At 39.2% G+C, this 72,089-nt stretch overlaps 1 protein-coding gene across 2 annotated transcripts; it reads left to right on the top strand.

The window, feature by feature from the left end:
• Positions 1-15,506: 15,506 nt before the first annotated feature.
• Positions 15,507-41,314, top strand: LOC133803689 (DNA replication ATP-dependent helicase/nuclease JHS1). Of its 2 annotated transcripts, XM_062241802.1 has the most exons (34): positions 15,507-16,068; positions 16,153-16,320; positions 16,410-16,634; positions 16,945-17,007; positions 17,139-17,354; positions 17,443-17,496; positions 17,580-17,641; positions 18,122-18,254; positions 18,394-18,504; positions 18,606-18,702; positions 18,853-18,935; positions 19,487-19,552; positions 35,569-35,724; positions 35,853-35,908; positions 36,017-36,074; positions 36,152-36,262; positions 36,347-36,403; positions 36,549-36,683; positions 36,774-37,016; positions 37,545-37,619; positions 37,784-37,902; positions 38,023-38,095; positions 38,198-38,302; positions 38,448-38,615; positions 38,999-39,068; positions 39,147-39,298; positions 39,389-39,466; positions 39,553-39,645; positions 39,738-39,875; positions 40,096-40,135; positions 40,241-40,314; positions 40,438-40,575; positions 40,791-40,910; positions 40,998-41,314. In XM_062241802.1, the coding sequence occupies exons 1-34, from the start codon at positions 15,658-15,660 to the stop codon at positions 41,160-41,162; spliced, it is 4,113 nt and encodes a 1,370-aa protein (XP_062097786.1). In that variant the 5' UTR covers positions 15,507-15,657; the 3' UTR covers positions 41,163-41,314. The 2 variants fall into 2 exon arrangements, 1 of the variants encoding a protein (XP_062097786.1); XR_009878102.1 differs by lacking the exons at positions 40,096-40,135; positions 40,241-40,314; positions 40,438-40,575; positions 40,791-40,910; positions 40,998-41,314 and having other exon boundaries at positions 39,533-39,645; positions 39,738-39,843.
• Positions 41,315-72,089: the final 30,775 nt, after the last annotated feature.

Genomic DNA, 72,089 nt, shown 5'->3' with positions numbered 1-72,089 from the left:
AATCCTCTCGCCTTTCATCCACTAAGTCTAAGGAGTGGCATAAGAGCTCGTGGTTCCCGTCTTGGTCGTAGGACCGGACCCTGTGTGACAGGACCTTCACCTCCACGGGGAGGACTGCTTCACTTCCAAAGGTTAGGGAGAAAGGAGTGTGACCCGTGGGAGTCCGATGTGTGGTCCTATAGGCCCACAAAACTTGGGGGAGCTGTTCTGGCCAGATCCCCTTTGCCTCATCTAGCCTCTTCTTGAGGCTTGCCTTCAGAGTTTTATTGACATCCTCGACCTGGCCGTTCGCCTGGGGATAGGCCACGGACGAGAAGCTTTTCACAATTCCGTGCCTCTCGCAAAATTCGGCGAACAGATCGCTGTCAAATTGAGTACCATTGTCGGAGACGATCTTTTTAGGTAGGCCAAATCGACATACGATGCTTTTAACCACGAAGTCTAGCACCTTTTTCGATGTTATTGTCGCCAACGGTTCTGCTTCGGCCCACTTGGTGAAGTAGTCAATGGCTACCACGGCGTAACGGACCCCGCCCTTTCTGGTGGGCAGGGCGCCTATTAGATCTATCCCCCAAACTGCGAAGGGCCAGGGGGACGAAATCATTTTTAGCTCGGCCGGAGGAGCTCGGGCAACCGCAGCGAACCGCTGACACTTGTCGCACTTTCTTACATATGAGATCGAGTCTTTGGACAGAGTCGGCCAGTAATAACCTTGCCGGAGGATCTTCAAGGCCAGGCTTTGCCCCCCAGTGTGATCTCCGCAGAATCCGTCATGAACTTCTTGCAGGATGGCCTTCGTTTCACTTGGAAGAACGCACCGGAGGAGAGGTAAGGAATGCCCACGTCGGTACAACACCCCCTCGACTAGCGTATACCTCGGAGCTTGATAAAGGACTCGTCGTGCGTCGTTGCGCCCTTCCGGTAACTTGCCCTCGACGAGGTACTCAATAATGGGAGTCATCCAGGTCGGCCTGATGTCGATCATTTCAATATCCGCCCGACCTTCGTCTATGCTAGGTTTCATCAAGAACTCAACTGGCACCAACCCCAGGGTTTCTGTCTCCCCCGAGGTGGCGAGCTTGGCGAGAGCATCTGCGTTGGCGTTCTGCTCCCGAGGTATTTTTTCGATCGACCCCCGCCCAAACGCAGACATTTCGGACTTTACCTTTGCCAAATAGGCGGCCATCTTGGGACCCCGCGCTTGATACTCGCCTAGAACCTGATTCACCACGAGCTGGGAGTCGCTGAAGCATTGGACAGAGCTCGCCTTTAGCTCGCTAGCTATCCTAAGTCCAGCTAACAAGGCCTCGTACTCTGCCTCGTTGTTAGATGCCTTGAACCCAAACCTTAGCGCCGAGTGGAATCTATGCCCCTCTGGGGATATCAGAATGATTCCGGCCCCGGAGCCATTCTCGTTAGATGAGCCATCAACGAAGATCTTCCACGACGAACCTGAGGAGGCGAGCTGATGTGAGTCTTCTGATGGGATCTCATGGAATCCCGCACATTCTGCCACGAAGTCGGCCAAGGTTTGGCTTTTTATGGTAGTCCGGGGAGTATAGAAAATCTCGAACTGACTGAGTTCGACCGCCCACTTTAGCAAGCGTCCTGAGGCTTCAGGCTTTTGCAAAACCTGCCTTAGAGGCTGATCGGTCATGACGTGTACAGAGTGGGAATGGAAGTATGGCCTGAGTTTTCGCGAGGCCGTGATTAGGCAGAACGCCAGTTTTTCCATCAATGGGTACCTTGACTCAGCTCCGAGGAGTCTCTTGCTGATGTAATAAACCGGTTTCTGAGTCTGGTCCTCTTCTCGCACCAGAACGGCACTAGCTGCGTCCTCAGTTACGGCCATGTAGAGGAAAAGAGGTTCTCCTACCTTGGGCTTTGATAGCACAGGTGGTTCAGCCAGGTGCGTTTTTAGGTCGAGGAATGCGCCTTCGCATTCTACTGTCCATTCGAACTTCTTGTTTCCCCGGAGCAGGTTGTAGAAGGGCAGGCACTTGTCGGTCGATTTGGAAATGAACCGGTTCAGTGCTGCCACTCTTCCTGTGAGGCCTTGGACATCTTTCCGCGACCTGGGGGAAGGAAGCTCGAGAAGTGACCTGATCTTGTCGGGGTTTGCCTCGATTCCTCGGGTATTGACTATGAAACCCAAGAATTTCCCCGATGCGACACCGAAAGTGCACTTCTGAGGATTGAGCCTCATGCCATATTCTCGTAGTATGTTAAAGCATTCTTCCAGATCGGTGACATGGTTGCTGGCAATCTTAGACTTGACAAGCATATCATCAACGTACACTTCCATGTTTTTCCCGATCTGGTTCGCGAACATTCTGTTTACTAGCCTTTGGTAGGTAGCTCCGGCGTTCTTCAGACCGAACGGCATGACCTTATAGCAATAGACATTAGTCGGGGTCATGAAGCTGGTATGATCCTGGTCTGCTGGATTCATCGCGATCTGATTGTAGCCCGAGTACGCGTCCATGAAGGACATGAGCTCGTGCCCCGCCGTGGCATCCACAAGTTGATCGATCCTTGGTAATGGAAAGCAATCCTTGGGGCAGGCTTTATTCAGGTCGGAAAAGTCGATACAGGTCCGCCACTTTCCGTTGGGCTTTGGAACTAACACGGGATTGGCAACCCAAACAGGAAATTTGGCTTCGCGGATAAAGCCACATTTTTTGAGCCGGGCCACTTCTTCTTCAAGGGCTTCGGCTCGGGTTGTCCCTAAACGCCTCTGCTTTTGAGACTTGGCAGGGACGCTTTTGTCTAGGTGGAGCGTGTGCATGATTACGCTCGGACTGATCCCTATCATGTCCTCGTGCGACCATGCGAATACGTCCAGGTTCTTCTTCAGAAACGTAGTTAGCTCCGCCTTTCTTCCATCGCAGAGGTTCTTTCCGAGCTTAACCGTTCGTGACGGGTTTTGTTCATCGATGTTCACCTCCTCGAGCTCTTCAATAGCTTGGAGCTCGGACCTGTCCTCGCCTACTCGGGGGTCAATGTCCTCGCATAGGGCGATCTCTTCGCCTTCGGAAATCTGAGGTTTTTCAATCTCGGGAGCCGCCTTGGGTCCCCGAGATTCCTCTTCGTCCCGAACGGCCATCGTCACCTGCCCGGGTTTAGATTTTCCCTTCATGGAAATGCTGTAGCATTCCCTGGCAACGAGCTGATCGCCCTTGATAGTGCAGATCCCTGTTGGAGTAGGAAATTTCATGGCGAGGTGCCGGACGGAAGTGATAGCCTCGAAAGCAATGAGCGTAGGTCGGCCCAAAATGGCGTTGTAAGCAGCGGAGCAGTCAATGTCTACGAATTCGAGTAGTTTGGACACTGTTCGGGACTCGTCTCCAAGGGTGATCACTAGCTCAATCGTCCCTATCGCTGCTGATCCTTCTCCTGAAAAACCATACAGCATCATCGAGGTTGCCTTGAGCTCGGAGACGGTCAGACCCATTTTTTCTAAGGTGGACCGGAATAGGAGGTTCACCGAGCTCCCATTTTCCACTAACACTCTCCTTACTCTCCGGTTGGCGAGCTGGACTGCTACGACCAAGGGATCGTTATGAGGGAATTGGACATGGCTTGCGTCTTCCTCCGCAAAGATAATCGGTTGTTTCTCTAATCTTTGTTGTTTTGATTGACGCTGTTCCGGGACGAACTCCGCTCCGTTGTGGGCCTTTAATTCATTCACATACCTCTTCTGGGCGCCTCTACTCGTGCCAGCCATGTGTGGTCCTCCAGAGATGGTGGAAATCTCTCCCTCGACCACGGGGGGAAGGACGTCCTGATCTACCCGAGGTCCAGGTTGACTGGCTGGGATCTCCGGAGCGGGTCGACTTGTCGGGACCCTGTTCCGCGAGTATTTTGCCAACGGACCTGCTCGGATGAGAGTCTCGATTTCATCTTTGAGGTGCCTGCAGTCGTCGGTATTGTGCCCGACGTCGTTATGAAAACGGCAGAATTTGGAAGCGTCTCTCTTTCCCTTAGGGTGTTTTATTGGCTCCGGCCTTTTCCAGGGGACTCGCGTAGCGTTGGCCAGGAAAATATTCTCTCTGGTCTGGGTGAGCTCGGTATACGTTGTGAACACGGGCTTGAATTTATCCACGGTCTTATTCTTCTTTTGACCGTGCTGGCTGTTTTCACCATTTCCTTTTCTTTTGCCGCCACCGGGCTGGTTACTCTGCGCGACGTCGGGAGTCGCCACTACGATCTCTGTTCCCGCCCCAGCGGGCTTCTCGAGGACCTGGCTGGTCCCTGCGGCTGAAGCTTCAGCTTCTTCCAAGTTTATCCACTCTTGGGCTCTGTTAAGGAATTCACTAACCGAGCTGACCCCCCTCCTTTGAATATCCTTCCACAGATCCCCGCCGACTAGGATCCCGGTCCTCATAGCCATGAGTTTGGAGCTGTCGTCGGCGTCTCTGGCTCGAGCAGCGACATTTGCAAATCTGCTCAAGTAAGCTTTTAGCGTCTCTCCAGGTTGCTGTCTTACGTTAGCTAGGGAGTCGGCCTGGACCCTGGCGGCCTGAGAGGCGCGGAATGCCCTCTTGAAGTCAGCCGAAAAGGTCTTCCAGGAGCTGATTGACTGCCTTTTACTTTGCTTGAACCACTGCCTGGCAGGTCCAGTTAGGGTGGAAGGAAAGATCAAGCAACGAAGCTCTGGTCCGATGTTATGAGCCATCATTAGGGTGTTGAACATCCCTAAGTGGTCAGACGGGTCTCCATCCCCGTTGAACTTTGACAAGTGAGGCATGCGAAAGCCAGAAGGGTATGCCGTTGCTGCTATATTGGGGGCGAAGAGTTCCATCTCATCCCCTGAATCATATTCGTCTTTTTCTTTTTCCGACAGGAGCTTCTTCATCAGCTCCTCCATCTGAGTTAAGCGCTCTAGGGTTTTGTCCTGAGATCCTGGGTTATTCCGGGGCTGTTCAACAGCTCCGGACCCGTTGTGCATATTAGGCGGGTTGTTGCCCCTCCTATCTTGAGATAGGTCATTTGGGGCATTCCCGCCGTTACGTACTTCGGATCGGACCCCAACTGAGCGGGCCTGGCTACCATCCCTAACTCGATCCTCCCTGTGAGAGTTGAGGCGATCTCGAAGGTCGCCTCCCTGGGCAGTATGGTGACTTTGTGCTGAACTCAGTCGCTGGCGCAGGTCTCCTCCCGAAAGATCACTCCGTGCACTGCCGGTCCAGTGACTCCTGCTGGACAGACTCGGAGTGCGTCTTTGGCGGCCATGACCTGACCCTTCCTCCGGCACCCTGCTGCGCCGGGAAGGCCCGACCGATGGCGGGTCTCTCCTACTATTTCCGTAGGTCGGGACATCTCGGACGGGCTGAGGAGACGGATATCTGATGGGAGAAGGAGGATGCCTGACCGGAGAGGCGATCCTAGTGCCGTCCGGACGGACTAAATTTGGTGGGGGCCTCTCGGCCCTGGCGGCTTGCTGGTTTCGCGCTGGGCGAGCTGGACGAGGAACTGGACGTTCTTCGGGGATGGGCTGACGTCTCCGGATCTCCTCGGTCCTTCTTTGGGAATTTCCTCGATCTCTTCTGGGCGTCCTCGAGGAAGGCTGAGAGCTAGGGGTTGACGTCCTAACCGAACGGCTGTACTGCTGCTGTTCGGTCCGAGGCATTTCCCTGAAGTTCGCCTCTTGATGGTGTGGTGAAGGGGTGGAGTTGGCTGCAGGGAGTCTACCCGAACAGCTATGCCTGGATCGATTACTCCGGTGAGTCTTAGGAGCCTCGCCTTGCCTCTCTCCAACGTTACCGTTGGTTGTGAGAGGGGGTAGTCGACTCAGAATATCCTGGATTTGCTGACCAGCTGCTGCTAACTGGCTCCTCAGCTGAGCATTCTCCATCTCCACCGCAGTGTAATAACATGGATTCGGATTAGGCGGTCGGGGCGCTGAACTACCAGTGTCGTCTTGGCCCGCCGGCTGCTTTCCTGGCCTCTGCTGGACTTCAGGAACTTGCTCATCAGGGAGGGCAACACGGCGTGCCTCCTGCCCATCATGCTGTTCCGTCTCGTTGCCATGTTTGGATCGAGTGGTCACCATAGTTGTATGTTTGTGGTAGTACTAATCGGACTTGCTCTCAATGAAAGCACCAAACTGTTGACGCGGTTCTTCGGCAACAGATAATTAAGAGAAGAAGAGAAAGAGATTAGTACTAAAAGTAGAACCGTCACAGATAGGAAATCTTTGGGGAAAGAACTAGGTGACTCGAGACACGTTTTTTAAGTGGTTCGAAGGTTAAAATCCTTCTACTCCACTAGCCAATATTATTGATATTCTCTGGGTAATTGGTTTACAAAGTACATAGTTCTTTTAAGACTATTTTTTCCAACCCCTATCAACTCCCAGGGTCTCCATATTTATAGGAGAAGGCACCTGGAAGTTGGTAGGGAGGTCATCCTGTGACCTTACCATTTGTCATGTCAAGTCTGTGATATTCATGATTAATTCCTAAACCTGACACACAAGTGTGGTCTAATCAGTATGGAAGGAGATAATGGGCCGCACGGCCCAACCCGTCCGCGGGTGTCTGAATACGCACGTTCCTGCTGCGTGTCCGAGAAGTCAGGGGGATATCGAACACGTGATGGCAGGAATATGCATGTTTATCTTGCGTGTTGACTTCCCATAGGGTCGGAGCTTCCCGAGAAGCTCGCTATCGGAGCAGTTCATAACCCGAGCTTATCCGTCCGTGGCCGTCGGATGTTATTCCCAGCTCCTGGGGCAACAAGTGCGAGCTGGAAACAGGACCCCCTCGAGCTAGCAAGGGCCCGTCCTGGAAATAGAGCCTCCGGCCTGTGGGAGCCTCGGACTAAATCATGTTTAGTCCGAGGCTCGTCCTGCTAAACAGCCCGTGGGAAAACCAGGGCGTACATCTGCCTACTTTTCATACATCCACCCCACAATTCACATCCATTTAAAGAAATAGGATTTTATTACTTGTGAAAGTAACTACAAATTGTTGTTGATGTAATAAGAAAAACTTAAATTAAAATTTCTATTGAAAATCGGAATAAAATAAACATTGTCTTAAAACAATATATTTATTTCCAAAATTCATTCAAGCTTATCCTTTTGCCTTGTTTGATACGAACAACCCTTGATGGATACCAAGCCGTGGCTTTTTATCCTTCATGGCTTTCCCAATGCTAAAACTGTAAAAAGGTACATGCATGTGTTAGTAGATTGTGATTCAGCGATCCAAAACCGAAGTATCATCCTCTAAAATCACATGCATCCAAGACAAATTTAATTATTTTGGGTTCCATATGCCTTGAGTTCCAGGCAATCTTGTTCCAATTCCCAGTCTCCTTGCAGTTGGAAACAGTCCCCTTTTGTGTACTTATAATCAGGCCTTGCTCCAAGATGCTTTGCAGCATTTGGTGCCTTGCCAGTTGACTTCTTGTTCTTTTTGTATGAATTTCTTCCTCTCTTGCTCTTCGAAGAAGAAGCTCAAAGCAGCTTCTCCTTGAGCTTGTTTAGTAGTATTAGTATTCTTTCATTTGCTCGAACTACCATCAACAATCCTCTTTGAAGGATTTGGTGATCGTTGCATGGGAAAAATAGGAATATCTTTGATTATCACGAACTCAATGTTGTCTAAAATCAACACCATGTTGATGTTGGACAAACATTTCGTGAGGTTCTCACCATAGAGTAACATTTTAGAGATCAGAGAGAGTATGAGGTGGGAAGCCTAGAGCTTCTATTATCAACTAAGTAGAAATCAACGCATTGCTTGACAAACATTTATTCATTAAATATTTTAGAAATAGCATAACATACAAAATGTTTTGAGATAAGCAAAATACTAAAACACTTATCTTCTATTTCTTAGGTACTTTAGCTAGCCATGAACCCATGTGTCCCGGTAGGCGAGAGTCACAAATATTCACGTAGTTAAATAGAGAAACATCTCAATTAATGAAACGTCATAGACTTTTATTAACTACCTATTCCATCCGATCAAAGTAACGGAAACTCATGTGTCCCGGTAGGCGAGAGTCACAAATATTTCTTACTTTATGAGTTTGACCCACGGTTTCGATTATTATAGACTTAATTCCTATAGTCACCGTAGGGATGAGTCTATAGAAGATCCATCTATAACCATCTATCCTAAGAAATTTAACCATGTTAAGAAGTCCAGTGAACACCTTCCGTAGGGAGACGAAATCAAAGCGCCATGAGGCCCCACTGAACTCTAACCTTGTTAAATCAACGGTGGAGATCGAATTGAAAATTTTTAAAACTCATTATTAAATATTTTAGTATTTTATTCTTTTTGAAAAAATATCAACTTAGGCTTTCCAAATTATCAAAATAATCAATAAACCAACTAAGGTTCGCCAAATTATAAAAATAATCAACAAACCATAGTTTATAAATTTTCCATTAATTCTAAAATTAATCCAAAAAATTAGAATCAATATGTTTCTAATCAATTATTAGGTCCAACTAAAAAGAATAACCTAATACAATTAAGTCCAACTTAGGTAAATGGGCCTTAACAATTCGAGCTTGCATGGAGGAGAGTTGGGTTCAGTATGTCGAACCCACTACTAAGGCTCCCTAACTTCCATACAAAACCCAAAAAGACAGGAATTTGAACATTTGTTTTATTAATTGTTATTCAATTGATTAGGCCCAATCTAGTAATGCAAAGCAAATGGGTCTTCACAAGTGGAACCACCCACAAGAGAGGAATTTAAACTTTACATATTCAATTGGGCCCAAATAAAACCTAACATTTTATGAAAGTTTTATTTGTGTTTTCCCACATTTTTTAAACGCAAAAATTGAGCCATCATTATACTTATATTTAAAGCCCAAATGCAAAAAAAAAAAAAAAAACTTAATAATGATGCTTGATATGTTAATAATTGGATGGGCCTAACATGTTACTCTATAAGCATGTATTATTAAATTATGCAAATATACCACAACAATATTCTATTTTGCAAAATACCATAATTAATTAACATAGAATTCATCGGACAAAATTCAATATAATTAATTAACTTAATAATGATGCTTGATATGTCATGACACCCTGTGGGCAGGTCATCCAGGGTGGCAGAGAACCCATGCACTCTTGAAGCAGGGGTACTACTGCCCACAAATGCGAGATGATGTAGTGGAGTACACCAAGACCTGTCTCGTCTGCCAGCAAGACACGGTCGATAGGAACAAGACACCTGGATTGTTGGAGCCCTTGCGAGTCCCAAGCCGACCATGGGAAAGTGTGTCGCTTGACTTTATCACCAGTCTTCGAAGACATGGGATTTAAGTGCGATCTTGGTGGTCGTGGACAGATTCTCAAAGTACGCAACATTCATCGCAGTGTCGAAGTACTATTCGGCAGAAGAGACAGCCAGACAATTTTTCAAGCATATTGTCAAATATTGGGGAGTGCCCCAGAACATCGTTAGTGACCGAGATGGAAGATTCACTGGGACCTTTTGGTCTGAACTATTCAATCTCTTGGGGTCACAACTGAACATTTCCTCGAGCTACCATCCGCAGACAGAAAGATTCAACGGGATGTTGGAGGAGTACTTGCGCCACTTTGTCAATGCCAATCAGAATAATTGGCCGCAACTACTCGATGTAGCTCAATTTTGCTTCAACTCTCAAAAGAGTTCTTCATCGAATAAGAGCCCTTTTGAAGTTATTAATGGGCAACAACCACTGTTGCCCCACACAGTGGACGAATATCGCGGTCGGAACCCGCGAGCCTTTCACTTCACAAAAGACTGGAAGAAAACGACAGAGATTGCCCGAGCTTATTTAGAAAAAGCATCAAGAAGAATGAAGAAGTGGGCAGATCAGAAGCGCAGACCACTGGAGTTCAAAGCAGGTGACTTAGTGTTAATCAAGCTGAGGCCCGAACAGTTGAGATTCCGAGGGGACAAAGACATCAGACTCGTTCGCAAGTACGAGGGTCCGGTTTCAATCATCTCAAAAGTTGGCCTAACTTCCTACAAAGTCGACCTACCAGCTTGGATGAAGATACACCCGGTCCTTCACGTCAGCAACTTGAAGTCGTATCATGAAGATCCAGCAAATCCAGAGCGCAACCAGTCAACCAGAGGAGGAGTCATCGTTCAGCCAAGGAGCAAGCGTCAACCTGAAGAAATCCTGGCGGAAAGGACGGTCACCACTGACCGTAAAAAGCATAAAGAGTATCTGGTAAAATGGAAGGGGCTCGCAGATGACGAGATCAACTGGGAGAGGGCGGAAGACTTGAAGAAGCTCACGCAGAAGATTGAAGATCTACAAGCTACTTCGTTGAGGACGCCGAATGATTGAGTGGGGGAGAGTGTGGCGTGCTGCCCTTTGGCACACCCACATGGGGCCATTTTGTAAATGAGCATGCCTTGGTGCCTGATCATTAGTCAAGTCTTGCACCAAGCAACCTCATGGGATAGGGTAGTGGCAGTTTTGTAATATTGCATATGTCTCCTAGACAAAAATCATATATGTTCCTGGGAAGACTTTATTTCCCTAGAAGGCTCCTTAGGGGGAGGTGACCTGGTGACTTAGGGAAGCACCATGGCCATCAGCAGATAGGGGCCAAAGTTGTGTACTCCCTTGCCCTATCAGGCTATATATTAATGAAATAACATTTATCCATACTTGCCCCTGTGTGCTTCCTTGTTGCTTATGTGTTACTTGTTGTTATCTTCGTTGGGCCATTGTGTGCCACTTGCCTTGTTGTGTGCTTTGTGTTGTGTGGACGTTCCTAAGAATGACTTGCTTTGTGCTTGCTCATACTTCGTTATTGCCCGTTGCATGTCCGAGATGTATATGTGGCTAACCGCTGAGTTTGTTTGCATGTAGGTGTGTGTTGTAGGCTGACTTGCTAGCTTGAAGAGTCTACAAGTGCCGCAAGTTCCGTCTAGTTGGAGTACCCAAATAGCCGGCCCGTGACTCTAGGGAACGCTGTTCCAGGGTTATGACTTTAAGATCATGAGGAGGGTTATGTTGGTGACTAGTCACCATGCACCTATCCTGTTCGAACTAATAAAAGTTCACTTATCTATAAAGCCCCGGTGACCCTATCGTCACAAGGCTAAAGGGAGTTGGACCCAATTTAGTGACTTTTGCAACTGTCACCTATTTGTTTGGACTGATGGTCCTGAATGATTATTACGATCATTGTTGATATTATTTCATGCTTTATTGTGTTTTCTTGCTGGGCCTTGGCTCATGGGTGCTATGTGGTGCAGGTAAAGGGAAAGAAAAGCTCACCCAGCCTTGAGTGGAGAGCTTAGGTGGTGATGTGTACATATGTGGCCGCTTGACCACCACGGCCAAGGAGTTCTCAGAGGAACTAGGGGGTTTACCCTATTTTTGCCGCTTAGGTCGGCGGGTTGAAATTTTGAAACAGTAGTGACCTTTTTGAGTTGTAAATAACTTGTAAATGTTCTTGTGGGCCCATGAACAATTTTATGTATTCAATAAAGTATATCTGTTCCTTTTTATTGATTTTCCACCTTAACCTGTTAATAACACTTTGAACACGTTTTTAACCAAAGGACTCAGGTAGTGGGTCAAATTTCCGGTTCACCGTTCACTGTAACTGTTCTGAGGTAACCAAGGCGTTACAAGGATGTTCCCCATAAAGTAGGTAACTTTATGGAGTGGACCCCGCATATCTCGCCTAGGTCGTGGTCTTTAGTTAATGCAACCCAATGCAGTAAAGTGGTATTAATACCCCAATAACAGGGAGAATGTGTATTAATTATAGATAATTAGCATTAATGACCTCAGCCACTATAAATAGGGCTGGGAGTCTCGTTGTAAAGAGTTCGATTTTTTAGAGAGAGAAACCTTATATTCAGAGCAATATAAACGTTGTCTGAGAAAACTCCATTGAAGCTTGCCCTAATAAGCTTCCAATCTCCTTAATACTAGAGACTCATGGACTATAACTCTTTTATAGCCTGAACCACATAAAATCGTTGTGTTCTTATTTATTCCTTTCTTTAATCTCTCATCTTTAAGTTAATAGCGAAAAAGGCAGTCAACAAACCATATGTGCTCCACCAAGTTCGTGTGAAGATTGCGATGAATGTTTCTATCACGAATTTAAGCATTTCTTTGAAGCATTGTCTGGAATTCAGAAATATGTTCATGCAATACTTCAACCGTCGGTGTCCTTCTACATGACCCCTGTCAATGTGGGCTCTCTTTCTTCCTCGCCTTGTTGAGCTACCCCCATCCATAAAATCTTTGAAATATTGATCATCATGATATCGTCTAGACTCATATTGTCGTACGAATTCGGAGAATTTGGCGAATCCATTGTCGAACTTAGAGTAGAAGATATTTAGGAATGAAAGATGAATGAGAGAGTAAAATGAAGGATGAAATGGAGTGTTCAGTAAAATGAAGATTCGAATTTGGTATTTATAGACATGGTGACATATATAGCCGTTAAAATATAGTCGTAATTCCCTCACTAAATAATAAATGATAATTTATTTAAATAAAATAATACACAATAATGCGATTGATAAGAATACATAACAATTACAACTTTAGGATATTAGTCTTAATATAAGTACACAAGTTTTCATGATCTTTTTTTTTTTGCTCAGGAGCCATATGTGACGTGTCCATGATGAGATAATCCATGTATTTTGTCATCATTTTATTTTTTGCCTCTTTCTCTCTTATCGCCACAAATTTCTTCAATGCATATGCTTTCCATTCATCAATCTCTATAAATGTAGTATGCGTGTCTTTTTTTTCCTTCCCTTTTCTCTTTGTTGCCTTTTAGCCAGTAGGGTGCACTGCACGTACTTCATCATCACTAATGTCTGCATTGGACGATGAAGTATGTGCCTCTGGTTCTAACACCTTTGTTCTCTTACCACCTTTTAGTTGGTACATTGTATTCTATTTCGACTCATCCTTTAGAAACCTCCAATAGTCTACAAGTAGAAAATTTGAGTTGCTATTTTCAGATTTATACATTTGATGTGCATTCTCAAGAATTTGCTCATCAGACAAACCAATGTGATATGCTTGTTGTACTCGTTTATAACACCCATTGAAACACGCCACCTTTTGGTTCATCTTATTCCAATGGTCTTTTGCATTGCCTTCCAGTTCTTGTTTTCTCACCTTTTTGGTTGTTGTTGTAGTATTTTGCGATTCGAGCCCATAAATTTGCAGAAGTTTGGTCATTCCTCACAATGATATCCTTAGATGTATTAAGCCATCCACTTATCAGAAGTATAGTTGCTTCCTTGTTCCATTTGACTTTACCTCTATGGCTTGATTCATCTTCATTGTGTAGAACTATATTTTCCAACCATTCAACACCATGTTCAAGTTGGCTTTCAGAGACAGATGTCGATAACGTTTCATGATTCAAATCAATACTAGACTTTTCCATACTTGACCTATAATTTTTTGAAACTATTTCGAGTTGGTGTAGGGAAGGCGTATGAAAGACATATGGTAATGAATTTCCTGGTGTGAAGAATGGAACATTTTGGGGTGTCTCAAAAGAGCCAAATTTTTGTAAATGGTAAGAGGACATGGGATAATTTTGAGAATTTGGAAAATTTTGGTTAAATTGAGAATATTGAAAATTTGGATTTTGAGGATTATTAGAGGGAGAATTTTGAAAATTTGGATTTTGGGGGAATGTATGTGGAGAATTTGATGAATTTTGAAATACTTGACAATATTGAAAATTTGTATTTTGGGAGTTTGTATGTGGAGAATGTTGAGAATCCATTGGTAAGAAAATAAAATTTGTGATATTGATAATTTTGAAGAAGAATATATGAAATTGTGTGAAAATTGAATGAAATTGATGAGTATTTATAGAAGAAAAAAATGAAATAAATTGTTTGAAAAAAAAATCCAATGGTAAAAAAAATGTATAAATTTTGATTGTTGTTTAAAAAATTTTAACGTTACATTATATGCATAATCAAAAAAAAGAAAAAGAAAAGGAAAAGCACTATTGCCTGATAAAGGCAACAATGTTTCAATATTCAAAGCCACCAAGTTATCTCCAATGCTTCAGCAACGTGGCTGGTCAGATCCACTCACTAGGCTACCCTTTTGGCACCTAGCATTAAAGTTGCTCTGACGATACTGATAGGCACCAATTTGTTACATTTTCATAAAAAACTTCATTTTTAGATAGTATTATTTCATATACATTTTGGTTACCTCCAAAATATATTTGTAAGAAATTAGTTATTTTAAGATACCAATTAGTTACCTTTAAAAACATGACTTCATTTTTAAGTTATATTATATTGTCTTATTATTTAAGATTCTTTTACGTTATCCAAAACATATTGATAAAAAATTAGTTATCTTAAGATACTGATTAGTTACCTTTCAAAAATGACTTCAATTTTAGGTTATATTATGGTGTCTTATTATTTAAGAGACCAAAATGTATATTTTTAATTATAAATCGAAAGTAACTTCTAAGTTTCTTTTTTGTTTGGTTAATAAGAAAACTACTATTAATCACATATAAGTTACACAGGTGACTAAAAAGTTCATTAAAACTTTTTATTTAAAAAGTTAATTAAAACTTTTTATTTAAAAAGTTAATATGTAGTATACCAAAATAAATTTTGCTAATAGGCTATATGGTAATTTGTTATACTATATGACAACTTATTAGTTTCTGAAATAGGCTTGAAGGTAAAAAAAAATATTTTAAATAATAAAACACTATTATATAACATAAAAGTGACTAATCAGTATCTTAAGATAACAAATTTTTTATAAATAAGTTTGAGGGGTAACCAAAATGTATATGAAATAGTATGGTTTGAAATTAAAACTTTTTTATGAAAAAGTAACTAATTAGTATCTTATCGACATCGTAAGTAACTAAAATATTACTTTTGAAGATCCAAAAAAACAAAAAATTTGGTATTTAAGAAGTTAAATACCTTTTAACTTTTATTTAAAAAGTTCATTAAATAAATTTTGCTAATATGACCAAAAAGTTCATTAAAACCTTTTATTTAAAAAGTCAATACGTAGTATACCAAAGTAAATTTTGCTAATAGGCTACATGATAATTTGTTATATTATATAACAACTTATTAGATTCTGCAATACACTTGAAGATAATAACAAAATATTTTAAATAATAAAACACTATGATATAACATAAAAATGACTAATTGATATCTTAAGATAACAAATTTTCTACAAATAAGTTTTGGAGCTAACCAAAATATATATGAAATTGTATGGTTTGAAATTAAATTTTTTTATGAAAAAGTAACCAATCATTATCTTATCAACATTGTAAGTATTACTTTTGAAAATCTAGAAAAACAAAAAGTTTGGTATTCCGTGAACTTTTCTATTGTATTTTTTGATGATGTAATTATGTAATTTTGTAAATAAAATTTGTTAAGGTAATTAGACGAACATATTTGAAAAAATCCCTAAAATTTTCTCATTGTAGCATTGGGCTGTCGTACAGACGGCAAAGCCCAATGTCTCATTTTTTCTGTCTGAAGTTCTGAGCGTAATTGTTTGGGCGGGAAATCACAAAACACCAATCTCCCTCCACTCTCATTCACTCTCTCTCTCAAGTTGCAGAAATCTGAAGCTGTAAAGCCCTGACTCTCAATTCTTCAATGCGTCCAAGGAAGAAGCCCAATGCTGCTGCTGCATCTTCTTCTTCTAAGAAATCGAATCAGACCAATCAGTCTCAGCAACCTTCCAAGTTCGGCATCCAACATTTCTTCGAACGCCATTCTCAGAATGCCCTCTTAGCTTCTCAGAACCATCCCAAGAATGTTCCCGCTGAAGCCCTCGCCCAAAACCCTATTGAGGTAGACGATGATGATGATAATGATCACGCTGCTGCTGCTTCGGCTTTTCAAAACCCTACGACTCGCTCCAAGGAGAACGGTAAAGGTTTAGCTAATGCGTCTCAGGATAAACTTCCGGAGAAGAGTGAGAATGTTGAGATTGAGGATAGTGTACTCGAGGTTTCACCGGAGATTTCCAAGTCCCTGAAACGCTTCAAGTTCTCGCCTGGGATGGTAACTACTGGTTTTGTTGATCTTATGATCAGTTTATATATATATATATTCTACTTATTATTGATTGTATCTATATGTCTATAGTTGATAAAGCAGAGTCAGGACGATGGAGGTGATGAGATCACATGGAAGATATCTCCTGTCAACGATAGACTGCAAGCTGTTTCGAAGCGAATGCCGGAGATGGTGAGGGTGTTGGCAGAATCTTCAAGGCAAAACTCCTTAACCATTCAACAGTGCACGGTTAATAAGGCATGTTCGTTAGTTTAGTTTTGATTTTGCTTGTTTATTCTCTTGTTTCGACAGAAATAAGCTAATTATATTAATGACAAAAGTTGCAGACTTCACCTGGTGCTTCTGGGAAAGTTGAGAAGTGGCTTTCCTCCCCAACGCCTACAGTAAAGGCTTTGAGAAGATCATTGGTATCCTCGAATGGACTGAAAAGGGTTAACCCAGAACAGGATGCAGATTTTAGTAGAACTACAACCAACGCAACTAGCTGTAAAGTAGCAAGCAGACAGAGCCCATTTCGAACTCCGCCTTCCTTACCTTATTGCCATGATAAGGTAATTATGCTTTCACAGTGTTGGGAACTCATCTAGTAATGTAATCATGGCTCTCTTTTGACCTTAGGATGCCCGATAGAAAGGAAATGAATGCTATTTTATTACACGACATATTTACGGACACAGAAAAGAATATAGTCTAATGTTTCTTCCCCCATTTTCCCTCCACACTTAAATGTTTTTCTGGGTGCTGGAAATAAAAATAAAATAAAAAAGTTGTTTCTTTTACTTTATAGCTGCGATAATTTTCTCGTAATTAGAACAAAGTATGGTTGCTATCTTCTCTAACTTATACTGCGATAAACTGCAGCATGCTAATGATGTTGCAAAAAATAAAGCATATGATCAGCTGGAACAAAAACAGCACAAAAAGGTAACATACATTCTTCCGAGAAAAGTTTTCAATCATACAATCGCATGTTTTCATCATGTCCTTGTGGAATGATAACTAAGTAATATTACCTACAAATGGTATCTTTCGATTCAATTTATTATTTTCTGTAGGCATTGCTTGAGCTCTTAGATCAGGTTGAAGATGTCATTTCTGTTGAAGATTCAGCATCTGACAATGCAGATGGGTTTCAATGCCATGTTGAAGATGGCAATAGTGATGTGATTCCTGTCAAAGTGGATCTTCCAGATAAAGGGGTTAGAACACATCTTCTGGATCTTCAGGAGGTTCCTGAACCCTATTCCAATTGTAATTTTCTAGTATTAGAGGTATTTGGTTAAAACTTTCTAGTTCAACTGCTCTTGAAAGATAAGATTTCTTATCAGTTTAATATGCAGCAACTTGTTTCTTCCTCAGGTATCCGAGAAGCGTGGAACCATCAACTCATCTAGTGCTCAATTACCTTATAAGGTTTCTAGTAAGCGTTATTCATGAATTTACTTCTTGCTTCAAATTAATTAGAGATGAAATTATATATTATTATTGGTTCTCAGGTTCTGCGCTTGCTGAATGAGCAAAATGGAGTAGAACGGATTGCTTGTTTGTGGGAAGAATGGTAGTATTTCAGGATTTCTTGCTATGCAGAATATTAATATCTTTTTGAAATTTTCTTTTTTCTTTGCCACCTCATTTTACCATTCAAATGTTCTGGTTTCATAATTTCATAGCAATATAATCACATTTAGGCAATACTACTGGAGTATGTTTGTATTAGGTATCTTTCCAGCCTTGTCATTTTGTTAAACGCATGATGGTTGAATTTTTTTTCCTTTGCATTATTTAACGACTGATGATTTATGCAAAAGGAAGTGTTTAAGCAAAAAATATCAACTTAGCGTCCCTTATTGGAAAGGGTTTATTCCCCGTCTGTCAGATATATTAATTTATTATAAAGTAGGAAGGTTCGGTGTTATTGTATTTCTTGAAGTTAAACTATTTGTTTGTTCTTTTCAGAATGTTTGTCAGTTTTTCATTTTTATTTGGGTTAGGTTATAGTCTTATTGTTCCTTACTCCTCTTTGGACTGGATTTTCCAGGTTTTACAGTGTCATTTCTCCTGGAGATACTGTTAATATTATTGGGGAATTTGATGACCAGGGAAACTGTCATGTGAGTCGTGAAAAGAATTTTCTGATCGTTCATCCAAATTTACTGTTGTCTGGAACTCGGGTAATGTTGGCTATTTATTCCAATGTTAGGCTGTACAATTTCCTATTTCTTGTTTCTCTGCAATGTTGTATTATTCATCACACAAGATTGTGCTTATTTCGGCCTAGTTTTTTTTTTCTAACTAATGATATACTCTTAGGTTGCTGGTAGTTTCAATTGTGCAAGGCGAACTGTCCTGGATGAGAGGCTAAGATGCAATGAGAATTCATCTGCAGCATTAATTGGTACATTGCTGCATCAGATTTTTCAGGTTTGCAGTTCAGCTGAGCTCTTGTAAAAGTTTTAGTGCATATGGTCTCTATACTCGTTTCACATTTACAAGCATCCTGTCAAATTTATTTGCTTCTTTAGGCTGGGCTTACAAAGGAGATGCCTACAGTAATTTTCTTGGAGGAATATGCACGAACACTGCTTCAACAAAATATTGAGAACTTGTATGCATGTGGAGGTATTGAAAATGTCATATGCCACAATATATGTCTACATTTCCGCTGGAAACACAGTTTATATTCAATTTCACATTTCTTTACTAAACTATTTTATGTTCCAACATTGATTTTTGAGTGAGATCAACTATAAATTATCTTGTAAATTGCAGTAAATGAAAAAGATATATATAGAACATTGATTGAAGCCATCCCCAAGTTATTGAATTGGGTAAAGCTCTTCAAATATCCACAGGTCTGTCAATCTTGATTTATTTATTTACTGGTTTATTGTTTTGCTTTTAATATTTGTTTTATTACACTCTTTCACTAATCAGTAAATTTAACTGTCTTATGTCTTTCTTAGTAACATTTGAGCCCCATATTCAGGGTTCCTTAGTGTTTAGAACAATTGTATCAAGGTCTTTCTATTTGTTTCTCCTTTTTTATGTAAGGTATAAGTCATGCATCATTATAGAAAATGATCATAGGAATATGTAGTTTTAGAAATTTCTTTTATGGACATTGAATTATGTTTTGCATGTTGTCTGCTTGTGTCTCATTTCTGCAAATTCAGTTCTTTCTATTTTAGGTGAAATATCATGTGCCTTGCCCCACGCTATCATTCTCAATGTTTTCTTAAATTTCATTCACTCTGAAATGCCTATTACGAACACAATGTGCCTTTCATATTTGTGTATGATGTTTCACATTGTCTATCATATGTTGTGTTGACGGCGGCCTATGGCTGCATTGAAAACCTGTAAAGGTTTTTTTTTAAATCATTCTAATATATTTACTTGGCAGGACTCTAATACCCTTGTTGTGAATTTTGGATCTGATATTGGATCCAAACAAGTCAACATATCCGAGGTAAAGTATCATTCATGTGTAGGTTGATTTTATTCTTGTTCATTATGTCTTATTAGCTTTCTACAGATTTGCATCCCATAGATGTTTAAGTTCTTTCAACTTCTAGATAGTTTCATAAATTTGATATTACCGTGAATGCAAAAATGATTGGTTTTTCAAGTGCTTCAAATGCGTATCTTATTTGGAAGGAAAACCTTCTTTTGATTTCAGTCAAAAACAATATGAAAAAGTGTGTACAAAAGCTGAACAAGCCTACATATGGGCAAAGTTAAATAGTAACAACTTAACCACTAACAGAAATTAGTTAGACCAAAACCAAAACAGAAATGTAACTAAACTACTCTTACTACACCTGCTCAAGGTGAGCTATACATGTTTGAGATGCTCATCTTGGATAATAAGGCTTTAAATTGAGTTGGAAAGAGAGCATTGGTCAGCAAATCAGCAATGTGTTAAGACCTGAAAAAATAAGCAAGAACAAACCAACACTAGCAAGACAGTAAGTAATTGAAGCACAAAAGTTCTGAAATTTCTATTAAGAGGAATAGGCAAATACACTCTCACAGCCACTGGTGGTATACGAGAGACCACCAACTCTCCACACATTCAACAACTCACTCTAGGATACCCTTACAAACCAAGCCCTTACCTATTTATAAAATAAACCACAACCTATTCCCATTCCAAAACTGACAGCAATAAGACACAACTTAAATAACATAATAGTAATTAATAGCAACCCATTACAATTCTATAGCCCCAGAATATGAATCAGCACCTCTGTTTCTTACGTCTAACATAAGTGATGTGAGTTGGAGGCCTAACATTACCCGCCGCCCAAACTCGAATCTTGCCCTCAAGGTTGAAATGGGGAAATTGCTCTGTAAGCACCTCAAAGTGCTCCCAAGAGTCCTCAAAAGCTGGCAGCCCCTTCCACCTGATGAGAACCTCAGTACCCGTATAGTTGGGATGTGTGGAGGATCGCACACTAACCACCTCCAATGGTTCCACCAAAAGCTCCATGTCAGAAGAGAGATGAATAGGAATAGCAGGAAAAGTTGCATGCTTACCCACTGCTAGCTTAAGCTGAGAGACATGGAAGACATCATGAATCTTGGATGTAGGGGGTAACTTAAGCTGATATGTGACCTTTCCAATGCGGCGAAGTATCTCATAGGGGCCATAAAATCTGGGAGCTAGTTTTTCATTGATTTTGCGAGCGAGGGACTATTGTCGATAAGGCCTAAGTTTAACATTAACAAAGGTCCCGACCTCATAATTCACATCACGACGTTTTGAATCAGCAAAGGATTGCATCTTTTGTTGGGTTTGAGAAAGGTGAGACTTTAACTCCGTCAAAATCACATTACGTTGAATCAGTTGTTGCTCTACTTCAGCATTGGCAGCAGAACCTAACTCATAACGGATCAAGGGCGGAGGGTCGCGACCATAAAGAGCTTTAAAAGGTGTCATGCCCGCCGAAGAGTGGAAAGAGGTGTTGTAGCTATATTTAGCCCAAGATAGCCATGCAGACCAACAAGAAGGTTTATCCAAAGCAAAACAATGCAAATAAGTTTCTAAACCCCGGTGGACCACCTCGGATTGGCCATCAGTTTGTGGATGATAGGAGGAGCTTCGTCTGAGTTCAGAGTCTTGCAAAGAGAATAGCTCTCGTCCAAAAAGACTCAAATATCTTATCCCGATCAAAAATAATACTCCGAGGTACGACATGTAAGCGAACCACACCCTAAATAAAAACTTCCACCACAGAATGGGCAAAAAATGGATGCTTCAAAGGAATAAAGTGTGCATGTTTGGAAAGTCGATCGACAACTACTAGAGTAGAATCTTACCCTTTTGATTTAGGTAAGCCCTCAATGAAATCCATAGAAATATCATCCCAAACTTGTGGAATTGGCAAGGGTTGAAGAAGTCCAGCTGGAGACATGGCTTCGTACTTGCTGCGTTGACAAACATCACATGCGGCAACAAAATTCTGAACAGATCTTTTAATGCCTTTCCAATGAAACTCAGCTGCCAAACGATGATAAGTACGTCGTATTCCAGCATGTCTTCCGACCACCCCGCAATGGAATTCGCGAAGCAATATTGGAATATAAGGAGAATCTGCCAGTAAAACGAGTTTCCCATTGTATCTCAAATGGCCACCAACAAGTGAATATGCAGAATAAGAAGCAGGATCTTGCTGCACGCAGTGCTTGATATTAGAATGAAAGGCATTAGCATCAACTTACTCTTTGAGTTCCTCAAAATCTTGAATGTTTATGGCAGAAAGTGTACCCAGCGAGACTTCAACCGGTAATCGTGAAAGGGCATCAGCAGCAATATTAGCACACTGTAAGTGATAAAGATGACTTTCTTCAGATGAACTGTATATTAGAATATCATCAAAGAAAACAAGAACAAATTTTTGGAGATATTCACGAAAAACCTCATTCATCAAGGGTTGGAAAGTGGAGGGAGCATTGGTAAGCCCAAACGGCATGACAAGAAACTCGTAATGCCCTTCATGAGTGCGAAAAGCAGTCTTGGGCACGTCTTCTCCACGGACACGAATCTGATGATATCAGGATTTAAGATCGATCTTGCTAAATACTCGGGCTCCATGTAATTCAGCCAATAATTCCTCAATAACAAGGATAGGAAATTTATCGGGAACTGTTGCTCGATTCAAAGCACGATAGTCAACACAAAAGCGCCAACTCCCATCTTTTTTCTTGACCAATAAAACTGGGTTAGAATACGGTTTCGAACTGGGTTGGATAATCCCAGCCGCTAGCATCTCAGCAACCAACCGTTCAATTTCATCTTTTTGAAACTGAGGATATCGATAAGGACGAACCGAAATTGGTGAGGTGCCCTCCTTGAGAATAATGGCATGGTCCTTGACTCTAGTAGGGGGCAAGCAAGAAAGCATGTTGAAGACATCACTGAAATTAGTTAAGAGAGTGGCCACTGTTGGCGACGATATAACCGGCGAAGCCGAGTTATCCAAATCAGGTGCCAACAAAGTCATGTGCCCAAGTTCCAATAGCAGACCATGCCCCTCATGAGTGATTGTTCGCATCATGGCGTTTAAGGAAACTTGAGCTTTGCTCAAAGAAGGATCCCCCTGAAGCTTAACCCTCGAGCCTCCCATTGAAAACCTCATACACATGGTACCCCAGTTCATGTAAGATTCCCTAAGAGTAGACAACCATTGGTACCCCAAAATTACTTCCGAACTGCCCAAACACAGAGGAAATAATTCTGCAATCACATCAAATTGTTCCCGGTGTAAGCAAACTTGTTGGCATACCCCCATAGTACGAACCTCATCACCATTGCCCATTGTGACTCCCAACTCTCGTGTATGGCTAATAGGCAATTTAATCTCTTCAACTAGGCTTGTTGAAATAAAATTATGTGAGGCTCCAAAATCAATTAAAATCACAACCTCTCGTTCGCCAATATCAGCCCACACACCTTCATAGTGTGTGGATAGCATAGACCCACTAAGGAAGAAAGGGATAACACTGGAGATTCTGGTTCATCCCCCACCACTGTGTTGTCGGTAGTGGCTTTCGCGATCAGTTCATCATCACCTGAATCTTCTGGTTCGTCATTGACCCATAAAACTTGAAGGTCCTTCTTACAGCGGTGTCCTGGACTAAATTTTTCATCACAGCGAAAACAAAGTCCCTTCTCTCGTTTGGCTTGCATCTCTGAAAAGAAGATTGGTTAAGGGGTTTTGAAACTGATATATTAGAGGAAGCTGGTCGATTAACAGGTATGGTGGATGCGTGAGAAGATCGGTGAGTGAAAGTAGCACCAGAAGGAGTATGCTGCCCCATTAATAAATTGGGTCCAGATCGGTACGACAAAAGGGCTTGATTTTTGTCTTCAATTTTCTGGGCTAATTTCATTTTCCTGACAAGGCCCATGGGCTCCAAAATTTTGAGTTCAGCCCTAACGTCATCACATAGCCCTTTTATAAAAATACTTTCCAATATTTGTTCCGATAAATCACAGAGAGGGGCTGAAAGTATTTCAAATTGCTTTATATATGTCTGAACTGTGGAGAGTTGCCGAAGAGAAAAAAGTTACTCGTGAAGTGACCCTTCTTGAGATGACCGGAAACGTTCAAGAAGCATGTCACGGAATTCCTTCCAGTCGCGAAAAGGTCGTCTTCCATCCTCCCAATAATACCACGAAAGAGCATCACCCTTAAGACACACCACTGCTGCGCGAAGCTTCTCTGAAGGAAGCATGTGGTTGATGTCGAAATACTGCTTAGCCCGAAACAACCATCCATTTGGATTAACCCCATTGAAAATGGGCAGTTCCAACTTCCTGGGTAACAAATCAGATGAGTTTCTAGGCGTAAGTAACTCCGCAGAATTCTCGACGTCCATACTCTTCTCCTTATCACTACTAGAAGTTGCCGCTGGGTTCGGACTCGCACCAAATCTAGCAGAAGGTCGAGGACCCAAGTTGGGCCTTTGATGAATAAAGTCATCGAACTACCTAACAAGGGTGCAAATACTTGACTCCAAGTTTAGAATTTTATCGATTCCGTTGCGCAGTGATAGGCATCCTATTACTTTTGTATATGCTAGGAGGGACAAAGGGAAAGGAGCTCAGGGGTAGTTGCTGTCCAGGGGATATTTTGCCAATTTCAATTAGTTAAGTGAGCTGTTATTGAGTGGGTTAGGGTGCACAATAAGTCAGTGGGTAACGATATAAATAGCTTGTAAGAATCAATGTTAATTAGGCTGGTATTGAGTGGTATTTTCTGTTAGGAGAGGCCAGGCTCTCGAATTCCTGGGTATCAATACAAACAGAGGTTTATTCATTCTATTTCTGCATTTTATTGTTGTTCTGTGTGCTGTTTTCTTGTTTGGAAAGGCCGACAGATAGGTAAATTCCTATCAAATTGGTATCAGAGCACCGATCTCCATGGGGCCGAAGAAGGATTTGCAGAGTGAAGTGATGGAAGAGAAGATGGAGCTGATGCAGTCGGAATTTCGGAAGGAATTGGAGGATCTGAGAGTGGAATTCCAGCACCTTCCTCGGGAGCTGGAGTCGATGAAATCTGAAGTTCTGAGGTTGCCTGCGATGGAGAAGAAGATGGACCTCTTAGTGGTCCATCTCGCCCAATTGTTGCAAGCATCGGGGAAGTCCGGAGGGGGATCTGCGAGTGGAGAGGCGGGTGGTCAGAAGCCCGTTTCGGCGAAGGAGCTTCGGTCTGGAGCTCAATCACCTCAAATGAGGGCACCAATTTTTTCTCCTGTGCCGCCTATGACCAGAGAACAGTCCAGTGGTCAACCGGAGCAAGCGCATCAGTCATCGGAGCCGTGGGGAGTTGCACAGAACTTCGGTCAGGATTTTCGGCCACCCCGGATGGAGCTGCCACTTTTCTCAGGGGAAAATTCAGACGGTTGGGTGTATCGAATGGAGCGATATTTCTTGCTCATGCATCTGACAGAATCACAGATGCTGGAAACAGCAATTATCGGATTGGATGGGGATGCTTTGACGTGGTTCCAGTGGGAGAACCAGAGGCGGCCGATTTCGTCGTGGGCGCATCTGAAGCAGCAGCTTCTTCTCCGATTCCGGTCGTCGCCAGTGGGGTCGGTTTCGGAGGAGCTCTTGTCGATCACGCAGACATCCACGGTGAAGGAGTACAGGTTACGTTGGGAGATGCTTGCGTCCAGGGTTCCCGATGTTCCAGATCACGTTCTGGAGGGGAGCTTCGTTCGTGGACTTCAGGAGAATATCAAAGCGGCTTTGCATATCCTTCAGCCGGTGGGCTTGGCCAATATCATGGATACGGCCCAAAGGATTGAAGAGGGACACCAGCTTATGCAAACGGGCCAGCCCATCAGGTCAAATTTCACTAAGCCAACCCTAAGCCCAATTACCCCAAACAGAAGCCCTCACCAATCACTTACCGTGAAACAAGCTGTAACGTCTCCTACACCTTCATCTTCTTCCCAGTCCGCAGCCACCATACGCAGCCACACAGTTCAGCCATCAAAACCTCCTCCTTTTCGCCGATTAACTGAATATGAGTACCAAGACAAGAAGGCTCGCAGGGTATGTTTTCGCTGTGATAAAAAGTTTCATCGTGGACATGAATGTGATCAGAAATTTTTACAAGTTCTGTTATTTGCTGATGAGGAGGATGCGATGCCAGCAGAAGAGTCGCCGCCCCTGTCCCCAGACATGGATGATCATTGCGAATCTGAGGAAACATTGGCCACCCTCTCACTGAATTCCTTGGTGGGAATTTTGTCCGCGCACACTATGAAATTGGCCGGGCAGATTGCTAATCGGCTGGTAACGGTGTTGATAGACAGTGGTGCGACACATAACTTTGTTTCAACGGAGATAGTGGCAGCAGTGGGCTTGCCAATCACAGCCACTACTTGTTATGGAGTGCTTTTGGGAACATGAGGAAAGGTCCGCACAGAGGGCATTTGTGCCAATGTTGAGTTGGATTTAGGAGCGTTGCGGGTTGTCACTGATTTTTTGCCGTTAGAGCTGGGTGGAGCATATGTGATTTTGGGTATTAAGTGGTTGGAAACGCTGGGGAACATGCAGGTTAATTGGCGGTCCATGGTGATGAAATTCGAGTTGGGAGGGTCTTGGATTACACTACAAGGCGATCCAAGTCTGTGCAAATTGCCTATTTCACTCAAAGCAATGATTCTGTCTGTGGAAGGTGAGGCTGAAGGGTTTTGGATTCAGTTGGGGACGCTGTCCACGGAGAGTTTGAGCGAGCAACAGGCTGTTCCGCAGGCAGTAGCATCAGTTTTGGAGGAATTCCAGCCTGTGTTTCACATGCCAAAAGGTTTACCACCTGTTCGAGCTAGGGAACACGCTATTATTCTTAAGGAAAGGGCGGGTCCGGTGTCCGTTAGGCCATATCGTTATGCTCAAGTTCAAAAAGATGAGATTGAGAGACTAGTTACAGAAATGCTCACTGCAGGAATAATTCAGCAAAGTAACAGCCCATTTTCGAGCCCCGTTTTGCTGGTTAAGAAGAAAGATGGGAGTTGGCGCTTCTGCGTTGACTATAGGGCATTAAATAGGGAGACCGTGGCGGATAAGTTCCCGATTCCAGTCATAGATGAGCTGTTGGATGAGCTTCATGGGGCTCAAGTGTTCTCCAAGCTCGATTTGAAGTCCGGCTATCATCAAATCCGGGTTAGGAGAAGTGATATTGAGAAGACGGCCTTTCGAACACATGAGGGGCATTATGAATTTTTAGTAATGCCTTTTGGATTAACCAACGCCCCGGCTACTTTTCAAGTACTCATGAACGAGGTGTTCCGCGATTTTTTGAGAAAGTTTGTGCTAGTGTTCTTTGACGATATTCTCATCTATAGCTCGACTTTGGAGGACCATCTTACTCACTTACGGTTGGTGTTGGAACGCCTTCAAGAGCACAAGCTTTTTGCTAACAGGAAGAAGTGTATGTTTGCACAAGGGCAGGTGGAGTACTTGGGCCATGTGATTTCGGCTAGGGGAGTGGCTGCCGACCCAAGTAAGCTGGCTGTTATGGAGTCTTGGCCAACACCGAAGTCTATTAAGGAGTTACGGGGTTTCTTGGGACTCACCGGCTATTATCGGAAGTTTGTTCAAGGGTATGGGAGTATAGCAAAGCCACTTACAGACCAGCTGCGCAAAGATTCTTTTGGCTGGACACATGAGGCAGATTCGGCTTTTAATCAACTCAAAAGAGCGATGTGTACGGTGCCGGTTTTGGCGCTGCCAAATTTTTCAGCTCCATTTGTACTTGAAGCTGATGCGTCGGGGGTTGGTTTAGGGGCTGTTTTGATGCAGAATGGACGCCCCATAGCCTATTTCAGCCAAGCATTGTCTCCAAGAGCTCGCATGAAGTCCATTTATGAACGGGAACTCATGGCAATTGTTTTGGCAGTCCAAAAATGGAGACCGTACTTGTTGGGACGCAAGTTTTTGGTGCGGACAGATCAACGAAGTTTAAAGTACTTATTGGAACAAAGGTTGGTGGCTTTAGAACACCAAAAATGGCTTACGAAGTTGCTGGGATATGACTTCGATATTCAGTTCAAACCGGGTTTGGAAAACAAGGCAGCGGATGCACTGTCCCGCTTACCTTGTGAGCCGTTTTTTGCTGCCATTTCAGTCCCAAATGTCATCTCGATTCCGGACCTTCAAGCCCATATTAGAACTGATCCAAATCTGTCCACAATAATAAAAAAGCTGAAGGACGGGCAGCAAGTGGCAGGTTACACCTTGGTGCAAGATTGTTTGAAATATAAGGGGCGGTTAGTCATCCCATCTTCATCCCCTTTCATTCCACTCCTATTACAGGAATATCACAGCAGTAAAATGGGGGGACATTCAGGGGTGTTTAAGACGTTTCAAAGGGTGGCAGCATACTTGTTTTGGCAAGGAATGCGAGGAGATGTACAGACGTTTGTGGCGGAATGTGCGGTTTGCCAGCAGAACAAGTATTTGGCTCAATCTCCGGCGGGTTTGCTCCAGCCTTTACCCATTCCAGACCAAGTGTGGGACGACATTTCAATGGATTTCATAGAGGGGCTGCCGAGATCTAATGGGTTTGACTCGATATTTGTGGTAGTAGACCGTTTGAGTAAATATGCTCATTTTATACCCCTTCACCACCCATATACAGCTAGTACTGTGGCAGCCAGCTTTGTGAGGGATGTTGTCAAGCTCCATGGCGTACCACGTTCGATTGTTTCAGACCGCGACAAGATTTTCCTGAGTTTATTTTGGAAGGAGCTGTTTCGACTCCAAGGCACAAGTTTGAAGAAGAGTACAGCCTATCACCCTCAATCTGACGGGCAAACAGAAGTGGTAAACCGCTGTTTGGAGACTTATTTGCGCTGTTTTGTTAGTGTTAAACCAACCCAGTGGGCAAAATGGGTGCATTGGGCAGAATATTGGTACAACACTTCATTTCATTCAGCCGCCAGAATGACCCCGTTTCGTGCATTATATCACAGGGATCCTCCACCACTTATACGTTTTGAGGCAGCCAACACTAAAGTGTCAGCAGTGGAGCAAACACTCCAGGAAAGGGATAAAATTTTGGAGTTATTAAAACTGAACCTTCAGCGAGCTCAACAGAGGATGAAATCGCAGGCTGACAAAAAGAGGAGGGACGTGCAGTTTAAAGTAGGGGATTTAGTGTACTTGAGATTGAGGCCTTACAGGCAGAAAACAGTTGCTAAACGCACCAACGAGAAGCTGTCTCAGCGCTATTTTGGGCCTTTTCCTATCCTGGAACGCATTGGAACAGCGGCTTATCGTCTTCAGCTGCCACCATGTGCCACAATACACCCTGTGTTTCATGTTTCGCTGTTAAAAGGGGCCTTGGGACACAACCAGCAGCCATCCAAACTACCGCCTGAGTTAACAACAGAATTGGAGTGGATTTTGACACCTGAAAGGGTGTTGGAATTTCGGCCAGGCACACAAAAAGCTGCCCCTCAAGCGTTAATCAAATGGAAAGACATGCCGGAATGCGAAGCAACTTGGGAGGATTTTCGGATAATTCAAGAACAGTTTCCAGACTTTCACCTTGAGGACAAGGTGAAACTTGTGGCCGGCGGTAGTGATAGGCATCCTATTACTTTTGTATATGCTAGGAGGGACAAAGGGAAAGGAGCTCAGGGGTAGTTGCTGTCCAGGGGATATTTTGCCAATTTCAGTTAGTTAAGTGAGTTGTTATTGAGTGGGTTAGGGTGCACAATAAGTCAGTGGGTAACGATATAAATAGCTTGTAAGAATCAATGTTAATTAGGCTGGTATTGAGTGGTATTTTCTGTTAGGAGAGGCCAGGCTCTCGAATTCCTGGGTATCAATACAAACAGAGGTTTATTCATTCTATTTTTGCATTTTATTGTTGTTTTGTGTGCTGTTTTCTTGTTTGGAAAGGCCGACAGATAGGTAAATTCCTATCACGCAGTTTTTCAATTTCGAGTCCCTGGAACTTAGATCGCAGCTGGCCAAATTCAGTTTGAATGGCCTCCAATTTTTCCTCCAAATCGTCGACTCGGTTCTCCACCCGTTCCACGCCCGCCATAGCCCAAGAAGGAGACTGCTCTGATACCACTGTTAAGACCTGAAAAAATAAGCAAGAACAAACCAGAAACCAAGCACAACACTAGCAAGACAGTAAGTAATTGAAGCACAAAAGTTCTGGAATTTCTATTAAGAGGAATAGGCAAATTCACTCTCACAGCCACTGGTGGTATTCGAGAGACCACCAACTCTCCACACATTCAACAACTCTCTCTAGGATACCCTTACAAACCAAGCCCTTACCTATTTATAAAATAAACCACAACCTATTCCCATTCCAAAACTGACAGCAATAACACACAACTTAAATAACATAATAGTAATTAATAGCAACCCATTACAATTCTATAACCCCATAATATGAATCAGCACCTTTGTTTCTTACGTCTAACATAAGTGATGTGAGTTGGAGGCCTAACACAATGTTGTTGGTGGAGACATGTATAAGCTTGAGTTGGCTTGATTGTATTTTCTCCTTAACAATATGGCAGTCAATGTCGACATGTTTGGTTCTTTCATGGAAGATAGCATTTTTTGATATGTGAATGGCAGCTTGATTGTCATAGTAGAGGATGGCAGGAGTTTTGTGAGGGATACCGAAGTCACAGAGAAGAGCAAAGAACCAAATAACTTCACAAGTGGCATTTTCCATGGCCCTATATCCAGCTTCAGATGAGGAACGGGAGATTGTAGATTGCTTCTTTGACTTGCATGAGATGAGAGATTGACCCAAAGAAACACAATAACCAGAAATTGATCTTCGGGAGTCAATGCAAGAGCCTTAATCAACATTAGTGAATACTTTGAGCTAAAAGTTGCTGTGTTGAAAATCAGTTTCAGCGTGAGCATGAAGCTGGTTGTTTGAGTTAGAATGGAAGAAAATGCCTTGTCCCAGGGTGCCATTCAAGTATTGAAGTATACGTTGGACAACTTTGAGGTGAGGAGTTCGGGGGAAGCTAAATATGGCTGAGTTGATTAATTGCAAAAGAAATATCAGGTCTAGTAATTGTTAAGTAAATGAGTTTACCTATCATGCTACAATATGATGTAGGGTCTAGAAGCAAATCACCATCATCATTATTGAGCTTGATGTTAGGTTCCATAGTAGTGGAAGCTGCCTTGGCTCCTAAGTATCATTTTTCCGTTAGATGCTGTAAAGTAAAAGGCCTTTGGGAAACAAAAATTCTGTTAGTAGACCTGCCTATTTCAAGGCCTAAGAAAAAACGAAGAAGACCCAAATCTTTTGAGTTTAAAGTTTGAATCCAAACAAATTTTGAACTCACTTACTGCATTGTTGTTATTGCTTACTATAATAATATCATCCACATATATGAGCAAAGCAATAAAGTAAGTAGAACTGTGTTTGAGAAACAAAGAATTGTCCGAATGTGATTGTTTGAAGCCATTATTGAGTAATTGCTACGGATTTTCTACATGCAAGTATACACGTTCGTTTAACAAGTAATATAATGTAAGAAAAGTCGAACCCACAAGGATGTTACCAAGTACCAATCATTAATCTTAATATTCTATTTAGTTAACGATAATTTGATTATAAGAATTAAGTAAAACTATTGAAATAAGAACGTAATTGCAAGATTAAGAGAAATAGAATTCAATAATTAAATGAACGATGGCAATTAACTTCGTATACCATCTACTTTATATTCCACTAACACAAATTATACTATTCAATTTTCTCTTGTGATAGCAGGTTAACAAAAGTAACTTATATTCGTACTAGGATGTACAAGTCTCAACCTTATGTAAATTTTCTATATCTCTGTGATAAATGAACATAAGACAGACATTGAGTAAGACAACCCTAAAGCTACACAGACCAAATAGGTACTCTCGTCCTATAATGAAATCTATGTCTATTCAATTTCAACATAATCAATTCTCACTTCTCAGAATTCGAATCACAATCACATAAATCATGTAATAGATGGCTAGTCAATCACAAACATTAAGCATAAATTCGAATAGATCACAAAAATAGAATAGACATCATAAAACTTGCATTAATTCAAAATAAAGTTTCAGGAGAATCCATTAACACTCTAGAAACAGAGTTTAGTTCATGAAAAAATTCATAATAACCATAGAAGAATTAAAAAACATCCAAATTACAAAAATTAAAAGTAGAAAAGAAGAAAATCTATGATGAGTTTTTTGATTCCACTTGCAATTCTCCACAATGTGCTCATCTCCATCTCCTAGGGTTAATCCGTTCTTAAAAATGTCATTAAGAAAGCTTTTATGGTTCCTAATTAATTCTGTGCGAAAGGACAAAATTGCTCTTGAAAAATACCCAAAATTCTGCTTTTGTACGGACTGGCGCCGTGTCTCCATTGGTAGCGCTGCAGATCTGGATTGCTATAAGTTCCAGACTTCGTCTTTGGAGTATGTAGCGCCGCGACTCAATGTTGCAGCGCCTAGGCGCTAATTCCCATTTTAATAGAGCCCAAACTCTGTCTCCCTGGCGCCTATGCACTAATTCTGGCTGATTTTTCCCTTCTTTGTAGCTCTTAGGGTTGCAGCATTACACCATAGAGCTGCGGCTCTAATTCCAATTTTTCACCAAATCACCAATTTGACCCCTGGTTTTGCCTAGTTTCCATTCCTTAGCCCGTTTAACACCGTTTCTTCAAGAATTAAGCGTTTTTTCTGCAATTTCAAACTTTATCCTTAATAATCACACTTAATCTTAAAAACACAATAAACACCCGCATAATATTGCACAAAGCCAAATGAAAGATTAAAATTGCATCTTAAAACACATCATAAAAACATACCAAAACTAATCCTAACAGTAATGTGGTGCTGAGTTTGGCAAACCACTGTCTTGAAGCTTGTTTTAAGCCATAAAGGCTTTTGTTTAGTTTACGAACTAGGTTAGAAGGAAGTTTTCCCTTGGGTTTATACCCTTGGGGAATTTTTATATATACATTCTCTTCTAAATCACCGTGTAAGAATGCATTATTTATATCTAATTGATGTAATTGCCAATTATGAGTGGCGTCTGAAGTAAGAAGTAATTTTAAAGTATTAAATTTTGCAACAGGAGCAAAGGTTTCTGAATAATCGATGCCTTCTTGTTGTGTATAGCCTTTGGCCACTAAACGAGCTTTGTAACTCTCTTTCTCACCATTGGATTTGTACTTAATCTTGTAAATCCATTTGCTGCCAATTGAATGTTGTCTAGCCAGTAGAAAGGTTATGTGCCAAGTATTATTGGCTTCAAGAGCACCAAGTTCCATTTGCATATCTTGTTTCCATTCCGGCATTGTGGAAGCACTAGCATAAGAAGTGGGCTCGACAATGGTGTGAGCTGTTAAGATGGCAGCTTTAAAAGGGGCTGAAAATCTATCATATGAAAGTGAGTACATCATGAGTTGCATCTTTTGTTGAAGATGTTGAAGGATATGAACTTGAGCTTGCTGAAACAGAATGAGGCAACAAAGTGTTAGAAAAGTATTTATCAAGTATATCACTACTAATTGAATTTTTCAAAGGAAAAATGTTTTCATGAAAGATAACATCTCTTGAATGAATTATCCTTTGAGATTCAATATCTAATAGAGTGTAAGCCTTCATTCCAGCTGGATAGCCTATGAAAATATGTGCATGAGATCTTGGTGACAATTTGTGTCTTGTTGAAGGAAGAGTAGAGACATAGGCAAGGCAATCAAAGTTGCAAAGATGCTCATATGATGGAACTTTTTGATGCAGTAGTTCAAATGAAGACTTTTCTTTTAACAAGAATGATGGTGTCCTGTTAAGAAGATACACAACAATTTGTGCAGCAAAAGACCAGTAAGGCAATGAAAGGTTAGATTGAAAAACTAAAGCTCTATTAGTGCAGTAAAATAGAGATATCTTGCTGAAGCAAATAGAGGTACCAACCCGTTTAGCAATCCCAATTGTGGTTGTCTTGGGTTGTTCCTAAATTAAGCAATGAGAATGAGTGAATAACACTGAATTATTAGTGCTAGTAATGTAAGCATTAACTGAAAATAAATTGAATTGAAATGTGGGTATATGAAGAACATCATGAAGACAAAGTGGAGTTCGAAGAGATTGTTCTTGATTTTTCTGTGTCAATTTTTAAACCATTAGGTAGAGTGACTTTAGAAGCAATTAGAGAAGTAAAGCAATTAATGTCATAGCAAACATGATGGGTTGCTCCACTATCAGCAATCCAAAGATTTTTTGAAAAAGGAAAGGATGTACCAGATGCATTGGAGACAACTGGTGTTGGAGCCTCATTTGTTGTGTGATTTTGTTGAAGCTGTTGACTTAGAAGAGAAATAAGATGTGAGGAAAGCAAGATAATATGTTCAGTTGAAGTAGAAGCTTGATTGATCAAAGGTTTCGGTGGTGGAGCTTCTGTTTTCCTTCTATCCCCATAACCTGGAGGGAAACCATGTAGAGAGTAACACCTCTCTTTGAGATGCTGTGGTTTGTGACAATGAGTACAAGTGAGGCGCATCTTTTTGTTTCTTGAAAAATGAGGATGAGGTGTTTGAATGGGATTGGGGGCTGAGTTGTGAGAAGGAATGTGTGAAGGGTAATGGGAATTTTGTTGTGATGAGTATTGGGAAGGATGATGAGAGGGATTTTGAGAGGGGTTGTGAGAATTTTGGGGATTGTGGGCAGTAGGTATAGAGGTGGCAGCAGCAATTATGTTTGGGTGGTGAGAAGAGCCAAGTTTTATTTGGCGTTCTTGAATGATCATGGAAATTTTTTTGGAAAGAGAGGAAAATAGATCGATGAGAAGGATTTGAGCTCTAATAGCATGAAAGGATTCATTAAGGCCAGTAAAAAATTGTAACATTTGTTCTTGATTGAGAAAATTAAGATGATCGATAGATGCAGCACAAGTACAAGGTGTTTAGGGTGTAACTCACTAATCTCATCCCACATTGATTTTAGTTGAGTATAAGCACTTACAAAGTTATCACCTTGATGAAGACCATTAAAGATTCACGGAGCTCAAAGATTAGTGGCTCATTCCCTTGATCAAATTTGTTGTCGAACTCAGACCACATTACAGCTGCAGTATCAAGAAACATAATACTACTTTTTATTTCAGCAGAAATAGAGGGAATGATCCATGACATTACCATCTGGTTGTGGTAGAGAGCCATTGAGGAAAGCAAAGTTGTTCTTGGCACCAATCAAAATCCTGAAATCCCTATGCCATTGTTGGAAGTTCTTGTCGGTTAGAGGTGGAGAAGCAAGAACAAGGCATGGGTGGTCTCTTGTGCCCAAGAAATAGGGGCTACTCCCATCTTCATGAGCATGTCAATCCGGAGTGGCTAGGGCAGAGAAGCGATTTGAGGTGCTGGGTTGGTTGGTTCGATTTGAACCAGGTGGAGCTTCAGCATTCATGGCCGTCGGAGGAGGTGGAGCATCTGGAGACAAAGCATCGTGGTGGCTGGAAGTGTGGATGCGCTGGAGGGTCTGTGTCTAGTAGCTCTGGTTCGTGCCATTGAAGCTTGAAGAAGAAAATTATAGAGGAAGCTCTGTTGCGTCTGATACCATACCATATTAGGAAAGAAAACCCTCTTTTCTATTTCAGTCAAAAGCAATATCAAAGTGTCTGTACAAAAGCTGAACAAACCTACACATAGGCAAAGTTAAATGGTTAAACAACTTAACCACTAACAGAAATTAGTTAGACCAAAACCAAAACAGAAATGTAACTAAACTACTCTTAATATATCTTGTCAACATGTGGTTTAACAAGCATGTGTGCTTGATGTTCATCTGCCTGAACAAGCTACATCTGGTTTATGAAGATTGATATTGTATGTTGTTTGTATGCTATTCATTTGTTGATGTTTTGTTGTAGGAATTTATGGATATTTTTTTAAATATACAATTATATGTATATACGCTTTTAGGTACTTGATATTGAGGAGATGACGTGGGCTCCAAAATATGGTTTGAAAGGGATGATTGATGCTTCTATTAGAGTTGAAGTGGGATCAAACAAAAATGGAAGAACTGAGAATGTGATGCCTTTAGAGTTTAAAAGTGGGAAAGCACCGAATGGCCAGGTAAGTTCAATTTATTTTCGTAAAATTTGTGCAAATTAATTCCAGAAGAATACAAAATTTGAATGTTGTACAAAACACTATTGATATATCTCCTTGATGTTCATCTTTCCTCTCTTTGATATTTGCAGTCATCTACGGAACACAGTGCCCAAGTAATCCTTTATACACTTTTGATGTCTGAGAGGTATTACTATGTTACATCATTCTTTTTATTTCTCACAGACACCAGATTTCTAATTTAAGTGGGTTTTGAGAAAAACATTTTCCTTTTGATTTTAATATCTGTCTTTAGGTACCAAAAGCATATTGATTCAGGTCTTCTATACTATCTCCAGTCAGATCAGACACAGGTAGTGATAAAATGCATAAATTATATGTTCCCATTAAAATCTTGAAGTCTATTTAATGTCTGTTGATATGTCTATAGGGAATTTCAGTTCGAAGATCTGACCTAATTGGGCTAATCATGCGTCGCAATGATCTTGCAACTGATATCCTTAAGGCATTAACAACGCAAGTGCTGCCACCGATGTTACAGGTGTGGGTTGTTGTATTAGTAGCAGAGAGTGATTCTAGAATCTATGTCATTTCATTTAAATTTCTTATAAATTTTATTTTCTAGAGTCTGAACATGTGCAAAGGCTGTCGTCATCTCTATGGCTGTACCATCTATCATAAGGTAAGTTCCAATTGTCTGCTTGTAGGGTGACTCAGATCAATTATGTTATGTACACTCTTGTAGAATTTCAACTATTTCTTTTTAACTGGGAAAAATATGAAGGTTTGAAAAGGTTTTTCAATGTGATCATATTTAAATGCTTCAGGTACATGGTGGAAGTGCTGAGAGTAGTGGATTGGGGGATTTATTTGATTCAAACACTCACCACCTAACAACTTCTCATGGTAGTTTCCTTAGGCACTGGGATTGGCTGATTGACTTAGAAGCTAAAGAGATACAGGTGCAGCTTTTGGGATCATCATATGCAAACTGTGCCAATATCTTTGTACACGTCAATGAAGTCATTTATTTTATATTTTATCTATTTCAGCTTTCTAAAAACAAAATATGGCGATCACACAGTTTGAGGAGTGATCATGCTCGTCTTTTTTCTATTGCTCTTCATGACGAACTTCCACATTGGGAGATTAAGAAAGACAACAGATTTATCTACCGTTTCGTATGTCACAGTGTTCCTTCTGTTGATAAGAAGCTGTCTGATGGGGATTCTCTGAATGCCCCATCTTCTCCAACAAAAGATTCACGTTGCACTTTAAAAAGTGGCGACTATGTGGTATGGGTATTTACAATGTAAATTTTCATTGAGCATGCGCATGAAGCTAGTATTAGTAAATTGTTTCACATAGTTGTTATTAATTCAAGGTTCTTAGAGTAGAGTCATCGATCATGCATAAATATGTATACACACACACATACACACATGCATATGTATATAATTTAACAGACGTATTTGCTTACTGTGCATTTCTTGGACATAAACTTATGATGCCAGTGTAAGTGATTTTTCTGTGAAATCATCATTTCTAAATCCAATATATGTTTTTTTTTATTTTTTTTTATCTTTCATCTTGCCAGTCCCTCCAGTTCTGGTTATATATTTTCAAGCACTAGATATTGATCTATGGGAAGCCAGAGCTATTAAAGACATTGCTTATCATTCTTTATCTTTCAAGTATCTCTGGATTTGTTTTAGTTACACCTCATCACATAATTTTGCACCTCTTATTACTGAGTTCATAATTTGCTTATGAATTGTATATTATCTCCAATAATTTACTAATTGCCAATTTTTCATGGTTAGATACTTAGCGCTGGGTCTGGCCATCTAACCATTGCTAGTGGGGTTGTAACAGAATCAAGTGACTGGCATGTTTCTGTAAGGATAAGTCCTGTCTTTACAGTTGATACATATAGCTTGAACTGAAAATTGGCTTCATATTGCTTAGCCTTCTTTATGTGCTAATACAGTAATGAATGTATTGATTTTCAAATTTTAGATAAGAAAAACAGACTCTAATTAAGTTTTTTGCAATATTCTAGGTCTCTTTATCCAAGCGCTTAAGGCTCCCAGGAAATGCTTCTTCAGAAGCATGTGATCTTGCTAGGGAGGTCTGGTGGATTGACAAAGATGAGTTTATGTCTTCATTTGCAATCATGAGGCATTTACACTACTACATTGATCTTATTTATTCATTTTTCATGCCTTTACTCAAGTTAGATATGTTGAATGAGTAATGCAATGTAGCCTTTCTAAATTCATGCCTGATTTCTTTATTAAGGTTTAACCTTGTTCAACTCTTTCTACAAAGTGCGCAAAGTACACATCTAAGGAAGATGATTGTTGACCTTGAGGTAAAGTTTAGTACCGATCTTGTATGGATATGGTTATCACCTTCTTTAGGCCATTCTAATTTTTTTCTGCTGAATTTCTATGCATGCGTGGATGCTTTGTAGGCTCCTAGATTTGACAGTGGATGCATTTTAAGCCAGGATCCTGCAATTTCTTACGTGTGGTCACAGAAAAATTTGAATGATGATCAACGTCTAGCCATTCTTAAGGTTCTCTAAGATCTTGCTACTAGTGGCCCATTAACTCTTGCAACATCTCAATTTCTTTAAGCAGGCTTTTATGTGTGTCTACTTTTTTAATATGGTTATAATTAGTGTAATATGCAGATGCTTATTCCATGAATTTGCATTTCAGATACTTACAGCAAGGGATTATGCACTCATACTAGGAATGCCAGGTACAGGAAAGACTTCTACCATGGTTCATGCAGTTAAGGCCTTGTTAATTAGAGGTGCATCCATTTTGCTTACATCCTACACAAATTCTGCTGTTGACAATTTACTTATCAAATTAAAGACTCAGGTCAGCTGTTTCTTTCATTCACACATTCTATATACAGTGCAACAACACATATGACTTGATTTTCTTACTGTCCTGCAATCCAGCCATTGTTTGGCTTACATCATGAGCATGTGCGCTTTGATACTTGAGTTTTGTTTTAATATATATACTTAGCGACACAGGAAATTATGTTGTGTATTAAGATCTAAAAATGATCAAATGAATTTTACTTTGATGGGTAGAAAGTGCTTTGGTTGAGGTGATGCACCATCAGCCCTTTGCAGTGATGAAGTTATTATGACAGCTTTTTGATATTCATTAGTTACTCAGTCAATTTTTCCTATCAGTGCTGGTATTTTTCTCAATTATATTGCAATTGATTCTTAAAATTTACATGATAACAGGGCATTGACTTTCTACGCATTGGGAGACATGAAGCTGTGCATGAAGAAGTTCGGGGACACAGCATTTCAGGTTAGATTCTACGTGAATTTGAAGAGCTTATTCGGTTTGTTGGTCTTGTACCTGTTGTAATTATGGTGTACATGGCAGCAATGAACTTGCAAGGTGTTGAAGACATGAAAGCGAAATTAGAACAAGTCAGAGTTGTTGCAGTTACGTGTTTGGGTATTACTAGTCCCTTGCTTACCAACAAGAGATTTGACGTATGCATCATGGATGAAGCTGGACAGACAACCCTTCCAGTATGTATCAAAATTCTGCTCTTATTAGTATCTCAAACAAGAGTAAATTTCTAAGATGCTATATTCATAAGCAATTTACAATTTTCACAGGTGTCTCTTGGGCCTTTAATGTTTGCTTCCATGTTTGTCCTGGTTGGTGATCATTATCAGTTACCTCCTCTTGTCCAGGTATAAATGTTCATGTTATATATACACATATCTTGATTTTTATGAAAAACTACAATCTGTTAATAGTGTGCATTTTTTACCCCTAGAGCGTAGAAGCTCGGGAAAATGGGCTGGGGGTAAGCTTGTTTCGTAGGCTATCAGAAGCACATCCTCAGGCAATTTCAGCATTGCGAAGCCAGGTTAGAATATTTACCATTATTATTATTGATACTTATTTATATTTCTTGGAGTTGGTTATATTCTGGATAGTTAACTAATACATTTAATGCAGTATCGGATGTCTCGAGGCATTATGGATCTATCAAATGCCTTGATATATGGTGATAAATTATGTTGTGGTTCCTCTGACATAGCTAATGCCAAACTTAAGTTCTCAAGTTTGAAGTTTGGTTCATTGTGGATTCAGGAGGTAAAAATAATTTCCTCCATCTTTACTGTGCCAGTATTTTATTCCCTCATACTTAATTCATGTATATTTGATATCCATACCATACTTTTGCTTTCATCGTAATTATGATGAGCATCATCAGTCAAGAACATTGAGGCTAAATGCATTATCTTGCCCCTTATAAAATATAAAGGCTTGATAAAATTCAGTTCTTATAATGCGTGCTCTCTCATGGTTGCAGATTTTGAATCCAAGCAGACCAGTCATATTTATTAATACAGGTATTTAAGTCCTTCAGATCCTTTTGATTGTGTGGTCGAAAGATAATAAATAGTTTTGTAGGATGCCTTGGTTTTCTTATTATTGCATCTTCTTTCTCAAGCTAGATACAATACCTGCTTATGAGGCAAAGGATCAGAAGACCATAAACAATCCGATGGAAGCTCAAATTGTCATAGAGGTTTGTTTTTCTTCTCTTTCTACATAACATTTATATATGTAAAAAATTCTCTCGTATTCTGTTATGCATATCATTGAATGAGCTTGGACCTTAAGTGTATGATATATTCATCTTGGCTAATAGGTCACGGAGGAATTAGTGAAGAATGGAATTGAAGAGGAAGATATAGGCATCATTACCCCCTATAACTCCCAGGCAAATATTATTCGCCAAACAATAAGCTTGACCTCTGTGGAGATACATACCATTGACAAATATCAGGTTTAACACAAGTTCACACTTTTTGGTTGATTTGATATAATTTTTCCTAATCCTGACTGAGATTAAGTAATGTGAACGTGCATATAAATCACACAAGGATTCCTCACTCACATTCTACAGGAACCTTTGTAAATTTTGAAAGAAGAAAGAGAACATTCAGATCCGAGTCATGTTGCTAAATCTTTATCTCTTATATTAGATCTGTATATTTGCAGGGAAGAGATAAGGATTGCATACTTGTGTCGTTTGTAAGATCTAGTGAAAACCCAAGAAACTGCAGTTCTTCACTTCTTGGAGATTGGCATAGGATTAATGTGGCTCTTACAAGGGCCAAGGTAAGCTCCATTCTAATTGTAAATAGAAAGTGGTCTTCTTTCATTTTATTTTATGTATGTCAGCATCATAATCGTATAATTTTACAGAAAAAGTTGATAATGGTTGGATCATGTAAGACTCTTTCAAAGGTTCCACTGCTGAAGCTTCTGATCGAGAAAGTTGAAGAGCAATCGGGCATCGTTTGTGCTCCGAAGAAGGGTATCAACTGCACCAGAGGGCTTAAGAGGTGCTCACAGTCACAGTTGAGATGATAGGACGATTCGGAGAGCATTTTGTATTCAAGTGTAGATATAAAATTTTGGTGATTATTTGTGCAACAATGTTAAGGTTGTGCTATTGTATAGATGAACAATGATTTTGTAACAGTTTCAGAAATGTAATAAAAAAGTTGTTTCTTTTTCTCATTAAATTCTGTTACAGCTATTGTATCCATCTCAAATGCTTGGGTGCTATTTTAAGGCATGGTCACTGGTCTGGGGAAGATGAATCATTATAAGAGTATATTAAAACGACTAATTTCTTTTCTAAAACTATACTTGGATTAAATGTCTAATTGATAAGTAATGCTAAATATATACAAAAGTTAGCACATTTTTTATACAATAATTGTTTTATTTTAGTCTGTATAAGTTAAAAATCATGCCACTTTTGAGATTAATTATATATCATTGTGTAAATAATCAATCATTATTTAAAAAAGCAATAAGCAAAGGAGATTATTATCTCTTTTTATATTTATTTTGTTGGAAATTTCTAATATTTTAAAGGATTTATACTATTTCATTGATTTATATTTTATTTAAATATTTACTTAAACTTATATGTATTTATTGCAAAATATTTATACGAGAAGGGTCATGGATTAGTTATTTGGATTTTTTTTTCATAAAAATTTTAAAGGTTGTTTTACAAAAAATATGTACATTTAATTATTCTATTTTTTTTTATAACTTTTTGATTTGAAAGTTCATATTTATGTGATTTTCTTTTTTATAAATTTAAAAAAATATATAATTATGCCACATTTTTTTTATCATAATTACATTTTTTTTTATTTTGAAAGTAATTTTTTTTTCAATTTTTTATTTTTTCCTTCTTTTTTTCATTTTTTTCTATAAAATTTTTCCTTCATCTTTTTTTTTTTCTCTTTCTATTTTTCCATTGTTTTTTTTTCTTCTTCTTTTTCCATTTTTATTCATTTATCTATTTTTTTTCTTTAATTTATATTGTTTAGTTTTTTGTTCATAACTTTTAAGTTTTTTTTTTCATTTTTTCCTTTTATCTTTTCTTTAATTTTGTATTTATTCTTTTCTCCTTCCATTTTTTCTTTTTTTTTTTCCTTTTTTTTGTACAAATTTTTTCCATCTTTTTTTTTCTTTCTATTTTTCTATTATTTTTCTTCTTCTTCTTTTCATTTTTATTCATTCATTTGTCTTTTTTCTTTCTTTTGTTTTGTTTTTTCATATTTTTTTAGTTTTCTTTCCTCAATTTTTTCTCCTTATTTTTTGTTTAATTTTTTCCTTCCATTTTTCTTCTTTTTTGTATTTATTCTTTTCTCCTTCCATTGTTTTTTCTTTTTTTTTTCACACATATTTTAACATTACATAATTATTTTATTATTTATTATTGTAATTTTTTTTTATAGTTTTTTCCACTATATGTAAACAAATTCAAATAAATTTTTTCAACATTTTCTTTTTACTGTAACCCTTTTAGGAACATCCAGATTTAGTAAGAAAAATAATAAAAATATGAAAATGTGAATGAGTAACTGGTTACCCTGATAGGAATATTCAAATCAAGAAATTTTTTTTATGAATATGTGAATAACCAGTTATCCTAGTGGGAACATCCAAATCTGGAAAAAAATACATATGAAAACTTGAATAGGTAACTAGTAACTCTGATAGGAACATCCAAATTCGGAAATAAAAATATAGATATGAAAACGTGAATGAGTAACCAGTTACCCTAATGAGAACATTCAAATTTGAAGAAAAAAAATTAGGATGAAAATGTGAATGAGTAAGCAGTTACCATAGTGAGAACATCCAAATTTGGGGAAAAAATTAGATATGAAAACTTGAATGGGTAACTAGTAACCCTGATAGGAATATCCAAATTTGGAAAGAAAAAAATAGATATAAAAAACATGAATGGGTAACCAGTTACTTTGATGTAAACATTCAAATTTAAAAAAAAAAATTATGATATGAAAACGTGAATGAGTATCTGGTTACCTTGATGGGAATATCCAAATTTGAAAATAAAATCATATATGAAAACGTGATTGTTTTTAGTTACTTAACCCAAAAGAGGAAAAAAAATAGTCATGATCTTTAAAAAAATTATAAAAAAATTGATTTGATTTATTTTATGTATAAAAAAAATAAAATAATAAAAAATGATAATAAATAGTAAAATATTTTGAGTTGAAGGGGATGCGACTTAATAAGTAGCTTTCTCCAAAAAAGTTTGACAAAGAGGGAGGAGAAATAAGACGTCAACGAGAAGAGAAGTTGAAGGGATAAAAACTAAAAATGGTAAAGTGAAAATATATTTGTGATTTTAAATTGTAATATTAAATTATGAAAAATAAACATTAAAAAATATAAAAACAATAAAATAGATTAAATTCCATTTTTAAAATACTAAGTCAATATTGTATAATAAAACTAATATAAAAATTATCAAATGAAAAATACTTAAATGACTAAAATGATCTCTTAATTTAAATAAACTTAATTAAGAGTAAAACTATGGCATAAACTATTTTTTATACAAAAATATGAGAAACTAAATCCATAAAATTGATTTTTTTATTTTAAAAAAAGCCATAAAATAAGTTCTTTTGAAAAAAAAACCATATTTTTGTAAACTTGTTAAAAAAAACCCATAAAAGATGTGATTTCCTCTAGTTATTTTGCATATTTGTTTGGTTAGATGATTTTTTTTCCTCTTTTTCTCTATTATATTTTTTCATTATCACAAAAAATATATATTGTTCTATTTAAATAGAATACTTTTAAAATATAAAATAAATAAAAGTAATATTATTTTATCAAAGTTAATTTTGAGTAAGGTTTTTCTTAAAAAAATATTTTATTCATTATTTATATATATTTTTACAAATCAACAATTATTAAATATAATTTAATATTATTATAACTACAAATTTAAAATAATATAGGATAGTTCTACGTAGTTTCCCTACAAATGTCACTTTAATGTGAACTGATAACTCTAGGATATAACATTATTTTATTACTTTTAAGCTTACATTTTAATAAAAAAAAAAAAGAGTGTTTTGTAGTATTTTAATTGTTTTTATGCTAATTTTTTAATTTGAGTTTGTCAAGATGAAATATTGAAAATATGCTAGAAAAAGAGCTAAAAGTACTAATTTGGTCTTTGAAGGTGGTTGAGAATTAAACTTGGAAATTTTTGGGAAGCAATTGCCATATTTGATGAAGCAGGAAATCCAGAATGCTGCAACAACGCTACAATATTACGCCAAGGCAGTTGTAGGAAGTTTTGTGTAATGCCCTGGTTAGCCAAGACCGTTACACTGTGTATTTTAAATAGTGTTAAACTCACCAAACGAGTCATTTGGCCATAAACGTGCAACTAAATGTGATTAGCGGTCCAAGGTTAAAAATTTAGGTAAAAGGGATAGATATTTCATTAAAACGTTAAGCTGTACACGGGATCCCATAATAAACGTTTACAAAGTTGTTTACACTTCCAAAATAGTAATTACAACTCAAAAGTTACAATTCGCCGACCATCGTAAAAAATAGGATTTAACCCTAGTTCCTCTGAACAACCTTGGCAGTGGTGGTCAAGCGGCCGCATATGTACACATCGCCACCGAAGCTCTCCAACTCATGGCTCGTCCAGCTTTCCTTTCCCCTTACCTGCATCACATAGCACCCGTTAGCCAAGGCTGAGTAAGAAAACTTAAACATGCTCATAAGTAGTTAATAATACGTTACCAAACCATAATAAGCATGCCTAGTAGTAATAACCCTACTCATGCATGCATACCATTCAAAAAAATGACTATCGCGTCATATGAGGTCAGTGTTGGGGTTTTATGCCCTAATTAAAACCAAAATTCTTTGTAATCTCATTTTATTATCAATAAAAGAATAGAAATTAGGGCTAGGCATAAATGAGATTGGGCCAACCAAACTGGTCAACCCAACCCGGAAATGGGCCGACCAGGTTGAGTAAGTGCAGGCCGAAGCCTATTCGGCCCTTGAACATGCAACTCGAATGTGATTGGGCCGGCCACGACCCAATGTATTATTAAGCCAATCAACCCAACTCGGACCGAATACTACCTACTTAACCCAATAATAAACCCTAAAAATATTACATCACATAATATTACACATACATACATATCTGCCTCTGCCTGCCTGCCTTCTCTTCTTCTCTACGGGTGCACACCTGTTGTGTTGTGTATCAAGTCTCCACTTCAGACCAGACTAGAGGCGAAGCTCACACAGCGGCTCTTCTCCATCCTTGGCGAAGCTCCAGGTGAAGGTCACGTCGGCTCCACTCCAGGTAGGCGACACCTCGACTGCTCACGCTCCACTCCAAGCTGCTCCATTCCAGGCCTAGGTGGCACCTCCTCGACTGCTCACAGTGCTTAGTGCTCACGCTCCACCTGAGGTATATATATATATTATATTATATATGTATTATTTAAATTTGAAAATATATAAGTATATATATATAACTAACAATATGTATATATATGTATTATTTGAAATGAATATATATTTATTAGTATATATATATAAAACTAACATATAATATATATAGTATAGTCAGCAGTAAGTATTATATATATATATGTAATTTGCATTATTTTTTTATTTGGTCAAACTAACTAAAAATGCTTGTTATATTCTGTCATGTGATTTTGTTTATTAAAAATGTTAATTGTATTTTATATTATTGCTAAACTATGTTATTTTTATACAGTAGGAGGATCTGATTGGTACTGTCAAAGCCTAAAGAAAGAGGAGAAATATTGTTGTCAAAGTGTTAAATCTCAAGGAATAGATAGGTATATTTTTCTATAATTATTTGATTAATAGTGTTTTACTTTTGATGATGGTTCACGAACATATTGGTTGCTGAAATTGTTTGCTAAAAAAATAAGTTAATGCTGAAATATGTGATTATTTGTGCATATTTGTCATATTTTAAAATTGTTTTTTTGTTAAGTGCTGAAATAAGTGTTAAATATTAAGATATTTGCTCAAAATCATACAATACAAGTGCTAAAATATTTTGATATTTGCTTAAATAAATTAGTGATGAAATAAGTTATTGTTTTTACTATGTGTAATGTAGGAGTGATAGACAACAAACTTAAGGACAAAGCGACAACAAAAGAGAAGACCAATGCACCCACTGCTATTGTTGATTGATGGATTCAAGCTTTTTTTACTCTATTTAAATTTCTATTAACTATCTACTTACTTTTATGGATGATTGTAATAATTTTATGACTTGTGTTTCAAATTTGGATGACTGTAATATTTGAGTTGTTAAGTACTAACTAATAGTAAAAACTACTAAGACATTATTTTCTTCATTTTAGATTTTAATTTGATCATCTTTTCTACATTATTGATTAGATTTTGAATATATATTTTTAAATGGGTTATAACCCAACCCAACCCTTAATGTAATTAGTAGGGTTGGGTTATATATTAAAAATGTTTTAAATGGGTTAGAATTCTCTAGGCTGATGTAATTGGGTTGGCTCATTAAAACACCCCCAACCCGGCCAACCCAACCCATGCCCAGCCCTAATAGAAATCATTTTTTGACTTGGTCAATCACTTTGCTCACATGTTTTATTTTCATGATTATTTGTTTAATATAAACTTCTATTAAATCCCGAGCATATAACTAATCTTATTTATAGTGACGTAATCATAATGGAATATAAATATGGTTATATGTTCAAAATAAGTTAGTCCTAAGATTAGTCAGTACACGGGATTTACACTGACTTGCCAATCTACGATATGATGTACTTATACATTACAGTGTTATATTCTTTCCAAAACATTAGCAAAGTAGATAAGATCGGATGTATTTGTTACATCGGACTTGACCGATATTGACAGTTGATAAGATAAGTAAACATACCGTTATTGTCTATTCTAGTCATATCATATAGTTGACCATAGGTCAATTCAATCTCAATTTTGAGTGGTTAGTATTCTAACTAATTGTATTATTTGAGTTCTTTGACTTGTCGTTACCAGCTTACCCTACGGACTAGCCCATACTTACATCTTGGGAACTCGGTAGTATAATTGAGTGGGAGTGTTAATCATAGATATGAACATCTATAGCTTCTAATGAAGAAGTGAAACGATGGTTTCCTTTTAGTTTGGTTCAAGGTGTTAAATGATAGAGATCTCATTTCAGTAATTAAATTAGTTTACTAAAAGATTATTTACAAGGAACTATGTGTTTTAAGGATAAAATACAATGAGGGGTAAAATAGTATTTTAGTCCTATCTCATTGTAGACCATCTATAGAGGATTGAGTGACAATTGTGGTTGTAACAATGGATAATTAATAGCGTATCTATATTTGTTATAGAGCGTTCTATGAATTCAAAAGTGCGATTCTGAGTCTATAGTGGAGTCACGAGAAATTAATAAGTTAGTAAATTTATTTGTTAGATTTATGATAACTTATTGGAGCTTGATTTCATAGGCCCATGGTCCCCATTGTACCTTGGATAAAACCATATACATAGTCTCAATTAATTGATTTAATTATCAATTAGAATTATCAAAGTTGACCAGGTCAATTTTGGATAGTTTCACAGAGTTATGTATTTTAGAGACGAAAAGAGAAATTATGGCAGATTTATTAATTAAGATAAATTTGTATCTAAATTAATAAATAAGTTTAAATCAAGGTTCAAATTATAAATAATTAATTTCATAAATGATTTAAATAATTATTTAATTAATTAAATTAATAGAAAATAATACATGCCTTGATTTTAAGTCCAATGGGCTATAATCAAATGAGAAGTTTCACGGGCCTAAAGCCCATGATAATTTCGACCTAAGGCTTCAAATTGGCTATTATTTTATTGATTTTTTAATTAAATTAAATGACATAATTGAGTCTATAAAAAGAGTGCTTAGAGAGAAGTCAAAAGATAAGTTTAATCACTGATTTTCTGATAGTTTTAGATTCTCTCTAAACACAAGTCCTTTTCTAAGCCTCTTTGTTATTTTCTTTTCTTATCTCTGTATCTATCTCATGTGTTGAAAATTTTCCACTCTAGTCTAGGTGATTCTAAGGATACTTTGGAAGACTGTGAAGAAATCAGAAGAATGGTTCGGTTTCTTGATAATACTCTGCGACAGAAAGGATACAAGAGTTAGAGAAACTGAAGGAATGACTCATACATTCTGCTACATATACTATAAGTATTCTTATCATAGTTTCTCTTTGAATTCAATTTTAGAAACATGTTCTAGGTTATCTCATATTTATTTGTTTAATATTAGATCTACATGAAAATAAATAAAGATTCTGTATAAGTTTTCCCAACAGTCAGCTGCCCTAATTAAATAATTAATGAATCATACCGAGGCCTGTTGTCTAAAACACATGATTAATAAATCACACTAGGACTCAACGCCCTAGGATATGAGACTAATAAGTCACTCTGAGGCCCATTGCCCTATCCTCTGTATAACGAGCCTTGGAGTTGGCCCAGCGTACCTGTCACTTAATTTTCCACGACCATTGGGTTGGACAAGCGTTTGATGCGCACCTGGTTAGGTCTAACCATATCGACTAGCGCTCAACATGCTATTGCTGTACTTGACTAATAAGTCAATGCTTTTCGACCAGCGCTCAACGCTATTTTCGCCTTGACTTATAAGTCAATGCTTTTCTCGATCAGATAATGCAAACATGCATTCATTATATAACAAATATCCAGACACAAAGAATTTAGCATGCTTAATCAAATAATCACAGGCATAATCATAATCGTGCACCTTAACAGGGGCTCAAGCCCTAATCAAGTTTATATTCAACATTCGGGCCAAGTCCTAATCATGTACATCACGTAATGAGCGCAGTTTTTTTACCTCAGGTCTGAGTGTAATGTAAGATAAGAACGACCATCAAGCTCGATCCTGATTCTGAGCCCCTAGCGGTAACCTAGTCATAACCAAATATAGAATCTCGTCAATAACGAGCGAGTAAAGGCTTCCGGACCAAGTCCTAGCCTCCGGGACGTCGAATTCTACTAAACCGGGTAGTAGGATCGATCCCGAGCTCTTAGGTTTGAATTCTCGTCACTAAAATCCTAAGGTGGCCAAAGTTGCCCAAGCGGGTCGCGGCGCGCCTCCCAGAACAAAAACCCCCCTGTCTGTAATCAAGACACGGGCCGCGACTTGCCTCTGAGAGTCACGGCGTGCCTCTGAAACAAAAACTCCTCCTGGGCATTGGGTTCACACGGGTCGCGGAGCCCAAGAACAAGGTCGTGGTGTAACCCTACGAACCCAAAATTCCCCTGCTTTCCTTAGCCAAAAACTCACCAAAATCCTTTCCAACCACACCACCACGCCATTGCAGTCTACTCTCAATCTGCATAATCTGAGGTGAGTTCTCTCTCTTCTTTATCTTTATCTCTCTTAGCGCTTTTTCAAACCTCTCAAATTCTTTGGTTTAAATGTCAAAACTTGAAGACTTGGACTTTGAGTATTTTTCTAGATTTAAATGGTTCATTTGAAAACTTATGTGATGGTTTTGTGTGTTATATAGGATGTTTTTTTTTTTTTTTTTTTTGTGCAAAGCAGATAATAAATCCAAAATAGCAAAAAAAAAAAAAAAACAAAAAGAAAAAGAAGAATGGTATGTAAGCTGGAGAAGTTCTAAATACATATAAGAGATATTTAATTATATATGCGTGTATATATAATTAACATCCCTATCTCATGAGTACTTGGTTTCACAAAACAAATAAAAATCTTCCAAGACAGAAATTTAAACAATGTTTATATTAAATATGTGTTGTGGTTAATGTGTACTGGTGTTAGATCTTATATATTCTAAGGACTAAGACAATCATTTTTTTTCTTTTAATATGGAGTTGGCATATTTGGTGGATGTTGGTTTTTCTTATTTATAAGTTATGCAAAAAAATTCTCAATTTTTTTGGTCTTTATTTTGTTGTGGTACCAGAGATTATTTTGGTGACTTTGTTTGTTTATGTTCCCTATGTTAGCCATTTACGAGTTTGATGCTTTTGTTGTGTATATATATTCTAGTACACACATGTAATTTCCTACTACCTTAGAGCTGTTACTATGTGATTTATAAATATGTCATTAGCTTGCTAATTGAGATTTTAGGTTGATAAGTAGATTAAATTTAAATAAAGACTCATTTGACAACATTAATTATAAATGATTTGGACATTCATTAAAATCATAAAAGTTATACATTTGGGATCCAAAAAATACAGTTTGAAAATATATTACAACTCAAAAATGCGAATACAGTCGACCTAAGTGACAAAACCAGCCATCCACAGTAAATTCCTCAAACAACCCCGGCCGTGGCAGCCAGGTAGGCCGAACATGTACACGCCGCTCCATGCTCTCCAACTCATGGTTGGTCGGCTTTCCCTTGCCCTTACCTGCGTCATAGAGCACCCAAGAGCCGAGGCCCAGCAAGAAAACTAAACGCATAACATAATATTATCAAATCCGATAATACACAGCTTAGACAAACAACAAATTAAACATATAGCGGCCTGTGCTGACCCAGGTGATTTACCAGACACTAGGTTCACGGTCATCACCGAGTGGGTGAATACAGTACCCTTAGAGGGTCTCGCCCTAGCGGCCTGCACTCGGCGTGCTTTTGCCGTTCCCGGCCTTTGCCATGAAAACCAACCCTTAAGAACATAAACTATTCATACACAAACATCCATCCATTCATATATTAAATATAATATAAAAATGCACATGATACTCACACAGTAATTAACACATGCAGGGATTAAAGATGGCTCTGGTACCAATTGTTAGGAACGGTTCCTAGTGCGCAGCAGAAATTGCGGTAATGATATACAACAAATTTTTTCATATAAACAATCTTTATATGAGAATCCTTTAATATGCAATATGTTAATCAATATATAATATGAACATTAAGATAATACGAAAATGATTTACCCCTTGTAGTCTATCAAGAATTCTTGAATCTTTTCGTATGTATTTCGATCTTCCTATCCTTGATTGAGTACTCACACCTAGATCTTCCAAGACGTTCTTTACACCTTAAGATGTGGGTGAGCACATAGAGAACAAGGATTAATTTTTGTGAATCAAAAGTATTCTTAACACATGAGACTTTTGATTATAGGCTAGAGAGAATAGCTTTTTCTTTTTGTGAAAAAGATGATAGCTTTTTCTTCTCTATTTCAAACTTGTAAAAATCTTGTTGTTTCTATTTTCTATCAAATAGAATATATAGACATTATTACCATAATAATCATAATGAAGAAAAATCAATTACCTTTTATAATAATAATGATGATAGACAAAAATCTAACATACCATTTTAAAACCCCTTTTAAAATGTTTATTTCATTAATTAAAAAATAAATTTGAAAAACCAATATCAGATACATTTGATGTGCCACACTCATAGAGCAGTCCAAGCCCTATGCATGTGGCCTATCACTGAAAAAAAAGATTTTGATTTTTCATGTGTTTTTATTTTTAATCAATCAATAATTAGATATTAAAATAAGGTATCATCTTTTTTAAGGAAAAAGATAACAACTTAAATTTCAAAATTCAAAATTTGAATTTCCATCATCATCTTATTATTAATTAAATGAATATAATAATCAAAACCAATTTTGACTATCTATATTTATTTATTCACACTTAAATAAAATAATTGATTAAAATCAATTTCTTTTATTTCTACACAATTTCGAAATTGCACAAATGCAATAACAAATTGTGCAACTTCAATTATCACATAATTGCACATTTATCCCGAAGAATAAATATTATCTCAAATAGCTCATTCACAGTTTAACCCTTGTATCAACTCTTACCTTGATTAGTGTTGATAGAGCTGCCCTGGAGACCTATGGACCAATAATTCCAAGCTCCAACAAATAAAAGATTAATAACCAAAACTCTTAAATTCAATAATCATATTTATTAATCTCATGATTATTCCACTATAAATATGAGACTGAACTCTTGAGAATTAAAGACATATATTTACTGAGTACTTTATTGTAACCATAAAGTGTCCATTAATATAATCATTACATACAAATTAATCCTCTATTGATGATTCATAATTAAATGGGAACAAAATGACCGTTTTACCCTTTTAATTATATCTTGATTCCTAGTGTACCATTGATTTTACTAGTGAATGTTAATTCATAATCTGATTACGAATTTGACATCAATAACGTTTTCAGTTCCAAAAGCCAACCCAAAAGGGAATCATCATTCAATCTATAAGAAGGTATAGATTCCATATCTGTTAAACTATGTCCCCAGCCATATACATCATTGAGTCCCCAAAACAATTGTTCTTAGCCTGATAACTGTAATGCATGAATCAAAGGATCAAGTAACATATATAGGAGTTCATAGCAACTTCAGGATTAATATCAGTTTGTATATGATCATCAGTTGATGTGTTTTATAATACTACGAAACGTTATTTAAACAAGTATTATTAAAACACATCTGGTCCAGTTCTACATACTCTCAGCATGCAAAGTACCTCCACTAAAGTGTCCTACTACACTAGTAACCCGAATCTAGGTCACATGTATTCATAATACTAGTGGACCGTACTAGTAGTAATTAATCTAAAGATTCCATAACTTTATTTTAATGTGAATTGTTTAAGTTCATTATCTCAATCTCGATCCCCTCATACCAATATGAGATTGAGACCACATAGATGAACTTGAGAATTTTATGATATTTACTTAATATTATTAGTAATAATATAGTACATAAGCTACATAAATGAAATAATTCAATTCATTTATTTATTTCAATAAAACCATTGTCTACTACAATTGCTTTTAGGGCACAATTCCCAACAGTCTTGCCCTATTGGCCTGCACTCAGTGTGCTTTCGCCATTCCTGGCCTTCGCCGTTCTCGGCCCTTGCCGTTCATTCATAATCATGCACCACAAAGCATAGCATTTACAAGTATTCACACACATATATATTAAACACAAATAATAGGACCATGCCCTGAAACACAAGTAATGGGCCCACGCCCTGCTCTACGGGCACAAACAGTTTTCTTACCTGAGCACGATCCCCTAACTTAAGCTTTGACGTAAACCTAGTCACAACGCATCCATAATAACAATCCATCAAGCCCTAAACCAAATAAGAACTTCATAATATTATTCTAGCCTCTAGGACCTCGAATCCTACTAAACCGAGTAGTAGGATCCTTATCGAGCCCTAAGATTTAGGTTCCCGAGCTTAAAACTTTAACTTGACCAAAGACCCTTGTTTGCGCTGCGATGCCCCTTCATTTAGAGCCGCGACTCTCTACAAGTCAGAGAGCCCAAATCTCGATTTCTCTGGACACACACCGCGACGCGCTCTACCCAGGGCTGTGGCATTGAGGCGATTCAGCAAATCCCCAAGGCCTCCTAAGTTCATGCGGGCCGAGACGCTCAAGAAGAGCGCCGCAGCACGACCCCGCGAACCCTGAATTTCCAGCATTTTTTTTTCCAGATTTCTAAACCCCTGCATATCTATCTAAACATACTCTAATGCTAGAATTAAACCCCAAATCACTTACACTATCTCAGAACAGCACATAAACTCAAAAATCTAAACGAAAACCTCATTACCACCTAAATTCAACCACTTGAGTTCCAAACCCCAAAACTCTAAAAAAACACAGAGAAATTTAAGAACAAAACATGTTCTAATCCTTACCTTTGTAACCTCGACCCTGAGCCAATTCCCAACACTTCTAGCTTCAATCCTCAACAAATCCTAGCCTTGATTATGAGCTTTCCCTCCAAAATTTCCCCAAGCCCCTCCAAAGACCAAGAGAGAGAGAGAGAGAGAGAGAGAGAGAGAGAGAGAGAGAGAGAGAGAGAGAGAGAGAGAGAGAGAGAGAGAGAGAGAGAGAGAGAGAGAGAGAGAGAGAGAGAGAGAGAGAGAGCTGAGTTTGAGGTTTATGTTGTTTTTCTTTTGTTTCCCTTTAGTTCTAGAATCCTATTTGGACTGAGTCTATCATCAGCTGCCTAAGTCCAAAATATCCCTAAGTATATCCTTAATCCTTTAATGCCACCAAGGGCAATCCCGTCATTTGCCACATCCCCACTAATTCCTCAAGTGTTCCTATAAATATTTATTTAATTCTGACATAAACAAATGATCACCAAATAGTCACCTGCTACCCGGTAACCCCGAACACATGCTATATTCCTAAAATACCCCTAGGCTCCCCCCGAGCCGGGTATTTGACCCCGTTGTGACTATTATGCTATTCTGATTCCTAGGACTGTCTTGGATCACACATCACAAATATATCACCACAATCTCGTGGTCTCAAGCACAACACACATATAATTCACATTTATGCCCTCAACGAGCCAAAGTTACAATTATGCCCCTATTAACCAAAATAGGCCCACATGCATATTTAATTCACCTAACACATGCAATTCTAATCACATAATAATTTAATCCACATAATAACATAATTAAATCAATTATTTCCTTCCCAACACGCTAATCAAGGCACTAAGCCTTATTAGCAAATTTGAGACGTTACAACTATCCCCTCCTTACAGAAATTTCATCCTCAAAATTTACCTGAATACCTCAAGATATCGATCCTGCATATCATACTCAAGCTCCCAAGTTGCCTCTTCCACTTTGTTGTTCCTCCACAAGAATTTTACTAAGGCAATGGTCTTGTTTTGCAAGATTTTATCTTTCCGGTCTAGAATCTGAACCTACTTCTCCTCATAAGATAGATATTAATCCAGCTCTAGGTTCTCATAACTTAGTACATGTGTAGAATCTGATACATACTTCCGGAGCATGGACACATGAAATACATTGTGAACGCTTGATAAGGCTGGAGGCATCGCCAATCTGTAAGCTACCTCCCCAACCCATTATAGAATCTCGAAGGGGCCAACAAATCTAGGACTTAAATTGCCTCTCACTCCAAATCGTTTCACCCCTCTTAAGGGAGAAACTCTGAGAAACACATGATCACTGACTTGAAACTCTACACTCCTACATCTTAAATCTGAGTAACTCTTCTATCGACTCTGGGAGGTGAGCATCCGAGCTCTAATTTTCTCAATCGCCTCATTGGTCCTCTGTACAACCTCAGGACCTAAATACTTCCTCTCACCCATCTCATCCCAATGGATGGGCGATCTACACTTCCTCCCATATAGCATTTCATACAGAGCCACTCCGATAGTCGCCTGGTAGTTATTATTGTATTAAAACTCAATCAAAGGGAGATACTTACTCCAAGATTGATAACTCTTGAATAAAGAGTTATTTAATGTGCTTTTGAGCTTATAATTGTGGAAAAATCGTTGGTGATGTTAGTTTATTTTTAGCTTTTGTAGCTAACTTTGGTGCTTCTATGATCTTAGTTAAGTTTAGTTATTTTTGTAGTTTTTAATAGCTAATGAGTTGAAGATAATAGTTTCATGAATAGATATTTGTATAAAGAATGAACTAACACGTGAAACTATCTAAATTGAATTTTTGATGTCTGAATTATCAGGTTTTGCTGCAACAAAGCAGATTTTGCTGAAGCATTTTGATTAGGTAGCTTTTGGACACCTAGGAACACGTGGAAAGTCAAAGGGGTGAGCTGGAATAGTGGCTGAGGTGGCAAGTATAGAAAATATGAGTAAAAAATTGGGATTAATTGCCAAAAAAAAAAAAAGGAGACCCACGTTCTTACAAGGAGGGGCAATATTGTACTTTGTGGACCAATTTGGGAAACCTAGAATACACTTAGAGAAGCATCAACCGAAATATAGAGAAGGCAGCCATTTTTGGAAAGAAAAACCAGCAAGAAGAAGAAAGAAAAACCAGAAATTAGCTAGAAGGAAGGATAACGAAAAAGGAGAAGCTCAAGCATCAATTGAATTTGTTCCTTCTTCTATTTCTAAACTTTATTTTTATATTTTCTGAAGTGATTTCTGAATCTGAATATTATGGGCTGTTTTGATTGTGGATTAATTTTTATTAACTTAGCCATGAACTAATTTTTAGGTGGCTTGAATTGTTGATGAACCCTATGTTATTGTCTAGTAATTTCTTGCACTTTATTTTAGTAAAATCTCTCTTGTTCATTCAAGTGTGCTTATATTAATTTCTTGTTGTTGTTTGGCTAGCAATGGAAAGATATTTATTTATGTTTAATGCTGGAAAGGTTAAATGTAATGGGAAGAACTTGGATGACAAAAGTCATAATCTAGGTTAGATTATGTTAGCAAGTAACATAGGAATGTGTTATTTGCCTTGTGTAACCTTTTGAGAATTAAACCTTGAATTTGCATTCTTAAATCTGATTTGGCATAGGAATATGTTTAATTGGGTAGAAGAATTAATGTCATAAAATTTGGGAAAGTTTTATGAGTGTTTAATGAATTCTTGTTAACCTGGCAGTTTTGCTAGAATATTGCTGTCGCAATCTGTTCAAGATGATTAATAAAGGGAGAATCAATAATTCAAGTCAATTTTACAATCCATATATTTTCCTTCAATTTTCTTGTTCAGTTCAGTATTAATTTTAGTATTTCCATCTCTTTTAATATTTGGTTTAACATAAAAACAACCCATTTGATTTTTAGTACTTTTAAGTTGTTTAGTAATTGTTTTGCTTATTTTTCTATTTTACAATCCCTGTGGAGACGATCTACTTATCATTATATTACTTGTGTGATTACGTGCACTTGCATATTTAAAATCAAATATTAATTTATCACAACAAAGATCCCCCAAAATCCAGCACATAGGCCCGTAGCATGTCCTCTAGTATCTGAATTGTCCTCTCAGACTGTCCATATGTCTGAGGATGATAAGCGGTACTAAACCGCAACTGGGTACCCATATCATTTTGCAGGCTCTCCCAAAACTTAGAGGTGAAAGTGGGGTCCCTGTCAGATACTATCGACCTCGGAGCCCCATGAAGTTGCACAATTTCCTTCACACACAACTCAGCATACTGCTCCACTATATGAGTTGTCTTAACATGCAAAAAGTGGGCTAATTTGGTGTATCTATCCATAATCACCCACACCGAATCATATTGTCCTACTGTCTTCGGTAATCCAACCATAAAGTCCATGGTGATATCCTCCCATTTCCACTCTGGAATCCCCAAAGGCTGTAACAACCCTGCTGGCCTTTGATGTCCAGCCTTCACCTGCAGATAGGTTAAACACTTGGCCACATAATCTATTACGTCCATTTTCATCCCCAGCCACCAATAAAAAGTTCTTAGATCTTGATATGTAACGTCTAAAAAATGCTAGTAAGGTTTAGTGCCTTTATTAGCATGTCGGGAGGGCATAATTGGATATGTGTGATTAATTGATTAAATGCGTGACTACGTGGCATGCATGATTTATAAGATAATATGAATATATTTATATGCATGTTTATGTGTATTAAATATGCATGTGGGCCTGTTCTTGTTTATAAAGGCATATTTGTAATTTTGGCCTGTTGCGGGCATAAATGTGATTATATGTGTTAAATGATTGAGACCACATTATTATGTGGATATAATGGCAGTGTTCGGCTCAAGGCGATCCTAGTGAGCGGATTAGCGGAATAGTCACACCAGGGTTTAATACCCGACTTGGGGTGAGCCTAGGGGCATTTTGGGAAATTTAACGTATATTTAAGATTTATTGAGTAACGGGTAAGTATTTGGTAATTATTTGGGCATGTCGAGATTAATTGGGAATTTGTAGGACGACTCAAGTAATAAAGGAGAAACGGGGCAAATGACCGTTTTTCCATCATGGGCAATAAAGGGGATGAGTTATTATTGGGGGCATTTTGGTCTTTAGGTTAAAGGATATAGTTGGATTAAACTTCAGGAATCAGTTAGAATATATCAGAAGTCTCAACTCTCTCTCTCACTCTCACGTTCTCACTATCTCTCTCTAAGGCTTAGGGGTTTGATGAAAAATCTTGGAATTGGGGCTGGAAGTAGTGGATTCAGCTGGGAATTTAAGTTAGGATTGGTTGAGGTGCAACTCAGGGTCAAAATAACCATCAAGGTAAGGTTTAAGCTTTGATTGTTTGGTGTAATTCTGCTGTTAGTATAGGTGTTCTTAAGCTTTTAAGTTGCAAAGGGGTTTTTTTGAATTTTGAGTCCTAGGAGGATTTTCGTTATAATTTTAAGTGGTTGTGTTGCTCTGAATAGACTATTGAGGTATAAAGGCTCAACTTCTGGTTCTGATGCATGTTGGGTTAGACTTTGATGAATTAGGTTGGGAGAAAACGCAGGAAAAGCCCCAGGATTTCTGGGTTCACGGGGGCGTGCCACGACTTAGTTCTTGGGCTTCGCGGCCCGCGTGACCCCAAAAGCCCTGGGGGGCTTGCTGTTTCACAGGCGCGCCGCGGCCCTAAAGGGCAAGTCGCGATCCGCCTACCTCTGGGATTTAAGGGTGGCACCTCTGACTTGGGGGAGCGCCGCGACACTTAGGGCCAGGTTGCAGCCCGCCTAGGCAACCTTAGCCAAATTGGGTTTTTAGGCTCGGGAACCTAAACCTAAGTGTTCGGGAAAGGTTCTACTACTTAGTCTGATAGAGTTTGAGGTCCCGAAGGTTGGTACGTTATTTGTAAATCACTTAATTGGATTAGATTTTAATAGTTATCCATTGTTGCTTGTGACTAGGGTTATCGTTAAGGCTCGGAATTGAGGATCGTGCTCGGGACCGCTCCGCATCCTCCACTCAGGACTCAAGATAAAAAAACAACACCCAATTTGTGAATAGGGCTGAGATCCCCTGTAATGAACATATGTGAGATTATAAATGTATTTGTGATTGGAGAAATCTGGATAAGCATGTTAGTTAGAGCTGCTTTCGGTTGCGTGTTTCGCAACCTGTATATCTGTTATGTTTGATGTGAAAGTCCGACCTAAGGGAGCCGGGGCTGATGTAAGCGTACGAAACGCAGGTCGGCCTAAGCGAGCCGGGATCAGCTAAATAACTCAAGGACTCGGCCTAAGGGCGCCGACACTTAACTAATTATATTAAGATTAAATTATATGTTTGGATTAAACTCTTTAGTGTTGCCTAGCTTATTGCCTGTATTCTGCTGTTGATTAAACTGGTTGATCTAAGTTTGCTTTGTATTTACTGTCATTATCTATGCTTGTTAAATTTAGTTTTCTTACTGAGCCTTGGCTCACGGGTGCTACATGGTGTAGGAAAAGGCAAGGGAAAGCTGGATCAACCATGAGTTGGAGAACTTTGGGGCTGTAACCCCCTGGATAGCCAAGACTGTTACATTGTGTGTTTATAAAGGTGCAAGACTTGCTAATCAAGTCATTTAATTAGAAACGTGTTACTGAAACTACAGTTGAACTAGCGTTAAAAGACTTTGGTCTCAAAAGTTACTTTTCTTATAATCAAACATTTTCTTTTACATGGGATCCCAGAAACCGTAAAGTTAAAGACCATTTACAAAAGATTCAGGATTTAAATTACAGTTACTAGCCATTCTAAGGAAAAACAGACAAATAGGTTTTTCTCGTCCTGTTCCACTCCTCGGCCGTGGTGGCCGATCAGATGATTATGTACATTCAGCCCCGAAGCTCTCCATCTCAGGATTGGTCCAACTTGCCCTTGCCTTTACCTGCACCACGTAGCACCCGTGAGCCAAGGCCCAACAAGAAAACACAATAACAGAGCATAATCACTAAGCAAACAACCAGATAACTCATACAGTATAAACATGTACTCGACAGTTCAAACATTCATGTCATTCAAGTATTCAACATACCAAGTACATCACTTCATATCAACAATAAATTCACATATGATAACCAGGGTTAACGCCCTTAGACCGCACCCTCCATTTATCCCATTGACTCCGGCCCGCTTAAACCGAGCTTAGTGAATATTAAGCTGTCCTCAGCTACCAGTGGCCGAGCCGCGCCCTGTGCACAAGTATTATTTATGGCACCCTTAGGTTGTTTATCACATGTCCCATGGCATAATACCATCTATGACATCATACAGATATAGGGAGCTCTTAGTCCCATCACAAATACATAACCGGGTGCAGTTTTCTTACCTTCAGATTCTGATATCTTTGTTCAATTCAACCCTCAAGCACGATCCCGTCTGAGCCCTAGCGTACACCTAGTCATGGTCACAAGTTAGACCAAATCCAAACCTCAATTCCAAAACCTAGCCTCGGGGCCAATCCCGAGCCCTCGGGAAGCCCTAATTCCACCAAACGGGGTGGTGGAATCAAACCTCGAGCCCCTGGGCAAAAACCCTAACAAATAACCCAAAAACCCCTTTCTGGGAACAGGGTAGCGCTACAACGCCCTAAAGTGGGCACTACAGTGCTAAAAACAGAGCCTTCAGGCTCCCAGATGCCCAAGCCTAGCGCTGTAGCGCCCTAAGGCTAGCGCTACAGTGCTAGTCACAGCCAGACACTACCCAGTTTTCTCCTCTTCGAATTTCCTCGAGCCAAACCTTTCCAAAACTCAACCAAACCTCAACCAAACTTCAAAGCAAGCCTCCCAACATCCTCAAATCATACCATAAGTCCCAATCATACAAAACTCAATCACATGCACCCCAAATCAAGGAAATCACCATAGCTGAACCTAGAGCTCAGAAACCCAACAAGAAAAAAAACTGAAACCACAGAATTCAAGTGACCAAGATCAGAGCTTCTTACCTTAAACAGAGAAGTTCAACCTTAGGCTATCCTCCACTCTTCCTTAGCTTTCACTCCTCAAAGCTTCAGCCTCAATTCCCTAGAATTCCCACCAAAACTCAGCTCAAAATCCATATTTATTCTATGAACCAAAAACTGAATTACAACCTCAAGACCTTACCTCAAATGATGAGCAACCTCTGCTAATTCCCCAAGAAAAATCAAGGATCCTAGTGCAAAGTCTTGGCCTAAAGCTCCTTTGAATTCTAGCTCCAAGAGACCTCAAGAAATGGATGAAGAAAAACCCAAACCGTGAGAGAGAAACTTCTATCTCCTTCTTCCTTCTTTTCTTTCAGACTTCCTTCAAATTCTAGACTTTCCACTAAGGCATAAAGCATACTTAATTCTTATCCATTATAAGCGAAATGAACATATTGCCCTCCCACTTATAACTAAACTTTTAAACATCTTAAGGGCATTTTAGTCATTACACCCAATTCCCGCCAATTCCTCAAATGTCCCTAATATTTACCACTTACTTCCCGACACCTAACTAATCACCAATTATGTTCCTCAATATCAAAATAAATTCCAATATATTTCCTAAATTCTCATAATTACCCCCAGGGTCACCCCAAGCCGGGTATAAATACGTGCCGTGACTTTTTTGCTGAACCGCTCACTAGGATCGCCTCGAGTCACAAATTACAAATATATCCACATAATAACGTGGTCTCAACAATTTATTACCATTATTTATATTTACGCCCTCAACGGGCTAAAATTACGAATATGCCCTTCTAACCTAGTCAGGGCCTACATGCATACTAATACACATAATCATGCATCACAGATATTCAAATAATCATATAGCATGCTTTTAATCATTAAATCACATATAATCCAATTATGCCCTCCCGACACACTAATCAAGGCCCTTAAGCCTTATTAGTGAATTTGGGTCGTTACAGGAGCGGTGTGTACATCTTAAGCTGCTCGACCGCCATGGGCGAGGGATTGTCAGGGACTAGAGCCAAAATTGTATTTTTCCATTTAGGCTGGTTGCAGTTGTATTTACTTTTAAGGGTTGTAACTGCCTTGTAAACATTATTTTTGGGATCCCATGTATCAAACTATTATTTGAATGAAATTCAACCATTTCATGATCAAAGTCTTTTAACCCTAACCTGTCAATTGACTTTAGAAACACGTTTATGTCCAAATGACTTTATTAGCAAGTCTTGCACTTTTTAAAATACACAGTGTAATAGTCTTGGTTACCCAGGGCATTGCATGATACATCTTCGTCGTACCCAGATGTAAAGAGTAGGGAGTACTATGAGACTCATCTAAAATCTTTCACCGAATACCGAAATCCATCGGAACGCAAATCTAACCCTTACACCTCAGTAAACCCATCTCTGAAATAGAATAGTCCTTAACCACTCTGGTCAAGACACCCTCCCTGTGTTTCCTCATCTAGGGATCATTCTCCTGCGCTTCCTTGATCCTCTCAAGGAGCATGGACTGAAGAGTGATATTGGCTAGCTGACCTACTACCAATTCAATTCCTGCTCTAGTCATCTCCTCAACTAACTCTTCCGATATTTGCCTTGGACTGAATAACTGTCCTTGGCCCTTCCGACTCAACATGTCGACCACCACATTGGCCTTCCTAGGATGGTATAAAATGTCACAATTGTAGTCTTTGACCAATTCCAGCCAACGTCTTTGGCGCATATTCAGATCCTTCTGAGTAAAGAAATACTTTAAACTCTTATGGTCAATGTATATTTCACACTTCTCCCCATATAGATAATGCCTCCAAACCTTTAGTGCAAACACCACCGCTGCCAATTCCAGATCGTGAGTGGGATACCTCGGCTCATACTCCTTCAGCTGTCTCAACACGTAGGTTATCACCTTTCCAGCTGGCATCAATACACACCCCAAACCTTGCCTCGAAGCATCACAATAGCTACAAACTTCTAATTGTCTGATGGCAGACTCAATACCAGAGTGGTGATCAGTCGCCGCTTCAACTCCTTGAAACTATTCTCGCATCTATCTGTCCAGACATACTTGGTATTCTTATGCGTCAGCCCAGTCAATGGTGTGGTTATTCTGGAGAATCCCTCAACAAACTGCCGATAGTACCCTGCTAATCCCAAGAAACTCCTAACCTCTAGTACACTGCTCGACCTGGGCCAACCTCTCACTGCCTCAATCTTGCTTGGGTCCACCAGAATCCCTTTCTTACTCACTATGTGGCCTAGAAATGTTACTTAGGGCAACCAAAACTCACATTTGTTGAACTTAGCATATAGCCTATGCTCTCTTAACCGTTGTAATACCAAATGAAGATGTTGCTCGTGCTCTGTCTCCGACTGGGAGTACACCAGTATATCATCGATGAATACGATCACAAACTTATCCAAATAATCCCCGAAGACCCTATTCATTAAGTCCATAAAATATGATGGGGCATTAGTTAATTCAAAGGTCATGAACAAGAATTCATAATGTCCATACCTCGTGCAGAATACGGTCTTTGGTATGTCCTCATCTCTAATCCTTAACTGGTGGTAGCCAGACCGAAGGTCAATCTTAGAGAATACCGTCTTCCCTTGTAACTGGTCAAACAAGTCGTCAATCCTAGGCAGTGGGTACTTATTCTTAATGGTAAACTTATTCAACTCCCTGTAGTCGATGCACATCCTTAAGGATCCATCCTTCTTCTTGACGAACATCACTGGAGCACCCCATGGCGAAAAACTGGGTCTGATGAATCCTAGATCTAGTAACTCCTGCAACTGTATCTTCAGTTCCTTCAATTCTGTCGGGGTCATTCTATAAGGTGTTTTAGATACTGGCTCTGCCCCTGGTGATAACTCTATGATGAACTCAATCTCTCAGTGTGGTGGCAACCCTAACAAGTTTGTTGGGAACATATCATGAAATTCGCATACTAATCTGGTCTCATTCGGTCCAACTGAAACAATCCTAGAGGTATCCACTATGTTTGCTAGTAATCCTATGCAACCTCCTTGCATTAGGTCTCTAGCCTTCAGTGCAGAAATCATAGGTACTCGTGGCCCACTCACTGTCCCCACAAATACAAAGGGTACCTTCCCTTCCGGTTCAAAGGTCACCATTCTTCGCTTGCAGTCTATCATTGCCCCATACTTTGATAACCAATCCATCCCAAATCATATCAAAGTCATCCACCGCTAGCTCAATAAAATCCACAGACAACTCCCTACTGTTTATTTCTACTGGTAATGCCCTAACCCATCTCTTGGAGACTACCAGTTCCCCTGCTGGCAACAAAGTCCTGAATCCCTAGCATACATATCACAAGGTCTACACAAATGATTTATCACTTTAGTAGACACAAACGAATGAGTAGCCCCTGAATCAATCAATGCAATAAATGAAGAACCGACACTAGAAATCTTACCTCTCATGATCGAGGGACTAGTCTCAGCCTCAGTCTGGGTCAAGGTGAATACTCTGGTTGGAGTGAGGCTATCGCTCTTCTTTAATTCTTATTTTCTGACATATGGACAATCCTTCCTCAGATGACTAACACTCCCACTAGTGAAGCAGGCTCTGATTCTGACTCTGCACTCTGTGTGATGTCGTCGCCTGCACTGAGGACACTCGAGGAAACTCCTCCAGTTGTCTCCCCCGCCCTAACGGCCAATGAAAGCACCCCGTGCCCTCCTATCTGAACTAGGAGAAACAAAGGAATCTGGGGCCTTTCTCTTCTACTCACTAGGGCCACTACCCTGGCTAGAACCAGTAAAGGAGGCACCATCCTCTGAGCATCGTGCCTAGCGGCGCCCTCTCGCCATTTCTGATCCTCTACCCCCTTAGCCGTAAGAGCCTTCTCCACTACCTGAGCATAGGTGGTAGTCCTCAAATCCAATGTTATCTTTACATCACAGGCTATCATGACGTTCAATCCCCACATAAACTGATCCCTACGTGCCATATCAGTAGGCACCAAGTCCGGCGCGAACTTCGCCAACCTATCAAACTTTAGTGCGTATTCTGTAATTGTCAATCAGTTCTGAGTCAGGTTGAAAAGCTCATCCACCTTTGCAACTCGGACTGCAACACTGTAGTATTTCTCGTTGAAGATGTCCCTAAATTCCTCCCAGGTCACAACTACCACATCCCTCCTCTGGGACACAACTTCCCACCAGATGCGGACGTCTTTTCTCAGCATGTAACTGACACATGCCACCCTCTCATTCCCTTCCACCCTCATGAAATCCAAGATGGAAGAGGTCATATTCATCCACTGCTCTGCTCGCAATGGGTCCGGACCACCCTCAAAGGTGGGAGAATGCTGCTTCCTGAATCTTTCATACAAGGGCTCCCACCTGTTTTTGTCCATAAGCTGAGCGGGTACTGGTGCCACAGCCTATGGAATCTGTATCCCAACACCCTGAGGAGGGGTCTGCTATCTCAATTCTCAGAGCTTAGCTTCAGTTCGTTGAAGTCTGGCTCCATTTTGGCAAACAGTTGTTGCCAGTTCTGTGGGGTAAGTGGAGGGTCCTGACCCTGGTTGTCATCTTCGGCCCTATTGCCGCAGAGTCTGATCAATCACTGAGGCATATCTGCAATATGCCTGCAATCAATGACGTTGCACATCAGGTATGATAACAACATCCAAAAACACCTCCCAATCCCGTCAAGCAGTCACAAACAACATATCAACACATCGCATACAACATAAGCATATAACAATCAAGGGGCTTTGCCATAGCATCACATATATATAAACACATTCATCATGCTTTATCTACAACATTCAGGTAAACCGAGCAACTTAAACAAGTAGTTAAGCACATAATTCATTTAATACCGACCAACCCTGAGTCGAGCTTGTCACTGGCAGCAAGCGTACATGTTTGGTTGATCTCCAGACCATAAACCTTGGCATGCTCTGATACCAAGTTGTAATGCCCTACTACCTTAAATTCGTTACCATATCATTTATAAATGTGCCATTTGCTCGCTAATTGAGGTTTTAGGTTGAAAAGTGTGATTAAATTTAAATAAAGACTCATTTGACAACATTAATTATAAATGATTTGGACATTCATTAAAATCATAAAAGTTATACATTTAGGATCCCAAAAATAATGTTTGAAAATATATTACAACTCAAAAATGCGAATACAGTCGACCTAAGCGACAAAACTAGCCATCCACAGTAGATTCCTCAAACAACCCCGGTCGTGGCAGCCAGGTAGGCTGAGCATGTACATACCGCTCCACGCTCTCCAACTCATGGTTGGTCGACCTTTCCCTTGCCCTTACCTGCGTCATAGAGCACCTGTGAGCTGAGGCCCAGCAAGAAAACTCAATGCATAACATAATATAATCCAATCCGATAATACACAACTTAGACAAACAACATATGTAATGTCCCAAATCCCCTAATGTGGCTTAGTGCCTAGATTAGGGGGCCAGGAGGGCCATAATTGATTTAATATGCAATTATGTGATTATATGCATGATTATGTGAGTTATATTATTATATGATGATAATTGCATGCAGATGGGCCCACTTCTTATTAGAAGGGCATTTTTGTAATTTTGGCCATTGAGAGCATAATTGTATATTTATGTGCATGTATGTGATATATGGATGACACCACATTATTATGTGGATATGTTTGAGCTATTCAGCATGAGACGATCCTAGGATGCAAGTTAGCGCTTTGGTCATAACGGGATTAATTACCGGGCTTGGGGTGAGCCTAGGGGTAATTTGGTGTTTAGTACATTACCAGGAATGAGCAAGGTAATGGGATATGATTTATTAATTATTTGAGGATATTGGGAGTAACGGGAATCAGAGGATGTCAATTATGATTAACAGGATAGGTGGGAAATGACAATTATACCCTTGGGTGGCTTTGAGGAATTAAATTGGCGTAGGGGCATTTCTGTCATTTTTGGCTATATGATAGGTGTTGACTGATGATTTAGCCAACGACACGGAGTCAACAAAATGATAAATATTTGTAAGATGAATGCAAGAACTAAATTACACCAGGATTTATAGTGGTTCGACCCTAGATATTGGTAATAACCTACTTCCACTTAGTGTTTTTATTGATGTATTATGAAACCTGCGATCAGCAAACTAGGGTTTACTGAGTTTCTCAAGCTCCAAAAATGGATACAAAAGTTTGTGTATAGAAAACACTAATTCTATATGAATACCAATTATTCCCCCTTTCAAAGAGTCCCTTGAGTTCTATTTATAAACTCAAGGATATGCATATGGGCCAATGGGTCGTGTCTACATTTTGATTCAAGCATATTAAAATAATAACGGAAATCATAATCTTTACATAAAAATAGGGTCAAATATCTTAGAAATATCTGTCTTCTAACTATATTTTAACTCTGGCTTTGCTACCATGACCAGACCTGGTCACATACGTCAGCACATTTTCTGGTTGCTGGTCGACCTGGATGTAATCACTAAGTAGTCACGTGCAACCCACATGCGTACTAATTTTGCCACGTCAGTAAGTAAGTATTTTTTGGGTAAACATTTGCCCCCCAAGTTTATTTTAATGCGATCAACATTTAATAAACTTACTCGATCAGCAATCAATCTAACCTGTCACATATGTCAGTACTTTTTCAAAAAAGCAAATAATTATGACCTTTACAGTTTCTCAGAAATGTTTTGACTGTTATTGCAATTCCACGTACATCGAAATCCCATTCCCATCATTACCTTTTATTAATGCCCCAAGCAGTATAAATATAAGCCTTTTCATCTTTTTCATTTTTTACCCGAGCCTTCTCTCTCTTCAAGAACTCAGACAAACCTTCAAGAAAACCCAGAGATTCCAGTTTGATTCAAGACATCTTCGAACAAATCCGAGCAAAACCTTCATGATTTCTCCTACAATCCATATCCAAGTAAGTTTTGGAATTCACCCTCTCATTTTTGTAGAAATTTTTATGTATTTTGGTCTTGATTCACGAATTTTCGTAACTGGGTTTCTGCTGTTCCTGAGAAATTTTTGGGTAATTGGGTTTAAGCAAACATACATAGAATAAGGAGTTTAGGCAGTATAAAATACTAGACAATTTTTAAAAGTAATGTGGGGTATAGGAATATTTATTTCGGGTCCAAAATCGAAGTGAAATTTTGATTTTGAGTATTTTGGAAAAACTGGGATTTCCTGCCTGCTTTCGGAGTTGAAAAGTTTTCCGAAAAAACTTTTCATAATCACTTTTTGATCTGTTTTTCAATTTGTTCGCATGTTTATTGTGTTTTTATCAGGATGCTGCTGGTTGTATAAAAGCTTAACTTTTATACACGAGCAATGTTATCCTTGCTTTTCTCTTTCTTCTATCTATTGGTCGTAGATTCTCACTTCCCCTTTGCTTTTCTCAGATATTCATGCATGATCCCTAGGGAGGTGAGAGACCAATAGAGGATGATCTTCTTGCTTTTCTATTCGAGGATCAAGAACAGCCTTCATTGCCTTTTCCTGAGCCTTCGCTTCACAATCAAACCCTACAACCAGTCCTCCACACAACCAATCGAACATGGGTCATATCAAATACATTGCTCGTAGGAAAAAAAATAGATTTACCTTCTAACCAGCCGACAAACAATGCCGAGGTCCTTCAAACAACCCTCAACCTTTAAACTTTTCACCACCAGACATTCATCCCAAAGCTCGTCCTCACGATGGCCCTCGAGCAACAGTAGACTGGTACATTGCCCCTCCTAGTGTCATATCGACCAGGATGGTGGCAAAATACCCCAAGAAGTATGGGATTTTCGGGATTACCCTTTACAAACCAATACCCGACCGAAGGGCAAACGTACCTGGAGGTGCCTATAGCGCCTGGTTGAGGTATCACATCGAAGCAGGGGCAATCTTACCCTTGCACGATTTTTTTCGAGGGGTGGCCAATTATTTCGAGGTTGCCCCTTTACAAATAACACCCAATGGATATAGAGTACTCTCAGCACTCTATATCCTATACAACCACAAAAAATGGCCTGTGCCTACTCCACATGAGATCAACTATCTGTTCGATCTCAAATCCAACCCCAACCAGAACAACACAGGTTTCTTCCACTTTTGCCACCAGGAATCTGCTCGCACATTCTTGAGTGATATTACCTACAAGTTCAATGTAGGAAGGTACTTCCAAGAGTACTTCCTTACAACCGACTTGGTTTCTGAAAACCTGGCCTTCGCATGAGGAGGTAATCTTTTAATCTCTGATCGACCTTTAACTAGTCATTTTTTTGTCTATCCTTGTCCTTAGTTGTCTTGTGCTGCATCTAGGTCCATGGTACCAACTAGACCCTACTCCAGAGATGGAGATAAGAGCCATAGCCTTGGCCAACATGACCAATATAGAAAAAAGCGTCAAGGAGCTGGTCACGGAGAGCAATTTAAGGTTGGTTGGCCTTTTAGCACCTTACTAGCATGTGAGGGAATCCACCGCGGGGAGTGCCACCGGAGAGGTCACTAACGGACAAGACATCGCCGAGCAGCAGCAAGATGTGTCACAACCCCAGAGGCGGCGACCAACGGGAGTGACCATTCGAGAACCAACTCCTAGCACTCGAGCTACTAATACCCCTACCCAACATGGGAGGGAAAACAAAAACTACCTGAATACACCGACCCTATACTCGAATATTCAGACGAGAACGATATAGATTTCTCACTCCTAGATAATCTGCCCATCCCTTGTCATTTATTCGATAGGGATGGCAACTTTAAATTTACGACCAGTAGTTTTATCTTGGACTTCTTCGAGGCAGATAGTGAGTGTAGCAATAACTCTTTAGATAATGTAGCGACTAGTAATAATAGTTTAGGCATACTACTTAGAATTTCTCTTTATGTTATTCCTTTATTGCACCAAACTATTTCTTAACATACTACTCGTTTTTTTGTTTGTTTTGCAGTCATGCCATCTGACGATGCTTTTGACATGTATGCCTCTGTAGATGCTCCTCCGAGCAGGAAGAAGTCAAGCAGACAACACTCTGGAGAAGGTAGTGGGGAGCCCTCCAGAAAAAAGAGCTCGACCAGAGGACCCTCCAGCTCCTGCTTCTTCTAAATCAACTACGCCTCCTCCTCCTTGCACCAACCAGGAAGAAAGATATTTGGCCGCAGATTTATTGAGCAATGCTTATAGCTCAACAAACGACAAGCTGCAGAGATTGTTTAAGCACTGTCGCAGCCAGGAGGCCTTTGCCTGTCTTCCTGCATTAAAACCCAGCCGGGTCCTTGCTTGTGGGTTCAACGAACTGCTCAGTGTAAGTTTCTTCTGTATTTTGTTTTAGTCGAACAACATTTCCTTTGATTAGCTCTAAAAAATTCATTCTACTACTGTTCGCAGGGTATCCTAACCATGAACAATGGCTGGCGTCGCGCCGAGGAGGTCGATGCAAAACATGTCGAGGAGATCAAAGCCTGCGAGGAGAAGGTTAAGGCGGTTGAAGACAAAGTCACCAGTTTAACCGAGGAGCTGAAGAGGAGCCAAGAAGAGTTGGCCAAAGACGTTGCTACCAAGGAGAAGTTTAAGGAAGCTTCGGAGACTAACTATGAGGAAGCATCCAAGCTTCAAGAAGATCTCGAGGCCAGCATGAAGGAGGCTACTGGTATGGAGGAACGAGTTGAGCTGCTCGAGGAGACAAATTCCCAAAACCTCGAGAGGTTTTGAGGAGCTACCTTTAACTGCTTCTACTTGTTTTGGAAGAACAATCCAAAGGCAAATTTTGACTATCTTCCCGAGCAAATGAGAAAAGCTGAACTCGCAAAGTGCGCTGCTCGCCAAGAGGAGGAAAGGAATGCCCAGAACGCCTCAGATTCTCTTGAAATCTCTCTGGCGACAGGCATTGATGGTCTTGAAGAAGACGCTGGAACATCAGTCGACCAACAGTCTCAGCAAGACCCTCCTCAAGCTGCACAATAACTTTTTTATTCATTTAATTAAAACATATGAACAACAGTTCGTAATGTTAAGACAATTTTGTTGCCTAAGGCAGCTTCTTCCTTTTAATATTTTAATTACACCCGAGCAACAATTGTTCATGGTGTAAAGAAATTTCATTATGATATTATAATATACTCATTGTTATTATAACATCTGCTCGTATGGCCGAACTTAGCATAACACTTTGTTAAGATTTCACAAAATTAACTATTTTTTTTGAAAAATACTCTAAGTGTCGTAGTATGCTTTCCCTTATTTTGCTCTTGTGTTTACATATGTCTGTTGATATGCTTTGCTTACTTAGTATCTTATATGACCCCCAAGTGATCGAGGAGCTTAAGGTTCTCGGTCACTTTCCATGACCAAGTTCTGTTCGAACCTTACGGCTCGCGTACTTTATATACAATTAATGATAATATAGCAAAACAACACACGTAATGAGCAAGTACTTGCAATAAATACAATAATTGGCAAGAATAACTGGCTACACACAGTTCCTTTTATTTCTCGTAATAAATGGACAAAATCGTGTCTATACGAGTGATCAAAATTGATCTTACACTTATAAGCGACCATTCATTATCTGACCAGCCCTTGTTCACAAACTTGTAAAAAGTAAAATTAATACAAGCCAACTCTTTAAAAATAATTGTTCATTGATAATACTTGCGCAGGTGTTCTCCATTCCAATAGCGAGGAACGAGATATCCATTTAAGCGAGCAAATTTATATGTGCCTGGTTGAAGGGTTTCTTTAATTTGATATGGACCTTCCCAATTTGGGCCGAGTACTCCAGCATTCTAGTTGCGAGTGTTGAGAAAAACTCTTCTAAGTACCAAATCTCCCATGTCAAACTTTCTTTCGCATACTTTAGAGTTAAAATATCGAGCGACCTTTTGCTGGTAAGCTGCAACTCGAAGTTGAGCCTGTTCGCGTCTTTCGTTGACCAAGTCCAAATCTTCCATTAATAATTGGTTATTCCTCCTCTTGTCATATGTTAGCCTTCTATGCGATGGTGGATCCAACTCATCGGGTAACATGGCTTCATACCCATAGGCCAAGGAAAATGGCGTATGGCATGTTGCTGTTCGGTGAGATGTTCTATGCGACAAAATTAATTATGGCAATATTTCTGGCCTTGTACCATTTGCTTCTT

The sequence above is a fragment of the Humulus lupulus genome, chromosome X (assembly GCF_963169125.1).
Source record: "Humulus lupulus chromosome X, drHumLupu1.1, whole genome shotgun sequence".
Lineage (NCBI taxonomy): Eukaryota > Viridiplantae > Streptophyta > Magnoliopsida > Rosales > Cannabaceae > Humulus > Humulus lupulus.
Note: the sequence above shows the minus strand (reverse complement) of the source record. Positions and strands in the feature narration are given on the sequence as shown.

Bases quoted from the DNA above. Each gene is read 5' to 3' on its own strand.
- LOC133803689 (XM_062241802.1), top strand. From the start codon at position 15,658: ATGCGTCCAAGGAAGAAGCCCAATGCTGCTGCTGCATCTTCTTCTTCT. The intron at 16,069-16,152 runs GTAACTACTGGT...ATATGTCTATAG, and splicing joins TCAAGTTCTCGCCTGGGATG to TTGATAAAGCAGAGTCAGGA. The intron at 18,703-18,852 runs GTATTGAAAATG...TGTAAATTGCAG, and splicing joins GAACTTGTATGCATGTGGAG to TAAATGAAAAAGATATATAT.